At 43.7% G+C, this 61,482-nt stretch overlaps 1 protein-coding gene across 1 annotated transcript; it reads right to left on the reverse strand.

Moving 5' to 3' along the window:
* Positions 1–6,650: 6,650 nt before the first annotated feature.
* LOC126281885 (prostaglandin reductase 1-like) lies at positions 6,651–22,207 on the reverse strand. Its single transcript, XM_049981200.1, has 3 exons — positions 21,914–22,207; positions 19,150–19,500; positions 6,651–7,312 (listed from the first exon to the last, which is right to left on the reverse strand). Exons 1-3 carry the CDS (start codon positions 22,112–22,114, stop codon positions 6,860–6,862), a joined length of 1,005 nt encoding a protein of 334 aa, XP_049837157.1. The 5' UTR covers positions 22,115–22,207; the 3' UTR covers positions 6,651–6,859.
* Between the last annotated feature and the right edge of the window lie 39,275 nt (positions 22,208–61,482).

Genomic DNA, 61,482 nt, shown 5'->3' on the forward strand with positions numbered 1-61,482 from the left:
CTGTCCGGGAGCCGGTCACGCAGCTGTTTATAGGTCTGACAATCACCTCCTTTTGTTTTATTGCAGACGCGGCCTCTGTATTTGCAGGGGATACAGACGCAAACCGCAGACCTGCACTCACTGCGCTCGTGTCCTTGGTTGCCGCCCTTGGCACACGTGACGTCGGCTTTTCTGCAGGTTTCAGTCGTATGTCCTAGGTCGCTACACTTAAAAGACTTGTTTACTACTGTATAGTCTTTCACAGAAAGTGATTCGAAGTCTATGTGGACTCTCTGTCTTCTTGTAAGGACTCTGTACAGGTGTGGGCTGACCTCCAGTACCTGGTGACTGAAACCCTTTCCCCTAGGCCCTGTTTCGAATCTTATTTTGACCTCTCTGTCGAAGTCTTCTTTCGTGGTGTCACCGCTTAGATTCTGCTCGTAAAGGCTTTCTAGAAACTCTTCGTCGGTAAGTGTATCTGGCACGTGATATACTGCCACGAGTGGCTAGTGTTTTCGCGGTCCTTCACAGACAATGGTGTGCAGGTCTTTAGTCTTTTCTATTATTGTTCTACAGCCCTCCCGTGTTTCCGTTTCTACTATAACTGCAGTATGTGTGGTTCTGATTGATTTTATATGTATATTCTCTTTCCTGGGATTTATATTCTTGGTGATGGCCTGTCGGACAGCTTTGGCATCTCGATTTTCTGTCGATTTGATATAGAAGGTTGTGGCCTGTTTTGTTTTAGCCTGTTCTATTCTTCGAGCCTCTTTGGTTTTGGGCTCTATAGTTAAGGCGGCAGCATATGTCAGTGTCTGTGCTTGTGTCTGTGCTTGTTGTGTGGCTTTATTAGTTAGTTCTCTTATTTGTTGCTGCAAGTCTTGGTTCGCTACTCAATTCCCTATTTTCGTTCTCTAATTTCTCAGCCTTCTCTTACCAAGTTTGTATTTGCAAGTCTTTGACTGGATTCGACGCTCTCTGTAGTTCTAATCTTAGTCGCCTATTTTCATCGTTTAGGCAGGACAGTTTAGCTTCAAGGCTAGTTATTTCGAAAGCCAAGGGAAACACTTTGTCTCCAATGACGGTTAACAGGGCAGATGAAACATGCTTAGCCTTACGTGAAACATTTCCTTAAATGAAATTTTCGAAATACCCTCTCGGTTACAATATGAAATACTCCCCTAAACAAAATGTAGAAAATGCCCGCCGTTTACAAGGACAACTCCCCGTCGCGTTAAATCCCTGACGCGCTGTTGTACTCCTGGAGACTCACGCTGTCAACAGACATTTTCTGTCAGTGATTGGGCCGGCATTGTTGCTGACTGTGAGGGCCTCATGTTATTCCACTCAGACTCAACGAAAAAACTTGCCATATTTTTATAGAGAATATTCTATCTGTTCTGCTAGAACATAGGTCCATGACTTTACAACTGCGAGAAAACACGTACTTCATGCCGCACAGAGCTGCTCCACTTCTCATTGTCACTGTTAATGTTCGCAAGATTCTAAATAACGGATTCCGTGACAGACGGACAGCCAGAGCAGGAACAAATATTTGGCCTCCACGCTCTCCGGACCTAAACCAACTACACCTTTCTTTGTAGAGACATTTGAAAGCTCATGTGTACGGAACCGTGGTACAAAATGCAATGTCTTCGCGACCATATTGTGTAAGGCTGTAAGACAGTGAACAATTCTCCTGGGGTAAGCAATCCTCCAGAGACATCTGCGTTTCAGAGATTTAACACGAACTACACTCCTGGAAATTGAAATAAGAACACCGTGAATTCATTGTCCCAGGAAGGGGAAACTTTATTGACACATTCCTGGGGTCAGATACATCACATGATCACACTGACAGAACCACAGGCACATAGACACAGGCAACAGAGCATGCACAATGTCGGCACTAGTACAGTGTATATCCACCTTTCGCAGCAATGCAGGCTGCTATTCTCCCATGGAGACGATCGTAGAGATGCTGGATGTAGTCCTGTGGAACGGCTTGCCATGCCATTTCCACCTGGCGCCTCAGTTGGACCAGCGTTCGTGCTGGACGTGCAGACCGCGTAAGACGACGCTTCATCCAGTCCCAAACATGCTCAATGGGGGACAGATCCGGAGATCTTGCTGGCCAGGGTAGTTGACTTACACCTTCTAGAGCACGTTGGTTGACACGGGATACATGCGGACGTGCATTGCTCTGTTGGAACAGCAAGTTCCCTTGCCGGTCTAGGAATGGTAGAACGATGGGTTCGATGACGGTTTGGATGTACCGTGCACTATTCAGTGTCCCCTCGACCATCACCAGAGGTGTACGGCCAGTGTAGGAGATCGCTCCCCACACCATGATGCCGGGTGTTGGCCCTGTGTGCCTCGGTCGTATGCAGTCCTGATTGTATCGCTCACCTGCACGGCGCCAAACACGCATACGACCATCATTGGCACCAAGGCAGAAGCGACTCTCATCGCTGAAGACGACACGTCTCCATTCGTCCCTCCATTCACGCCTGTCGCGACACCACTGGATGCTGGCTGCACGATGTTGGGGCGTGAGCGGAAGACGGCCTAACGGTGTACGGGACCGTAGCCCAGCTTCATGGAGACGGTTGCGAATGGTCCTCGCCGATACCCCAGGAGCAACAGTGTCCCTAATTTGCTGGGAAGTGGCGGTGCGGTCCCCTACGGCACTGCGTAGGATCCTACGGTCTTGGCGTGCATCCGTGCGTCGCTGCGGTCCTGTCCCAGGTCGACGGGCACGTGCACCTTCCGCCGACCACTGGCGACAACATCGATGTACTGTGGAGACCTCACGTCCCACGTGTTGAGCTATTCGGCGGTACGTCCACCCGGCCTCCCGCATGCCCACTATACGCCCTCGCTCAAAGTCCGTCAACTGCACATACGGTTCACGTCCACGTTGTCGCGGCATGCTACCAGTGTTAAAGACTGCGATGGAGCTCCGTATGCCACGGCAAACTGGCTGACACTGACGGCGACGGTGCACAAATGCTGCGCAGCTAGCGCCATTCGACGGCCAACACCGCGGTTCCTGGTGTGTCCGCTGTGCCGTGCGTGTGATCATTGCTTGTACAGCTCTCTCGCAGTGTCCGGAGCAAGTATGGTGGGTCTGACACACCGGTGTCAATGTGTTCTTTTTTCCATTTCCAGGAGTGTATATGGAAGGACATTCTAAACATTTCATTTAGAAAACTGTTGCATACAGTAACCAAGAGAGTACGCTGGACATTTCATGTAAGAAAACGTTTCGTGTAACTCTGGTAGGTTCTGTTGCTGTTATTCTCCATAATTTACGAGATTATGAATAGGGAAGTAAAAATAAGCACAAATATGAAGCGTTTCCAGACCCATTTTCACACGACATATTTTCTTCCTCTACGTGTGAGGAATACCTTTTTGTTATACTCTGTATAAGAGGAGAACTAATGGAAGACAGGAAGATCACATTATAAAAAATGAAGCAACAACGTGCATATCATAATGCATGCGAAAGGCTAGTTGACTCCTCTATAAAGGATAAGTTATCAAAATGCTGATGGTGGCGATGAATCAGTCGTAAAACTTAAAAAAAAAAAGAATATTCAGAGGGGTTTTCCGCCAGGCAGATATTTCATATTTAAGCGATTAAGTTGCATGTACATGGAAAAATGAATGGCTCGAATCAGATTCAGTAACTTTCTTTAAAGAATGCGTAAATTGTAGCAGTGGGTATCCAGCGACGTAATATATATGTGAAATTAAGAAACTGAATTATAACAGTAGCAATAGTTTACTAAGGTTTCATTTAAGCCAGTTACTATATTTTAATTCAAAGTGGGAGAGTAACTGAACTTTCTCACAGGTAGTATGCCATAAACAGTCTATTACTACATCTATCATTTATGATATGATTTCCTGAAGCTGGCGATGTTTACAGGCACGTACGACGTTGTTGCGATCTTAAGGCCGAAGACTGGTTTGATGCTGCTTTGCTGCAGGCTAGTCTATTCTGTCCAAGTCTCGTTATCTCTGCGTGCATACCGCAGACTACTTTCGTTGGAAACTCCTTGCTGTATTCAAGCCTTGGTCTTCTTCTACAATTTTCATCGCCCACTCCATAACCAAACTGACAATTCCTTCCTGCCTCAGAAAGTGTCCTATCGTCCGATTTATTATTTTAATGAAATTTTACCACAAATTTGTTTTTCCCAATTTGAGTCAGTACCTTCTCATTTGTTATTCGTTCTAGCTGTCTGATGTTTAACATCCTTCTAAAGCACCACATTTCAAAAGATTCTGGTCTCTTTTCGTCTGAGCCGCTAATAGTCCAAGTTTCCCTTCCGCAAAAGGTTACACACCAGACAAATACCTTCACAAAGTACTTACTATTGTTTAAATTTATATTCGATGTCAACAAATTCCTCTTTTACAGAAATGCTTTTCTTGTTATTGCAAGTCTACATTTTGCATCTTCCCTACTTCGGCCACATTGGTTATTTTGTTGCCCAGATCGAAATACTCCACTACTACTTTTAATGCCTCGTTTCCTAATCTAATTCCACTCAGCATCGCCTGATTTAACTCGACTATATTTTATTATCCGTGTTTTACTTTTGTCGATGTTTATCTTACGAGCTGTTTTCAAGACACTGTCCATTTCCCTAAAATGTTCTTCCAAGTCTTTTGATGACTCTGGCAGAACAACAATGTCATCAGCAAACCGCAAAGTTCTTATTTCTTCTTTCTGAACTTTAATTCCCTTTCCAAATTTCTCCTTGGTTCACAGCATGCTCAATGTACCAGTTTATCTTTATATCAGTAAACAATTCATGTCAGTTTTTTTGCAAACATAAGTTATTAAAATGACCTTCGGTGGTACTCGCACCTTTCAGCATCTGGCTTCTTTGGAATTCGAATTATTACATTCTTCGTGGAGTCCGAGGATAGTTGAACTGCCTCAAGCATTTTGCACACCAGATGGAATAATTTTGTAATGACTGACTCTCCTAAGGATCTCAAAAGTCCCGAGAGAAAGTTTTTTACTCCAGGGGCCTCATTTCCATTTACGACTTTCAGAGCTGTGACAAAGACTTCTCGCAGATTCATTTCTCCCATATTATCTTTACCTGTTTCCTCTCGTATTTCTATAATCCGGCCTTCAACTTCGTTTGTCTCGTACAGGCCCACTACATATTCCTTCCACCTTTTCAACTTTCCCTTTTTCTCATAGAACTGGCTTGACGTACGAGTTTTTGATATTGAAACATCTACTACACTTTTCTGCAAAGTACCCTTCCATTTTCCTATAGGTGGCATCTATCTGTCCCCTTGTTAAGTTGCATTTGCCCTCTAGCCATTCCTACTCAACCATTTTACACTTTCAGTCAATCTCATTTCTAGACATCTGTATTCCCTTTTCCTTTCTTCATTTGCTGCACTTTTATGTTTTTTCGCCTTGCACGTATCGTAACTGCTGTAAATTTACGCTGGTTACTACTTCGCCTTTGTTTCTCTATCGAGCTCTGTTTAACAGTACACATTAACAGTGGGCTGAGCTAATTATAAGTATGTTGCAAATTATCTGTAATTCCTTTCAAGGAATGTATTGCATATTTTTAACCATGCTCCATTGTATTTGTGACTGGGTGTTAATAGAAGAATAAAGTATTGTAAATATAAAGTATTTTGTTTTTTCTTGGTCATATTTACTGTAGTTGTAACACTTGCATACATAGTTCATGTTACCATAATCTGACGTAAGCGCATACAGTATTCTTATTTCCATGATCTGGTTAGCGACAAGTGAGTCCTCCATGAATGTAGTGTTCTAACTATACGAAAGATTTCTTCCATTACCAAGTCATCATGGGACTCAGCTATTTCACAATTATGTTAACCTAGACAGTTTTCTATCCTGTCATTAACGTGTACAAAAATATTGGAAAACGTATACCTAATCTGGTACACGCTGAAGGAGTACGACGTCCACGATAGCTCGAAAAATCGCTAGAGTTAGATTAGAGTTCACCCTGCAGTACTTGCTCAGTTCACAGAAGAAGGAATTGCCTAGCTCCAAAGGCGCTGTTATTGAGAGATTTTGAAGTAACTCTACACGAAACGAACTCACTAAGCAGATACCTGAACGTTTTCCGTAGTTTCACGCTTCCTTTTTCTTTCTTTTGCTACCGCCTTTATCCCACATTGTGCGCAGGGTCGGCAGGGTTAAGTATGGAATTGGCATGGTTAATTTAATGGGTGGCGGGACGCCCTTTCTGCCACCACCTCATACCCCTCGGGACAGAAGTAGTGTACCCCAGCTGTCTGTGTCTAGTGTAAATCGGAAAAGAGTGTGAATATGTTTCAAATGTCTGCGAATCGTGTAACTGAGGCGGGACGTGGGGACCAGCCCGGTATTCACCTACGAGGATGTGGAAAACCGCCTAAAACCACAGCCAGGCTGGCTGGCACACCGGCCATCATCGTCAGTCTGCCGGGCGGATTCGATCCGTGTCGGCGGCCCCTACCCGAGTCCAGGCAGATTTACCGTAGTTTCACGTTCACTTGTGATAATTGGTGTTTTGCACTCATCGTTAGGCTGTTTTCCCGAAAAGTACATATTGGAGCAAATAATCTGACTGTAGAGCTAAATAATGGACACAAAAGAGAAAAGCGTTTCTGTAACATTAATATTTATTTGTTTATGTGAACTGGAGTCATGGTATAAAATCTAGTTGAGAATCTAAAACGGCAGAAAGAAATCGCAGAAGAGTGTTATGTCCCAGTGAAGAACCTACTGTCTCTTGTAGTTCACTCCACAGGATGCAGCGACAAATTGTCTGTGCTTCTGCTAATGCACCAAAGTCCGGTACGTATAAGCCCATCACACTTTGACAACAGCTTTGCCCAGATTCTCGCCTTGCAGCATACCGACAAACGCCTTAGGAGTGTTCTGGAAGCCGTCGGTGACAGTCTCGTGGTACTTGATCTTCCCCTCCCTGATCCACTGCGCGAGCTGCGAGATGCCCTCATCCCAGCGGTCGTGCCACCGGCTGTACATGAATCCCTCCAAGCGGAGCTGCCTGAAGACGGCCGCGTGCTGGATGATGGTCGCCTTCGGGAGATCGGTTGAGTTGTAGCCAGTGATGGCGCCGCAGATGGAGACGCGGCCCCACATGCGCATGCTGTTGATGACGGCGCTGCTCAGCTCGCCGCCCACGTTGTCGAAGTAGAGGTCGACGCCGTCGGGCGCCACGCGCTTCAGGGCCTCTTTGGCGTCAGTCGTCTTGTAGTTGAACGCGTGGTGGAAGCCCAGCTCCTCTTTCAGCCACTTCACCTGCAAAAGAGAGGCCATTCACACTGAAGCGCCGAAGAAACTGGTACACGCATGTGTATTCGAATACAGGGATATGTAAACAGGCAGAATACGGCGGTGCTGTCGGCAACGCCTACGTAGGACAACAAGTTTCTGGTGCAATTGTTAGATCGGTTACTGCAGCTACAATGGCAGGTTATCAAGATTTAGGTGAGTTTGAGCGGGATGTTATCGAAACATCATCGATATGGGCTTTCGGAGTGAAGTCCTACTCGTGTACTGTTGATGGCTGCCAAACGCAAAGCTTTACGCCTCGCCTGGGTCGGTCAACACTGAATTTGGACTGCTGATGACTGGAAACATGTTGCCTGCTCGGACGAGTCTCGTTTCCAATTGTATCGAGCAGATGGACGTGTACGGGTATGGGGACAACGTCATAGATCCATGGACCCTGCATGTCAGCAGGGGACTGTTCAAGTTGGTGGAGGCTCTGTAATGGTGTGGGGCGTGTGCAGTTGGAGTGATTTGGGACCCCTGGTACGTCTAGATACGACTCTGACAGGAGACGCGTACCTAAGCATCCTGTTTGATCACCTGCATCCATTCATGTCCATTGCGCATTCTGACGGACTTGGCAATTCTAGCAGGACAAGGCGACACCCGACTCGTCCATAATTGCTACAGAGTGGCCCCAGAGTGGCTCTTCTGAGTTGAAACAATTTCGCTGGCCATCAACCGCCCCAAGCATGAATATTATTGAGCATATCTGGGATACTTTGCAACATGCTGTTCAGAAGAGATCTCCGCTCCTTCGTACTCTTACGGATTAGTGGACAGCCTGCAGGATTCGTGGTGTCAGTTCCCTTCAGCACAACTTCAGAGATTAGTCGAGTCTATGCCACGTCGTGTTGTGGCACTTCTGCGTGCTCGCGGTGAGCCTACACGATATTAGCCACATGTACCAGTTTCTTTGATTCTTCATTGTATTTTAGTGCACAAAGAAATTTTAACTTTGTATAAATAATTAAGTATGATTACCGTAATTACATCCTGTCATCCAGATTCGGTTGTTCTCTCGTTTTTCCAGCTCATTTCGAACATAAATGACTAGCTTTCCTACCAGTAAATTACACTACTGGCCACTAAATTTGCTACACTACGAAGATGAAGTGCTACAGACGCGAAATTTAACCAGCAGGAAGAAGATGCTGTGATATGCAAATGATTAGCTTTTCGGAGTATTCACACAAGGTGGCAACACCTACAACGTGCTGACATGAGGACAGTTTCCAATGGATTTCTCATACACAAACAGCAATTGACCGGCGTTGCTTGGTGAAACGTTGTTGTGATGCCTTGTGTAAGGAGGAAAAATGCGTGCTACCACGTTTCCGACTTTAATAAAGGTCGGATTGCAGCCTATCGCGATTGCGGTTATCGTATCGCGATATTGCTGCTCGCGTCGGTCGAGATCCAATGACTGATAGCAGAATATGGAATCGGTGGGTTCAGGAGGGTAATACGGAACGCCGTGCTGGATCCCGTATCACTAGCAGTCGAGATGACAGGCATCTTATCCGCATGGCTGTAACGGATCGTGCAGCCACGTCTCGATCTCTGACTCAACAAATGGGGACGTTTGCAAGACAACAACCATCTGGACGAACAGTTCGACGACGTTTGCAGCAGTATGGACTATCAGCTCGGAGATCATGGCTGCGGTTACCCCTGACGCTGCATCACAGACAGGAGCGCCTGCGATGGTGTACTTAACGACGAACCTGGGTGGACTAATGGCAAAACGTCATTTTTTCGGAAGAATCCAGGTTCTGTTTACAGCATCACGATGGTCCCATCCGTGTTTGGCGACATCGCGGTGAACGCACATTGGAAGCGTGTGTTCGTCATCGCCATATTGGCGTATCACCTGGTGTGATGGTATGGGGTGTCATTGTTTACACGTCTCGGTCACCTCTTGTTCGCATTGACGGCACTTTGAACAGTGGACGTTACATTTCAGATGTGTTGCGACCCGTGGTTCTAACCTTCATTCGATCTTTGCGAATCCCTACATTTCAGCAGGACAATGTACGACCGTATGTTGCAGGTCATATACGGGCCCTCCTGGATGCAGAACATGTTCGACTGCTGCCCTGGCCAGCACATTATCCAGATCTCTCACCAATTGAAAAGTCTGGTCTATGGTGGCCGAGCAACTGGTTCGTCACAATACGCCAGTCACTACGCTAGATGAACCGTGGTATCGTGTTGAAGCTGCATGGGCAGCTGTACCTGTACACGTCATCCAAGCTCTGTTTGACTCAATGCCCAGGCGTATCAAGGCCGTTATGACGGCCAGAGGTCGTTGTTCTGGGTACTGATTTCTCAGGATCTATGCACCCAAATTGCGTGAAAATGTAATCACATGTCAGTTCTAGTGTAATATATTTGTCCAATAAATACCCGTTTATCAACTGCATTTCTTCTTGGTGTAGCAATTTTAATGGCCACCAGTGTATGACCAACACTTTTCCTTTGCGGTGCCTGTTGTTGAAACTTTTAATATAAATCACATTTACATGCTGTATGTTTACTACACTACTGGCGACCCTACCGCATCTTCGCACGCGGAGTATTATATATCTGCGGCCGGACGACTTCTATGGCGTAACGGTAATTTAATAAATTATACGCACAAACTCACCTCGTTGATCTGTTTATGAGTGAATAGTGTATCATAATCCCTGCAGTAATTCCAATGTTCAGCCTTCTCATACCGAGAGAAAAAGGCGCGGATGGGTGATGCGGGGGGAGGGGGAGGGGGGGGGGGGGGCGGACGATGATGACGACGACTGTAATTAAAGAATTAGACTGTAAACAGCCGTAAAAGACAGTCGATGACAAAAAGAGTTATTGAATGCAAGCATGGAAAATGATAAGCTTTATGCATATTAGTTGATAGTTACACGTAAACCGAGACATGGCAGCTCGGTCTCAGATTTCGAATTCACTCTAATGGCGACTTTGTCAGGATGTGTGTATGTGTACTGAGGTGACATAATTTCTGCTCGTGTCGGACCTCTCTTTTCCCGGCGTATTGCAGCAACCCGACATGGCGTGGACTCAACAAGTCGTTGGAAGACCCCTGCAGAAATAGTGAGCCATGCTGCCTCTATAGCTGTCCATAATTGCAAAAGTGCCACCGGTCCAGAATTTTGTGCACGGGTGACCTCTCGATTATGCCACACAAATGTTGGATGCGATTTATGTCAGGCGATCTGGGTGGCCAGACCGTTCACCGAAGTGTCCAGAAAGATTTTCAAACCAATCGCGAACAGTTGTTGTCCAGTGATATGGCAGATTGTCATCCTGAAATGAATTGCTGCCGGCCCTTTGTGACCGAGCGGTTCTAGGCGCTTCAGTCTGGAACCGCGCGACCGCTACGGTCGCAGGTTCGAATCCTGCCTCGGACGTGGATGTGTGTGATGTCCTTAGGTTAGTTAGGTTTCGGTAGTCCTAAGTTCTAGGGGACTGAGGACCTTCGTTGTTAAGTCCGATAGTGCTCAGAGCCATTTGATCCATTTGAAATGAATTGCTGCAAATGGTTTCCAGGTAGCTGAACAAGGCCGTTTCCAGTCAATGGTCGGTTCAGTTTCACCAGAGGGCCCTGTTCATTTTCTGTAATCACAGTCCATGTCATTGTGGAGCCACCACCACCTTGCATAGTGTCTTGTTGACAACGTGGATTCATGGCTTCGTGAGGTGTGCGCCACTTTCTAACCCTGCCATTAGCTCTTACCAACTAAAATGGGGATTCTTTTGGCCAGAACACGGTTTTCAAGACATATAGCGTTCAACCGACATGGTCTCGATCCCAAGAGAGGCGGGGCAATAGACGTTGTGGTGTAAGCAAAGGCATTCGCGTCGGTCGTCTGCTGCCATAGCCCACTAAAGCCAAATTTCGCCGCATTGTCCTCTCTGATATGTTCATCGTACGTCCCACATTGATTTATGCGGTTATTTCACGCACTGTTACTTGTTTTTAACCTCTGACAAATTGACGCAAACGCCGCTGCTCTCGGTCGTTAAGTAAAGTGCGTTGTCCATCGTGAGAGTTAATGCCTAAAATTTAGCATTCTCGGCACACTCTTGACACAGTGGATCTCGGAACACTAAATTCCGTAATTATGTCCGAAACGGAATGTCTCACGCGTGTAGCAGCACCTACCATTCCGCATTCAAAGTCTTTTAATTCCCGCCATGCGGCTATAATCACGGCGAAACTTTTTCAGATGAATCACACGAGTAAAAATGACAGATCCGCCAACGCACTGCCCTTTTATGCATGGTGTACGATATCCTGGCGCTATCTCTGTATGTGCATATTGCTATCCCATGTCTTCTGTCATCTCAGCGTAAACAGTGGTCAGTGCCAAAGCATGGTTGCCAAGCGAACTTCGTACCAGAAGAATGTGTTTCAGGGAGGATTTATAAGGATCCGAGGATGATATGGATAACAATGGCTCAGCTAAGTATCCTGAAGATGTTCTTGAACGCCAGTCCACTTCAAGAGTTGTGCTGATCATGTAAATCTGAATAATTATTTAAGCAAGTAAACAGTGTAAAGTTGTGTCTCTTACCATAGTATACGGGAATTAACGTCTAAGGGTGATGGTAGAAATATTTATGGCCATCTTTAACATTATTTACATTTTGTAGTAATGTGCTTGGTAAAATTAATTTAAATCGTGCTGAATCGCAGATTAAACTTTGCAGTTGTTGTACTTTATTATTGCAAAAAATATTAATGCATATCGTTGCACCAACACTGAAAGAGTCTGAACCTTTTAAATTTGTGTTATTGAACGGGTTCGCACAAAGCTTCGATAATTTACTCAGCAAGTAAACAGTGGTAACTCAATGCTAACTCACGTCAAGTGCACTCGATTTGCAATTAAAGAATATTAAGTACGCATTGAAAAATTTTTAAGAGCAAAACTTTTGTTAGAAATTACTAATTTAAAAGGACATCAGTGCTTTATTTAAAAACAATGACTTATCTGACTAAAGAAATGTCATTGGATGTACTTGAAATGCCTTATTTGTGAGATTTTATTCAACTCTTAGCGCTCAATTTTTCAAGACAACCACCTTGTCTCTTTCCATTGTTTACAACTGAAGTCTTCAGTTCATCATAGTTCAACCATTTTGAATGAAATATGTATAAATTATATACACCAATCTTACTCGTGAGTCGCTGAGTCTATTGTTAGTCAAAACCGTATCAAAAACCAAAAACCCCTGTCCCGAGACCAGACTCTACATAAAGAGAGGAGGGGGGAAGGGGGGGGAGCGGTGACGATGACGAATATGACCTTATAATACATACTGACAGTTTTTGTTGTTCTTTACATTATTATTGTAATTCTGCAATTTCTTTCTTAAGTGACTTATTACCCTATTTATATTTCTCTTTTGTGTTGTGGATACGGTCAGCTACAACTTTGTGTAATAGTAGGATTAATCATTTTGTTTCTCATTCGTCTGAGGAAATTTAGTTTAGATGAGAGTAGTTCAATAAATACTTTCCCCTGCAATTTTCATGACATGTTCGTGGGAAGCGCAAACTTACCACCCTTGCAATGATAAGTTTGTTCTAGCGGTGTTCGAACGACTGTTAGCGTAACAGGGATCTCGACAGCAACACTACAGAATGAAACAGTTATACGTGACTCAAGGCAATGCTTCAATAGACATTAATACTATTAATCATTAGTCCCCGTATTAGTAGTTATTCTTCCTAAACATTATCTGCACAAAATAGTGGAGTAGCTTGGAATACGTTGATACCTTACACGATTTTATAACTAATGAAATGCAATTTGTTTCTTCTCCAAAATTGAGTAAACATAAGTTGCAGAAAATCACTCAGTAGTTAGTCTAACCTTTTTTGGATTTTTCTTTCTTTCTGGCTTTCACTAGCAAGAGGCATAATAACTCAATGAGCTGCAACAAGAACGTTTCTTGCTATCTGCATATTAAACTGAATGAAATTCATATGATTGAAGGGTAATAGAGGACTCAAGTTTAGCTCTCGTGAAATTTGATCAACGGTTTCCCCCCAGATAGAAAACATCTTGTCATCATTAAAATATTTAAGGAAATTGCACGAGCTAAGAATATAGGAAAAAGATGAATATCGAGCTGGAAAGAAGGATGTACAAGCGTAACGAATGCGTACAGGGATAATTACAATCATTATTTTTGCTTTAGTAGATGTATAATTAAGTCTTCTGAAGCGTGATATGCTATTCCGTTCTCTATTATAATGTGTGAATTGAAGTGGAGCAGAAAGGATTTTGCTCTCAAGGCAAAGGGTATTTCTGATATTTTATTCACACTAGAGCATTAAGGTCAAGGAGAGATATGAAAGACAGTGGACGTTGATAAGACAGCAGAGAAAATAGACCGTATGGAAATCTCTGCGCTTGTGAGCACGCAGCCGGGATAGCTGTGTATATGATGATCAAAGAACAGAATATCACACACATTGCGAACACAGGCATTCGTAACCACTTCCAGGCGCCGTGACGTTCCCTGAGCAAGACCTTGCAGGATAACATCGCTGAAGTCAATAATTGCAAGTGTAGTTGTTTGCACAAGTTTCTTTTTCAGGTAAAGAGAGAAGAACTTTTTATATTTTCGTATGGCAAGGAGATATGCTGATGCCTTTTTGCACATTGCAGTTGTGCTCTCATTTCAGGTTAGATTTTCATCTGTTTTTACTCGTAGACATTTTTCTGAGGTAGAGAAGTTGATATTTTTCCCAATTAGTATCAAAAACGGTAGGGATTCCAGATATTTCCGGTTAATCAGTCTAGAATGACCAACCAGTACCGCTAGGGTTTTGGATGGGTTGAGACTTAACTTTGTATTCGATGCCCATTTTGATAGTTTACCCAAGTTAGTACTGAGGTGCTCAATAGCTGTTTTCGGGTTTATTGGTTTTTCATTTATATCAACTCGAAGTCATCAGCATACACACGGTATTTGCATCAGGGCAAAACTGACGACACATCATTGATATACAATGAAAAGAGTGTAGGACGTAATACCGAAACCGGCGACGCCTGATACTGCCTGCTCCATCGTGGCTTTCTGGTTCCAGGCATGACGCATTGCTGCTGCGACTTCATGAATGAACGAAACCACTAGCTTGAGGGAGACCGTTCTCATATTCACAGTCATCCGACAACGTATTTCCGATTAGTATGTAAAAGAACATTTAGAAACAAAGTTAGGATAAGCTAGCGTTCTCGGGGACAGCATACAGAAAAATATTTTAGAGACTTCAACTGCCCAAGAAATGTTTGATCATCAATCAGTTTCCTGAAAGACACGTTCTTTGTTTCATAGACAAAACTGTCGAAATGACTGAGATAAACGATTCTGATTTATTGAGCAGATGCTTATGCGTGTCCTGTGACATTAATTGCAGTATTAACGAACTCCAGAATGGTCATAATACACATAGCGTTTTCGCGACACATGATACTTGTACCGACTGTGCACTGTCATAGTTCCGTGATGTTTTGAACATTTATATATTAAAAACAGCTATCTTTACAGGATATTTGCTACATGAAATTGGCTCTGCTTGCGAAATACGAGAGGCCGATCAAAATAATTCTCCATCACAAAGCCGTTACAACTACCGAAAACATTTAACAAACTTAAGATGAAAGCAAGTTACACTTGATATCAGAATAGTGTGATCAGGGAATCAGACACCAGATGATTAATGCAGAAAAAAAATCTGTGTTTCTGTGTCACTATCTGCGTTTCATTCCGTATCATATTTCTGTTTTATAGATCATTGTAACAAAGCCAGCAATGAAAATAAACAATAGTTCTGTGTATATATTTGACACGAGAGCCTTACAATTAGCTGCCTGTAAGGCTTTTGAAGCACCAATAGTCGAGCACGCGGTAGCTGGCTAGCAGCTCTGTGGCGAAAAACGATTTGCAAACTTCAAGTTAGACTATGAACAAAGTGAATATGAAAGAGAATTTGAGTGGCGCGCAGTTTATAGCCAGCATATGTTATACTTATACCCTGACTTGCTGTTAAAATCTCTCATTCGAAAATATGGAGTGAAGATACTGTATGGAATTCATCAGCATCCATTCATCAAACTAGATATCATGTACATGTTCACTGACGAGAGGTGACTATGAACGCATCCCGAGTTTCACTCTCTTTCCTGTTTTTCATCTACGTCTTTAATGGTAGTAATACGAGTAAAGTTCGAAGGCTTCACTCTCCCAGCACTCCTCATAGCAGCCAATCACACAATTATGTACATGTGACGCATCACACAAACAGCCTACATAATCTTGCACTGAACACCGCGCGTCAACTTCAATATCGTAGACAATGCACACACACACACACACACACACACACACACACACTGTCTGAAAAGCATCCAGAAAGAGAGAAAGAAACAAATGTAACTTCGTGGGCTGTGAAAGTATGTGATATTATTTAAGCGATTAAAAAATCGACTCAAATTACGAATAACTTGGCAGTATGAGCCCACTTATTAGTATGCTTATGCAACTTTCCTCTTCCTCCTGCCCCTCTCCCCCCTTCAGCCTAGAAGCGAGCACTGTTTCAGTTGGGTAGTGTGTCATAAAATCGTTGCTTCGTTCCCTGCGGTAAGCTCGTCCACCTGGTCCTTGTTATCCTTGATTCTCGCGCTATGGCGGTGTTGACCTTTGAGCTAGTCCCCCAAATATTCTGTCAGGGACAGATCAAGAAATCTTGCTGGTCATGGGCATACCTCAATATCACACTGACGTTCATAGAGACACATACCATGATTGGACGGGCACTGTGCTGTTGAAATATGGCACCACAATACTATAGCATGAGAGGTAGCATATAACGGCGTATGATGCCTTTGACATACCACTGTCCCGCTGTAGTTTCCTCCATCAATACCAGCCATGAACTGTAGTCATACCAGATGGCTCGCCACAACACGAAATCACACACTGCCAGGCCTCTGCATAACATCAGAAGAATGGAACCTCTCCTCCATTAACGCCAATGATGCTCGTCCGGGGTAGGTCAGAACCGCGATTCACTGCTGAAGTGATTGCAATACCATTCAGCACACTACGCTTCGCAGCCGAGTAGCCATTCCAAACGTATCCGTTCGTGTTGCGGTCTTAACGTAAATGCCTAGTCTGGCTGTTGGTAATCTCCAACCAATGGTGCGGGATGATACAGAATGTCGCAGGGAGTCCATTACCTGGTCTCAGATGGTAGGCGAAGATGTGAAGGGGTTATGACGTGGTTGGTGCACAGTGCGGCACTCCTCCGTTATATTGGTCAGATATTGTAAACCAGCATCTTCATAACGAGAATGGCTGAGCTCACGTTTACATTTAGTCCAACATTAAGCCACTGTCACATCCGAAAACCCCACCAACCCGCATATTGCCTAATTCGATCAGCCAGCCATACGGAGATCCGCAAAGAGGCTCCTTTAAGGCTCACAGATCTACATCGACATCTTTCAGGTGCTGATAACGCTATCACATACATGTACTTGACATCTCCATATCCTTCACACGTCATCTGATGATGTTTTGAATACAGTACTGGGCCTGGTAACAACACGAAACATAAGCGTCACGAATGTTCTCAAATGGATGCTTTGCCTGTCAAAGAGGAAAAAAAGCAGCTCTCATCAGTTACATACCCGACAACAGCGTGTACGTGTACAAAGTTACTGTGATATCCATCACGCCTTTTGGGTGCTTCACTTTTTTTGTCAGTCAGTGTATGCTCTACATCTGCATCTAGACACTCCGCAGTCGCCGTCCAGAGTGGCCATGTGGTTCTAGGCGCTACAGTCTAGAGCCGAGCGACCGCTAAGGTCGCAGGTTCGAATCCTGCCTCGGGCATGGATGTGTGTGATATCCTTAGGTTAGTTAGGTTTAATTAGTTCTAAGTTCTAGGCGACTGACGACCTCAGAATTTAAGTCGCAAAGTGCTCAGAGCCATTTGAACCAACCAACTCCGCAATCCGCCATAAGTACCACTGCTAATCATTCCCTTCCCTGTTCCATTTACAAATAGAGCGAGGGTAAAACGACTGTCTACAAGCTTCTGTATAAGCCCCGATTTCTTGTATCTTATCTTCGTGGTTCTTACGCTCAGTGTATGCTGTAAGTAGTAGAATCGTTCAGCAGTCAGCTCCAAATGCCGGTTCTCTAAAATTTCTCGATACTGTTCCTCGAAAACAATGTAACCTTACTTCAGGGATTCCCATTTGAGTTCCTGTAGCATGTCCGCAACACTACCAGTTGAACCTATCAGTAACAAACTAACGGTCCACCTTAAAATTGCTTTGATGTCTTCCTTTAATACGACCTGATATGGATCCCAAACATCCGAGCAGTACTCAAGAGCCGGCCGGTGTGGCCGTGCGGTTCTAGGCGCTTCATCTGGAACCGCGTGACCGCTGCGGTTGCAGGTTCGAATCCTGCCTCGTGCATGGATGTGTGTGATGTCCTTAGGTTAGTTAGGTTTATGTAGTTCTAAGTTCTAGGGGACTGATGACCACAGATGTTAAGTCCCGTATTGCTCAGAGCCATTTGAACCATCTGAGTACTGAAGAATAGGTCGCTCCAGTGTCGTATATGCAGTGTCCTTTGGAGATTAAACGCACTTTCCTTTCATTCATTCATACTTCGTACATCTCCTCACTATACAGGGTGTTACAAAAAGGTACGGCCAAATTTTCAGGAAACATTCGTCACACAAAAATAAAGAAAGGATATTATGTGGACATGTGTCCGAAAACACTTAATTTCCATGTTAGAGCTCATTTTAGTTTCGTCAGTATGTTCTTCCACCTAAGCTCAATGGAGCGCGTTATCATGATTTCATACGGCATACTCTACCTGTACTGCTAGAACATGTGCCTTTACAAATACGACACAAGATGTGGTTCATGCATGATGGAGCTCCTGCACATTTCAGTCGAAGTGATCGTACGCTTCTCAACAACAGATTCGGTGACCGATGGATTGGTAGAGGCGGACCAATTCCATGGCCTCCACGCTCTCCTGACCCTCTCGACTTTCATCTATGGGGGCATTTGAAAGCTCTTGTCTACGCAACCCCGGTACCAAATGTAGAGGCTCTTCGTGCTCGTATTGTGGACGGCTGTGATACAATACGCCATTCTCCAGGGCTGCATCAGCGCATCAGGGTTTCCATGCGACGAAGGGTGGATGCATGTATCCTAGCTAACATTTCCTGTAACAAAGTGTTTGAAGTCACGCTGATACGTTCTGTTGCTGTGTGTTTCCATTTTATGATTAATGTGATTTGAAGACAAGTACTAAAATGAGCTCTAACATGGGAAGTAAGCGTTTCCGGACACATGTCCACATAACATATTTTCTTTCTTTGTGTGTGAGGAATGTTTCCTGAAAGTTTGGCCGTACCTTTTTGGAACACCCTGTATAGGAACTTGAAGAAGTGTCACAGAGGTTCAAATGGTTCAAATGGCTCTGAGCACTATGGGACTCAACTGCTGTGGTCATTAGTCCCCTAGAACTTAGAACTACTTAAACCTAACTAACCTAAGGACATCACACAAATCCATGCCCGAGGCAGGATTCGAACCTGCGACCGTAGCAGTCGCACGGTTCCGGACTGCGCGCCTAGAACCACGAGACCACCGCGGCCGGCGTCACAGAGGTGATGAGACCATTTTGTGATAGCTTCTAACGGGTCTCAAGTGCCTAAATCCAAAATGGAAATAATGACTTACCTTAGCGTCTGATCCAGCGAAGCCGATAACGGTGCACCCCTTGAGACGCGCTATCTGCCCAACTACGGAGCCCACAGCGCCTGCTGCCCCGCTGACCACGGCAACCTCCCCCGGTTTAGGCTTGCAGATCTCCAGGAAGCCGAAGTAGGCGGTGATGCCGGGCATACCCAACACGCCGAGGAACAGGGAGAGCAGCAGCCGCCCCAGGTCCGGCACCAGCATGGGCGGCGACAGCAGGTAGGGCGCGTCCGGCCCCACGTCGGCCACGGTGCGGTCGCGCCAGCCCCAGTAGCCCACCACGTGCTGCCCCACGGGGAAGCCCGCCGCACGGCTCTCCACGATGCGGGCCACCTGTTGGCAGCGATTGACACGATTCTCTGCAAGGCCTGCTGTTTCCCATTCTGCATTCGTAACCTTTGAGTCGAACTGTCGTTTATGGTAAAATGAAGTCTGACTGTACTACAAAGATTTAGTGCACTCTATGTGATGTCTGTTCTCTTCTACCCGGAAGAGCAGACACCATTTCTGATCCAGCAGCCATTACGAATTAATACACAAAGGAATCACAGACCTGGCTGCGAGAAGGCATTAACTCAAATCGATGGCGAAAGTTGAAATTTTGTGCTAGACCGGGACTCGAAAGCGGGTTCCCTGCTTACTGGACGGATGCTTTGACCTTTACACCCTCCGGTCCCGTTTGTCAGCGCAACTGCACTGACTACCCTAACACGCCTACCGTCAGATCCAAATTCTCAACTTCTCCACGCACTACAAATGTAGCTTAGTAAGCTGGTGACCCAGTTTCGAATCCCAGCCCATCACAAATATTCAGATTCCTCCATTGATGTCAATCAATGTTGTGGTCGAAGCCAAGATCTGCAATTGCTTTGTGTATTAATACATAATGAAATTACAGTTAAATGGACACCCTAGCTGCAAACAGGCGTTGATGTACTTCATTAGAGACATGTTGAAAATGTGTGCCTCGACCGGGACTCGAACCCGGGATCTCCTGCTTACATGGCAGACGCTCTATCCATCTTTTTTTTCGATTTTGTTCGTTGCATCTGCTCTAGGCGGACGTCGGAAGACATCCGTTTAAGTTCGTTGTTGATCGATTAACTCAGTTTTTTTTTATTACAGAGGGTGGCTTACCCTCTGACCGAACACGCTGAGCTACCGTGCCGGCATCCATCTGAGCCACCGAGGGCACAGAGGATAGCGCGACTGCAGGGGCTTATCCCTTGCACGCTCCACGTGAGACCCACATTCCCAACATTTCCACACCACTGCATTCGTAGTGCGCCTAAGAGATGTTTGCCCATCATACGCATTACTCGTGGCAGATTAATCTACCAAGTCCCGTACGAGTTCGGGCATAGTGTGTGGGTTCGCACAAGAAGGTCAATGACCGGGTAGCCATATTTTAACTATACATGACGATAGTATCTGTTCCCGAAAGAACAGTTACCGTAGATGACCACGCAGCTTTGCTAGAAATGAAATGATAATTAAATGGACACACTAGCTGCGAACAGGCGTTGATGTACTTCATTAGGTACATGTAGATTAATGTGCCACGAGTAATGAGTATGATGGGCAAACATCTCTTAGGCGCACTACGAATGTAGTGGTGTGGACATGTTGGGAATGTGGGTCTCACGTGGAGCGTGCAAGGGGTAAGTCACTGCAATCGCACTATCCTCAGTGCCATCGGTGGCTCAGATGGATAGAGCGTCTGCCATGTAAACAGGAGATCCCGGGTTCGAGTCCCGCCCGGAACACACATTTTCAACATGTCCCTAATGAAGTACATAAACGTCTGTTTGCAGCTAGGGTGTCCTTTTAATTATCATTTCATTTCTACCAAAGCTGCATGGTCATCTACGGTAACTGTTCTTCCGGAAACAGATACTATCGTCATGTATAGTTAATACATAATGGCTGTTGGATCAAAAATTGAACCTGTCCTTTCAGACATCTCCGGAAGAAATTAAGGCGATATGGCCAACGACCTCTTCAGTGCAGATGCACAGCTTACGGGAATCGGTGAAATGCCACGAGGAGTGAGGATAATTGGGAAGGGACACTGTATTTGTAGTGTGTGGGTAAGCTGAGAGTTTGGGTGTGACGGGAGGCATGCTAGGGTAGTCTGTGCAGCTGCAGTGAGCACTGTGCCCACATGGCTCAGTGGTCGGAGCGTCTGCCTAGTAAGCTGAAGGCCCGGGTTCGAATCACTGTCCGGCACAAATTTTCAACATTGCGCATTGATTTCAATAAATTGCCCCTTCGCAGCCAAAGTCTGTATTTAGTGGTCCATTGTTGTTGTGGACCTCAGTCGGAAGTATGATTTGATGCAGCTGTCCATGAGAGTCTACCCTGCACGTATCTCTTCATGTCAGCACAACTACTGCAACCTACGTGCTACATCCATTTGAACCTGCTACAATTATCCCCCACGCCCCCCTCTTACACACACAAGCACACGTTATGTGACGTTTGCCACAGTTCAGATCACGTTTTATCATAGAGTACGTGAAGGCTCACGCTGCCGTTATTTAGTGAGCAGGAAAGATCAGTAGGCCACCCCACCCGAAAAGTAACAGGTGGCCAGAAAGCGTGATAATGACGCAGTGTTGCGTGTGTGTGTGTGTACTTGCATACAGCGTTCTTGTAATGATGTGTCAGAGACATTGCAGTCTCTGACAATCAGTGCGTATTATTTTCAATGGGTGAGCAGTAAAGCGTACCACAGAAACTTTACCTGGGATCCAATCATGGTGCTGCCGACTTGGTGCTTGTCTTTAAGCGCCCTCTGGTACGGATCGACGCTGATGTAGACGGCCTCAACGAGAATCTGTCCATCGCGGAGGGGCGGCAGCTCTTCCTCCTGGATGCGGAAGTCCTCTATCCGGGGCTCCCCCTGGAATACGCGGGCGATCACGATCTTCCGCGCCTTCACCATGGCTGCCCGTGATGCACTGCAGGACCCCCCGCACGCAGTCGCTTATAAGCTGCTGCGGCCCCCTGTCCTTGTGTAACTGTTGTAGCTATCTGTGTTTCGTCCCAGGCACTAAGGTCGTGGCTGCCGCGCAGCTGAGTCACTGTTACTCTGTGACAAGACTGCGAGTTTCAGCACCGTCACGCATCTGCACGTCCAGTCGAATAATTGTTTTCGTGATAACCTTATTGCACAACCTAATGGATAAACTTTACCACTTGGAAATGTAGGTAAAATTTTTGTGACAAATGCAAACTGGACTGTCATTGAAAGACATTGGACAGGTTCCACCATGGCTGTTGTTTACACGTATTCCGCTCTACAGGTCAATGGCGAGTGCTTTAGGTGTCACTGCGTCGTAATATATGTTTTATTTTTTTTTTTTCAGCGAATATGGCAGTCCTGAAAACGAGCATATACAGGGTGAATCAGGAGGAATGGTATATGCTTTGAGACGTGATAGTATCAGTGATTCTGAACAAAAAACTTGATATGGACATAAGCCCTGTTGCAAATGGTTTGCGAGACTGAACACGTTTAATATCACGTTTTTACGTTTTTCTCTAATAACTCGAAAATCGCACACTCCAACGAAAACGTGTCTCAGTGCACAATTAAACTAAATGAAATTTGCTAGAAAAATGGTCCTATTTATCTTTTGTCTAGGACTAACAGTTTGCGCGAGGAGGTCGCGGGAATATTGAAAACCTCGCGCGACGCGCGTGCAGTGTAGCTTAGGTACTTTTTGTATGTCAGTTTGAGATAGTTTTCCGACTTGATAGACGATAAGCGTCCTGTATCAAAATGTTCGTCTCAACTTCCTCTATGTTACTGTGGTACATTGTAAACAATGACAATGAATAATACGGAAAATAAATAGAAATGTACGTTAAAACTGTTCTATCTCGGAAACCATTCGGAATAGGGAATATGCCCACATCATGTTTTTTGTTCAGAGTCAGTAATGCTATGACCCGTCAAAACACGTACCTTTTTTCCTCCGAAAATTTAAAACAGAAAGTTTACTGGATTCAGCAATGCTCATCGTAGATGCTACTGGAACCTTAAAAACTACGAAAGTGAATACGTACGATGTTTAAAAACGTGTTAATAGTTTCTACGATGACTATTACGATATTTAGTAAACATTCTGTTTCGAGTTTGACTCTTGCTCGCTTTCAGAAATGCCAAGTCTGCTGTTAAATAACCGGATACATTAAGACGTATTGGCACCTACAGTGCTTGAGAAGGGCTTGTAGGGCAGAAACTGACCAATGGCGCACGATTAAATAAATTTTTCCAACAAATATACGGATGTGGTAAGCCATAGGCAGAAAATGGCTATCTTTGAATTTGCACATAAAACAGTACATGTAGTTCTGTACTGCGTCAGTGCTGTAGATACAATCAGAAATAGGGCACGCGGGAAATAAATAAATGAAGCAGAGTCCCTTAAATTCTTGGGCGCTTATATTGATTAGAACCTTAGCTGGAATTCACAAGTTACTGGGTAAAAAGTAAAAGTTTTGCAACTTCTGCGTTACGATACTTTACAGACGAAAATGCCAAACCAGTGGTTTGCTTTTCCTGTTTTCATTCATTTACGTCTTACACCATTTTACTCTGGGGAAACTCCACTTGAGGAGAAAGTGTTTGTTAGATAGAAGGGTAATACGTACTGTTCACTCTAAAACATGTAATAGACAGATGTTTAAACATCGTGGTTTTTGTTTTATGAGCATTAGGCCATGGTCCATGATTTATTTTTCTGCGTAACGTTTCGTCTTCCAATGGTGGAAACGTCATTAGAGGTTATAAAGATCCAGTGAACAGTACAAACAGAAACAAGCTCAGCAAGCGGAACTGTTATACGTATCCACCCAACGTTCGTTTTGTGACGTCATTAGACCGCTGCCGTGAAAGCCTGCATTGTGTGACAGATCCTTAAACAGTTGGGCCTGTGTACAGCTCTCTTACAGTATATTTACTCCTTTATGGAGATTATTGTCAGGTATCAGTCGTAGCTGAAAAACAGCAGCAACATTAATAAATATAATACTAGAAAGAGAAATGAGTTGCAACTAGAGATGGGCAAAACACGCAACTGTTTCGAAACAAATGAAACAGTACGATGTAATGTATCGAAACGTTGTTTCGAAACAGTGAAACAGTTTGAGTTTTGTAATAGTACAGGCCTTCACACTGTATCATCTTGAGTGTCTACTGTATAAATATTGTCATAAAAACACAAATGAGGTGTGAGACTGCCAATCATATGGCAGAAAGTATGAAACTTTCACTTAGGCGTCTTTGTAGTTCCATATTTCCTGTAGCAAATACGCTCCTTTCGTGTCATGTGACTTTCATATTTTCCAATTGGTCGACGTCAGACTAAATATGTTTGACATAACAGATTTTGCCAAACTCGTTTCCCTGTATTCTAGTGCATAATTTTGATAGGTTTTGTGAGTGATAATCTGTATGTGCTCTTGAAAAGTCAAATCATGAGATATAATTTATTGAGATAACATTCTGGGAAGCGAGGAACTGAATCAACATTTATGAGTGTGTGCCTCGCACTTTTACTACTCACAGTTAAATTTTCCATTGTTTGTCACAGAGATCAGGATGCAAAGTGACTGATGCACACAGTTAAAAGAATTACCGTAACAGACTGGAGGGTATAGCACAATGGTCAAGTATGGCAGTTTCTCATCAAAAATTCACAAGTTAGCTGAATACATCTCATAGTAAGTACACTTGGTAGAACTGGAAAACATTTCAAGGTAACTGAAATACAGAGATAGGTATGTTTCTTTGAAGTATAAAATCCAGACTAAAATTTATAACAATTCATACAGTGTAATGCCTTTGTGATACATATATCATGGCATATCTGCCTCTACACCACTTATAGTTCTTGCTAAAGAAGTTTGTTTGAGGTGCAGCTACATGGAGTTCCCTCAAGTACTCACGGCAAGCAGATGTATTACCATTTTATTATAAACTTCCCCAGGAAATCAGATATGAAGTTACGTTGCTGTTGAAATGCAGTTTTTATAACAGTATCTGACCACCACAAACATAAGTATCGAAGTACCGTTGTTGATTTGCCTGAGAATTATTTATCGTACACAAGTATCAAGATGCCTATAGTGTCATAACCAAATACAGCACATTTACAAAAATAAACACACAAACATATACATACACAAATCAGATAATTATTTTCAAACACATAAATGAATAAATAACATACTCAAAAAAAAAATTAAACTTACTGAATAGTGAGCAAAAACGTGTCTTCTGTGTGCAACAAGTTTGAGAAAAATGTTCTTGTAAGGTAGCTACATGCACAATTTCGTGGACTAAACAAAATACAATCATATATAAATTCAGTGCACTCGGTCCAGAGAAGAACAAAATCAATTAAAATTTTACTATTTCATTTCTGAGTAGATCTGCTGTACCTACTCTAAGTTGTAGATTAGAAATATCGTTTTGGATACTTTTACGCTTGAAAGACAGGATCGTCTGTCTGTTATTGTTTGCCCCTGCTTTGAAAATATGCGCTCACGTGGATAGAGATGACCATAATACAAAGACGTCGTTTCATTATTTCAAATAGTGTAGGAAACAACACATGATTTTCTTTCCACAACAGCAATGGATCTTGTGATCTGTGTATCAGTGGCATCTTCATTATATTTATCAAGCTCGACTACACTTGCAGCACGTGGACTGTCTACGCTTTGGATAAAGCCACCTACACCTTGGTCAAAATGTTGCCAAATGTTGCCACTGCTAGAGGTGCATGTGCTCACCATAACTGGTTTGGCTGGTGGTGGATTTTCTGTAGAACACAGAGTGGGTTTCTGTCGTATTGCACAGCATTTGTTAATTTTGGCATCTTTTGTTTCTTTTAATCGATGCTTAGTTTTTGGAAAACCATGCTCCCTGAAGCGAGGATCGAATAATCTTGCTTCCCAAGCAACTGCTTTATCTGCAAAGTTTTGAACGAGGCGGGTACAGATTACGTCAAGTTTAGCAATTACTGTATTAGTGGCTTCATTGCTGTGATCTGAGTTTTTCTGCCTCAGACAATGACTTTGTAAGCCTTTCCTTAATAAGACAACTTTTGCAAGGTTACATTTCTTTCATTGCTAATTTCTGTTGTGACTTGTTCAAAAGGAGATAGTATTTCACAAGATTTTTCAATAACTGTAATAACTGACCAGTCTTCATTGGACAGTTTTGTTTGTGAATCCGCAATGAGGATGGCGAGAGTGCTTTGCAAAAGCTCTTTGATTTTCAAATGCCTGTCAAACATTTCATAGGTGGAATTCCATCTCGTAGGGCAATCTTGTTTCGGTGTTAAAATAGGGAAGCCCATTTGCTTCTGAATTTTGTGTAATTTCTCAAGTGATTGAGGACTTCTTTTGAAAAATGCCGCTATTGACTTCACTTTTGCCCTTGTGTCTGTAATTCGTTCAAGGCTTGCTTGCAGAATTAAATTCAGTGTATGTGCAAAACAATGTACATGGCACCATTTGCAGATCATCACTGTCTTCACCATATTAGGTGCATTATCTGTAGTGTAAGCTAAAATTTTATTGGTAATACCCCAAGTTGAAGTCACATTTTGTAATTCACTGGAAATGTTTAGTGAAATATGCTTGTCATGGCATTTAAAAGTAGATAACAAACATGACTTCAGATTGCAGTTTTCATCAATGAAGTGAGCAGCACTGCAATATAATTCTCATTTTTCACAGATGTCCATCCATCAGTTGTAATGCAGATGTAGGATGCAGCTTGCACTAGTGTGCTGTCGAACACTTTTAGAGTAAACTGTGGGAGAGTGTTGTTCTATTGGGAGGTACATAGTTTTCATTTAATAAATAAGTCATTTTTCTAAACTCTACACTCTCAACTACATTAAATGCAAAGTATTCTTTAACAACAAGTCTTAAAATCTGTTCGTCTATTTTGGCTCGTTTGGATGAAGGCACTGGTCTTGATGCAAATCCAGTAATCTTTGTTTGTCTACCACACCGACCCAGAACTGAACTGGTGGAAGTGCTGGGTATTCCTTGCACAGGCACTGAAATGGCAGATTCCTGAACAGTTGCTGTGGAAACTGAACTGGCTTCGTCACTGCCCAGTTTCATAAAAACAGATTTCGAACAAGTTTCACTTAAGTTAACTGTTGGATGCATATGTCGCAAGTGTCTGTTTAAGCAAGAAGTTGAACTATTTTTAAACGACAACACAGCCGAGCACAAGTTACATTTAATTTTCTCAGGATTTATCTTCATACAATAATCCCACACCGGGTTGCATAATGCCATAGCTGAAGATAGAAAAACCAACATGAACGGTACTGGAGGCGGGAACAAACTGCAGAAACAACGGATACGCTACTAGGATTCCCAAATTTCGTTAGTATGGATAATATATACCCGGCCTGCTAATATCCATGCACACAAAAGAAATCATTGACTATAGACTCATGAATAAAGCCACATAATCGGAAAAAATAACAGAAATAAGAGAAAAAAATTTTTGGCCCTCAAGGTGTTTCAAATCATTCCTATAAATCCACCATGCTTCCCAGCCCTTCTCGTTCACCATTACATCAGTGATCCGTCGATCACATTGCGTGACAGTACATCCAATTTACGTATATGTCTAAAAACTCACACTCTACGCCTTCTTTAATTCAAAGTGTAGGTTTACTTGCGTTTTTCAATGTCATTACTGTACATGAACAGAGAAGCATATGTTATAGGAGATGTGCAACTTAACTGAATGTTTTTCACACTTTTATTATTTTGAATGCGAATGGTGTGCTTTATTGTATTGTTTGTTAGTATTTATAAAGCATATTTTACGCCATTTCGGAATAGAGCAGGCAATTAGAAACAAAGCTTTATTTTCGGAAATCTTAAGCTTCATGATGTTGTGTGTCAAAAAGATTTCGACACTCTTGAAAGAGTTTGATGAAGTAGTATATTAAACATGCCCGAATTTCGTCCGAGACAAAGTGAAATGAAACATTACTGTTTCGATACAATTAGTCCGTTCCAAGCACAAGTGGACTGAAACAGCGTTATTTTGAAACAGCGATACAGTTTCTGTGGCTGGCTCGAGATCGAATCTGGTCCCGTTATCCAACACAGATCGGAATGAAACACCACTGTTTCGAAACAGTGAAACATAGCAGTTTCGAAACACTGAAACAGTTCCACGGGTCGTTACACTGTAACGAAACATAGAAACCTTGGCCAAGTCTAGTTGCATCATTCATCCATCAACCTTTGCGCCACATAAAGTAGCGATGTATTCAGCCATTAAAATCTTTGAGAACTTACCCAGTGATGTCAACGAGGGAACTGCAAAATGTAAATACACTCCTGGAAATGGAAAAAAGAACACATTGACACCGGTGTGTCAGACCCACCATACTTGCTCCGGACACTGCGAGAGGGCTGTACAAACAATGATCACACGCACGGCACAGCGGACACACCAGGAACCGCGGTGTTGGCCGTCGAATGGCGCTAGCTGCGCAGCATTTGTTCACCGCCGCCGTCAGTGTCAGCCAGTTTGCCGTGGCATACGGAGCTCCATCGCAGTCTTTAACACTGGTAGCATGCCGCGACAGCGTGGACGTAAACCGTATGTGCAGTTGACGGACTTTGAGCGAGGGCGTATAGTGGGCATGCGGGAGGCCGGGTGGACGTACCGCCGAATTGCTCATCACGTGGGGGGTGAGGTCTCCACAGTACATCGATGTTGTCGCCAGTGGTCGGCGGAAGGTGCACGTGCCCGTCGACCTGGGACCGGACCGCAGCGACGCACGGATGCACGCCAAGACCGTAGGATCCTACGCAGTGCCGTAGGGGACCGCACCGCCACTTCCCAGCAAATAAGGGACACTGTTGCACCTGGGGTATCGGCGACGACCATTCGCAACCGTCTCCATGAAGCTGGGCTACGGTCCCGCACACCGTTAGGCCGTCTTCCGCTCACGTCCCAACATCGTGCAGCCCGCCTCCAGTGGTGTCACGACAGGCGTGAATGGAGGGACGAATGGAGACGTGTCGTCTTCAGCGATGAGAGTCGCTTCTGCCTTGGTGCCAATGATGGTCGTATGCGTGTTTGGCGCCGTGCAGGTGAGCGCCACAATCAGGACTGCATACGACCGAGGCACACAGGGCCAACACCCGGCATCATGGTGTGGGGAGCGATCTCCTACACTGGCCGTACACCTCTGGTGATCGTCGAGGGGACACTGAATAGTGCACGGTACATCCAAACCGTCATCGAACCCATGGTTCTACCATTCCTAGACCGGCAAGGGAACTTGCTGTTCCAACAGGACAGTGCACGTCCGCATGTATCCCGTGCCACCCAACGTGCTCTAGAAGGTGTAAGTCAACTACCCTGGCCAGCAAGATCTCCGGATCTGTCCCCCATTGAGCATGTTTGGGACTGGATGAAGCGTCGTCTCACGCGGTCTGCACGTCCAGCACGAACGCTGGTCCAACTGAGGCGCCAGGTGGAAATGGCATTGCAAGCTGTTCCACAGGACTACATCCAGCATCTCTACGATCGTCTCCATGAGAGAATAGCAGCCTGCATTGCTGCGAAAGGTGGATATACACTGTACTAGTGCCGACATTGTGCATGCTCTGTTGCCTGTGTCTATGTGCCTGTGGTTCTGTCAGTGTGATCATGTGATGTATCTGACCCCAGGAATGGGTCAATAAAGTTTCCCCTTCCTGGGACAATGAATTCACAGTGTTCTTATTTCAATTTCCAGGAGTGTATATATGTGATATCTGATCTTTCACACACGTCCAAAATAACAGACACCATTTTGATCATGAAGCCACTATAAATGAAGAAACAAAGGAAATGAAGACATTGGCTGCGAGTGAGCACTGATTTATATCAATGGAGCAAGTTAAAAACTTGCGCCAGAGAGGGATAGGAACTCGTGTCTGGGCCACTGATGACCTCAGAAGTTAAGTCGCATAGTGCTCAGAGCCATTTGAACTCGGGTCTCCTGCCAACTAGGCAGATGTGCTGACCATTACACCATCTGGACACAGTGGTCACTACCACTGCACAGACTACCCTAGCATGCCTCCCGTTAGGCCAAAATCCTGAACGTGCACCACACAACCGCTTATTAGCCTCATTACCCACTTCATCTCACCAATTCCCGTAAGAGTTCGGTCTAGGGTGTGCACACCAAGGAAGAGAGACCGCAGTTATCAGAAGTGTGGGAAGTGAGAGTGAAGATGACAACCGATCTAGGAGTACTATAGAAGAATTGAGTTATTTACCAATTTTCGAAAGAATACTGAACGCATAAGACAGTAACATGTCAATGAGAAAATTATGTTTTTATTAAATGCTGAACAGAGTGAACTAACGCTGTGCAATCAATGGTAAGGGTGTATGATAACAGCTGGTGATAACTCAAACAGAGAGAGTTGTAGGTCTATTAATTCGATTAATCACTCACAATTGTAATAACTTTAAGAAAAGATTGGTGCACAAAAGCTGAACTCACCATCATCTTAAAGGTAACAACAGTTTTTACACATGTGTAGTATAGTAAATCTTCCCAGATACAGAACTGCTCACTTCGGTGATCAGAATTAAAATGTAGTATGTAGCAGGTTCTTTAAATAACATTTTATAGCAATCAGAAAAATCATAGGAAAAGGTATAAAAATTCGTCGCGCAAATAAACATTTTATCATTAATGTTCAAAAGTTCATAAACAATTTAACAAAGTAACGTAACGTTATATGAGTTCACATGGCAACATTTTAACAGACAGAACCATTATAACAATTTATAACTAAAGAGCATATTTCAGCGCGTTGATATAACTGTATTCTCAAGGCAAGACTGGTCGGCGTGGACTTGTTTTCACTGGGAATTATTCTCATTGTAGGTAAGAGTGCTGTGTCTTGGTACACTTCTCAGAACACCGCCGCTGGACACCACCACAACATAAGTGTAATATATTTGCTTACTCCAGTTTTAAATGATGGCAGTCTTTTTGGGAAACTAAAAAAAAATACTACAGAAAGTTAAGGTTTTTCCAAATCTGAAAACATGTTCCGAGGTACAGCATGGTCATGTAACGTTTTTGAGTCATCAGCATTATGTCTGGTTTGATGTAACCCGCCACGAATTCCTCCCTTGTACCAACCTCTTCATCTCAGAGGAGCAGTTGCATCCAACGTCCTCAATTATTTGCTGCATGTATGCCAATCTCTGTCTTCCTCTACAGTTTTTGCCCTGTACGACTCCCTCGGGTACCATGGAAGTTATTCGTTGATGTCTTAACAGGGGCCCCATCACACTGTACCTTTTTCTTGTCAGTGTTTTCCATATTTCCCTTTCCTCGCCAGTTCTGTGCAGAAGCTGCTCACACCTTATCTTATCAGTCCATCTAATTTTCAACATTTGTATGTCGCACCACATCTCAGAAGTTAAGATCCTCTTCTGCTCCAGTTTTCCCACATTCCATGTTTCACTGCCATACAACGCTGTCCGCCAAACGTACATTCTCAGAAGTTTCTTCCTAATACTACAACCTATGTTTGGTACTCATAGACTTCTCTTGGCCAATTAGTAGAATTCTTTAACATCATCTGCTTCGTGATAACCAATTCTGATGTTAAGTTCCTCTCTCTTCTCATTTCTGCTACTTCTCATTATTTTGAACATTCTTCGATTTACCCTCAATACATATTCCGCACTCATTAGACTGTTTATTCCATTCAGCGGGTCCTGAAACTCCTCTTCACTTTCACTGAGAATAGCAGTGTCATCAGTCACCCTTATCATTGGTATCCTTTCACCATGAATTGTAATTTCACTTTTGAGCATTTCTTCTATTTAGGTCACTTTTTCTTCGATGTATAGATTCAACAGTAGGGGCCAAAGACTACATCCCTGTCTTACACCCATTTTTTTAACCCGACCACATCCTTCTTCGTCCCCTCCTGGTTCTTGTGCATATTGTATATTTCCCGTCTCTCCCTATAGCTGACCCCCATATTTCTCTTCTCAGAATTTCGAACATCTTGCACAATTTTACATTGTCGAACATTTCTTACAGATCGACAAATTCAATAAACGTGTCTTGAATTTTCTTCATTCTTGTTTCCATTATCAACCGCAACGTTAGACTTGCCACTCAGGTGCCTTCACCGTTCCTAATGCCAAACTGATCGTCATCTAACACATCCTGAATTTTTTTCCATTCTTCTGTGTACTATTATTGTCAAGAACTTGGATGCATGAGCTGTTAAGCACATTGTGCGATAATTCTTGCATTTGTCAGCTATTTCAGTCTTCTGAATTGCGTGGACAATATTTTGTCGAAAGTCAGGGTCATTTTGTTCCCACTTCACCCAAAGATTTTGGAATTTCTACTGGAATGTTATCTATCCTTTCTGCCTTACTCGGTTTTAAGCCTTTTAAAGCTCTTTGAAATTCTGATTCTAATGCTGGACCTCCAATCTCTTCTACATCGACTCCTCTGTCTTTTCTCCGCGTTGTCAGACAGGTCTTCCCCGCCAAAGAGGCCTTCAGTGTACCTATCCGCTCTCTCCTCTGCTTTTAACAGTGAAATTCCCTTTGCACTCTTAATGTTCCCACCCTTGCTTTTAATTTCACCGAAGGCTGTTCTGACTTTTCTATATGTTGAGTCAGTCCTTCCGACAATCATTTCTTTTTCGATTTCGTTACATTTTTCATGCAGCTGTTTCGCCTTAGCTTCACTGCACTTCCTATTGATTTCATTCCTGAATTTACCTGAACATTTTAGTACGTCCTTCTTCCATCGATTATGTACCTAAGAAACAAATATTCGATTCAAATTAACCGTAGAAGCGTTGCAATGAAGAATATCTTGTCATTAAAGTATATGATAGTTTATGTGTTACATTATTACTCTGCTACACACTAATAACTAATGAAATATTTATTTTTCTGGGTGGCGAGATTATAAAACGAAATGACCGGTTTCGATTGTGCTAGCAATCATTTTCAGATCTAAAAGAGGGAGTAAATATATTGCTGATGAGATGTTCGAGCTACATACACTGTTGTTGTTGTTGTTGTGTTCTTCAGTACTGGGACTGGTTTGATGCAGCTCTCCATGCTACTCTATCCTGGGCAAGCTCCTTCATCTCCCAGTACCTACTGCAGCCTACATCCTTCTGAATCTGCTTAGTGTATTCATCTCTTGGTCTCCCTCTACGATTTTTATCCTCCACGCTGCCCTCCAATACTAAACTGGTGATCCCTTGATGCCTCATAACATGTCCTACCAACCGATCCCTTCTTCGGGTCAAGTTGTGCCACTAACTCCTCTTCTCCCTAATTCTATTGAATACCTCCTCATTAGTTATGTGATCTACCCATCTAATCTTCAGCATTCTTCTGTAGCACCACATTTCGAAAGCTTCTATTCTCTTCTTGTCTTAACTATTTATCGTCCAGGGTTCACTTCCATACATGGCTACAGTCCATACAAATACTTTCACAAAGGACTTCTTGACACTTAAATCAATACTCGATTTAACAAATTTCTCTTCTTCAGAAACGCTTTCCTTTCCATTGCCAGTCTACTTTTTATATCCTCTCTACTTCGACTATGATCAGTTATTTTGCTCCCCAAATAGCAAAACTCTTTATGTGTCTCCTTTCCTAATCTAATACCCTCAGCATCACCCGACTTAATGCGACTACATTCTATTACCGTCGTTTTGCTTTTGTTGATGTTCATCTTATATCTTCCTTTCAAGACACTGTCCATTCCATTCATCTGCTCTTCCAAGTCCTTTGCTGTCTCTGACAGAATTACAATGTCATCGGCGAACCTCAAAATTTTTATTTCTTCTCCATGGATTTTAATACCTACTGCGTACTTTTCTTTTGTTTCCTTTACTGCTGGCTCAATATACAGATTGAATAACATCGAGGATAGGCTACAACCCTGTCTCACTCCCTTCCCAACCGCTGCTTCCCTTTCATGCCCCTCGACTCTTATAACTGCCACCTGGTTTCTGTACAAATTGTAAATAGCCTTTCGCTCTCTGTATTTTACCCCTGCCACCTTCAGAATTTGAAAGAGAATATTCCAGTCAACATTGTCAAAAGCTTTCTCTGAATCTACAAATGCTAGAAACGTAGATTTGCCATTCCTTAATCATTCTTCTAACAAGGGAACCTCCCCATCGCTTCCCCCCCCCTCCTCAGATTTAGTTATAAGTTGGCACAGTGGATAGGCCTTGAAGAACTGAACACAGATCAATCGAGAAAACAGGAAGAAGTTGTGTGGAACTATGAAAGAATAAGCAAAATATACAAACTGAGTAGTCAATGTGCAAGATAGGCAGCAACAAGGAACGAGCAAGCTCAGGTGTGCCGTGGTCCCGTGGTTAGCGTGAGCAGCTGTGAAACGAGAGTTTTTTGGTTCAAGCCTAACCTTGGCTGAGAAGTTTTACTTTTTTCAGTTTATGTGACAAACGCTTATGTTTTCATCACTTTTTTGGGAGTGATTATCACACCCACAAGAAAACCAAAATCGGGCAAGGTAGAAGAATCTTTTTACCCATTCGCCAAGTGTACAAGTTAGGTGGGTTGACAACATATCCGCACATGCCGTCACCAGTGTTGTATAGAATATATCAGACGTGTTTTCCTGTGGAGGAATCGGTTGACCTATGACCTTGCGATCAAATGTTTTCCGTTCCCATTCGAGAGGCACGTCCTTTCGTCTACTAATCGCACAGTTTTGCAATGCGGTCGCAAAACACAGACACTGAACTTATTACAGTGAACAGAGACGTCAATAAACGAACGGACTGACCATAACTTTGCAAAAAAGCATTTCATGCTTCATCAAAGTGTTCATGTAATGAATTGTATGAAACTAATGTGAGAGTGCTCTATGGCCTAAGATGCATTGGTAAAGGTGCAAGGGCTGGTAATGTTCTCTGCACTGTGTTCAATTTGCCAAAACCACCTTTTAGGTATACGAAATATGTAACAGCAATTGGGGGCTTTGTAAATGCTGTGGCTGAAGATTCAATGGTTGCTGCTACATCAGAAGCTGTTGAACAAAATGAGGGTGACGCAGGAATCAGCATTGCTGTGGATGGATCCTTGCTAAAGCGTGGGTTTAGTTCTAAAAATGGCTTTACATCTGCAGTAAGTATTGACATTGGAAAAGTTTTGGATTTTGAAGTTCTCAGTAAGAACTACCAAGGTTGTATAGTGAACCGGAAGAACAGATTACTTCATAAGCAGCATTGTGATGGCACAAGTGGAGTAATGGAGGTAAAAGGACAGTTAACATTTTCCAGCATTTGCAGAAGGAGAAGGTTGTCAAATATGTGAATTATTACATGATGGACACATGAAGGCTTTCATTGCAGTACAAAAAAGTAAGCCGTATGATGTTCCTATACAAAAACTTGAGAGTGTAGGACATGTCAAGAAAAGGAAGGTGAACTCGTCTGCGTAGCCTGACATCCAAGCTCGGTAACACAAAACTGTCGGATGGCAAGACAATAAAACGTGCTGTAAGATTAAGAGGCAGATTAATTGCGAATTAATGGAATATTATGGGAAGGGCATTAAGAGGTAACTGACAATTTCGAGAAGATGAAATTCGTTTGGAGTACTTTCTTTCGTCGAATATCAACTGATGGAAAGGCGTGTCATGTTTTGTGTCCACTTCCACGAAACACTTGGTGTAAATAAAATCAAGCTGAATTTTCTGACGCCCTGCATGAATTTGCACATACAGATTCTCTTCCTTTCGCAGTAATAGAGGCAATCAAACCTATTTGCAGATATCTGGCAAATCCTGAGCTACTAAAGAAGTGTTTATATCAGAAGACCGAAAATGTGAATGAGTCCTTCAGTAATGTTGTGTGGTGCCGTGTACCTAAAATGTATTTGTTGGCCTTATGACTCTAACGTTAGCAGTGTCTGATGCTGCAATAACTTTTAATGGTGGGAACTATGAAAGACGTAAGGTTCTGGAGAAGTTAGGGGTAAGATTTGGACAGAACACAGCTAAACGACTGCGGGAACTGGATGAGTTTCGTGTACGTGAAGCAGAATTAGCTGCTCAGCAAATGACAAAAGAAGCAAGGAAGAAGAGGAGAAGGCAAGCACTGGGCTGTTGTGACACGTAAGAAGATACGGACTACGGGCCAGGGCAATTCTAGTGCATAAAAGATGCAGAAATGTCTGTACCTGAATTTTTAATAAAAAAGTTTTAAACCTCATTACTTCTGAACTAAATTTTTTGCAATAAATGATCCGTTTTCTAAAAAAAGTATTGATGGTAGAGACATCAAATTTACACAGCACGCCAAGTGTGGGATTCAACACATATGGGACAAGAATAATAAAAACAAAACAACTCAGGATATTTTAATGTTCATTTATTTACAAAATTCTGTCAAAAATTGACTATTTGAAAAAGAAAATATAACATGCCCCACAATAAAATTTTAGTAATAATTCTAGTTCAGTGTGTCTAGAAAGGTGCATTCAATAATTATGGAAAATTGTAAGTTGGTGTCTTAAACAGTTTCCAAGATAATGGGTCGCAAAAGTTGATAATTTAACATTGGCGGCATAGGACATACAATGTCCCCTTAAATGGCGTCTGGCAGATCAAAATTGAGACGACAAAACATGTTCCATCGCACCTGATGATTGGCGGTGTGCAGTTCATCGTCATGTATGATGGCCAGCCATGAACGTGCTCTTTATTTGGCCAGGAAATACGTATCCAGTCCAAATGTTTACGTTGACATTTCATACAGACACCTCTATCGGAAATGATCGCGGCACCGACGTTCATGTCCCTACCTGTCACGTCACTTCAGGATATGACTGAAACCTCGTCAAAGCCACCCACTGCATCACAACACACCGACGAAACCAGCAAGGTGTCACCCCCAGTGCTCGCATCGACCCTGCCTGAACCATGGACGTCGAACTAGATGTCGTGCTGACTGCTGCCTTTACTCAGACGCGTACCGCGTCGGAAGATGGGCGACCACATTCTGATTCGAAGTAACACATTAGGAAACAGCAGTCGCCAGGAAGCACAAAAAACTACGATGAACACGCTCCGATGACACTCTCCTTCAGATGATCTCGCAAGATGACGACTGGATGTCTGATAGCAACCTTCCATATTGCTTCCAGTCATATTGCATGACCACTCCTGACGCCCCTCTTGTGAAGAATCCTCTCTCAGTCCAGAACACGAACTCAATGTTGCCAGTACATGAGGACGACAGATTCCCCACAGCTATTGTCACAATGCCTGCTTTCCCCAGTTCGACAATAAACGACTGTCGCATGTCTTCGGCGTCAGTATCCTATGCTGATGATGGAGAAGGAGCGAGAGCATCCCTCAAAGGTGCCTGAGCCAGCGCCCTGCTAGTAATCGTGTCTACTGCGACAGACCTGCTGGGTCTACACCTGCAGGATGCTTCCACCACGCATTCTTCATCAACTGCAAGGGACCGTTCACAGCAATAGCGTGTCACCACAATCAATCTTGCCCTCACAAACAAGCCATGTTCCGAGACACCATCTACTCTATGGATGCTGATACTGCACTCCTACAGGAGGTGCTCGTCACTGACTTCAACATTTCTCATGCCTCCGACACTGGTAGTGGGGTCGCCATCCTCCTACACGACTGGCTCCCTGCACAGGATGCCGCATACCTGCCAAATGCATAGGGTATGACCCTCACCCTATTTGGCATGTGTATCTTTAACATCTATGCACCGTCTGGCTCTAGCCGCCATCGTGACAGACATACATTCTTCGCTGAGGAGGTCACACAGGTCTTAACAGGCCACACGACTCGTCACCAGTGTCTCCCTGGTGCCTTAGCATTTCTAGATTTCAGCCAAGCCTTCGACTGTGTAGACCACTGCTATTTTTGGGCAGTTCTTCAACGTACGGGTTTCCCCGGCTATTTTATCACAGTCATTTTGAGCCTTTTGAGCGGTGCAACGTCTAGAATCATGTACAACGGCCGCCTCACGCACCCTCTTGTCTTAGCTCGATCTATCTGGCAAGCATTTTATATGCTTCTGCTTTGGAACTCTACTCCAGGGACTGCGCCAATGTCTGGAAGGTAAGACGTTGCAAGGGCACCGTTTCTGTTCCATGGCCTATGCCGACCGCCTTGTTCTTTATCTGCGCACTGAGGATGAACGCGCCCAATGTGTCAACATCTATCGTGTCTCCCGTATACCACACGTGGCTCGGGTACTGCCGGTCCCAACTCTCTTGGCTCGACGTCCTTCGTCAGCTCAGTGATGTCATTCAAAGTGCAGTATGACTCCCTTGCACTCCCACAAGACCATGGTGAGACGGGACTAATAAATGTGCCGATCAGAGTCACGGCGCTGTACATCAGCTCCCAACTCAAACTCTGGCTTCGTTGCCCGCAAAGTCTCACTGGGCAAGACTTTCCGCTGGTCTCATTGTCTGCCCCAGTTTTGATCTCGACCATTCCACCCCACTTTTATCATATCTGGCGATTTTTCCTGGACTTCAGTTTTGTCTACCGGTCTTCACTTCTTTTACAGTTATTACAGAAGAAAACAGTTTACCAAGTGCTACAACAATGCCGCCTACCCAACCCCATCGAAATTAAGTATCCCCAGTACGTGTGGCAGAACGTATGGAAAGCGCTCCTCGCCCACTTTCCCGAATACAACTTCCAGGCAGCGTGGTATATCATGGAAAACAAGTTAACCGATATCGACTGCATTGCATCCATCTAGCCGACTCGTCCCTCTGCACCCGCTGTGGAATAGACGACACAATCGCTTCCACTGTGGTCCAGCGTCCGATGTCTGGGCACTTGCGCGGCGTATTTTGGCGCTTCTTACACGCCAAACACCCACTCAGATAGACATCCACACACTTTTATTCCCAAATGGGACTTTTTACCCCACCAGCAAAAGTCACTCCTGTGGATTGGATAAGTGGCTACAATCCGTTATCTTTTTAATTCTGGCCATAAGTCAGTGCTAGGATATTGGAATTATCTCAACGAACGACACAGCGTCATAACACGAAAACCATAGTATCAGTAGTACTTCTCTACTTTCTTAGGGAGCACCTTTAACGATCCGCCTCGCAGCTGGAACGTCCAAGCCATCAGAAGCTGAAAACTGATCTGAACTGAACCTACATGAACCGATAACAGAGCGTAAACCAACTTATCGAGAAGACGCATTTGGACGTGCTGGCCGACACAGGACCCACTACTCAAGGCGCTCAATATCTATAACAAAAATATTGTTAAATTTTCATGGCTCCCCTGTGGTTTCCTTTCTTTTATCCTGTATGGACCCCTCATAGCTCTAGGATGGTCTTACTGGGAGTAGAATTAGATAGGGGCCAATGCCTGAAGTGGAGGTTCTTTTTTTATTTAGGATAAAAGTGGCGGTGGCAATTTCCCCTTCTTACACTCCTGGAAATGGAAAACAGAACACATTGACACCGGTGTGTCAGACCCACCATACTTGCTCCGGACACTGCGAGAGGGCTGTACAAGCAATGATCACACGCACGGCACAGCGGACACACCAGGAACCGCGGTGTTGGCCGTCGAATGGCGCTAGCTGCGCAGCATTTGTGCACCGCTGCCGTCAGTGTCAGCCAGTTTGCCGTGGCATACGGAGCTCCATCGCAGTCTTTAACACTGGTAGCATGCCGCGACAGCGTGGACGTGAACCGTATGTGCAGTTGACGGACTTTGAGCGAGGGCGTATAGTGGGCATGCGGGAGGCCGGGTGGACGTACCGCCGAATTGCTCAACACGTGGGGGGTGAGGTCTCCACAGTACATCGATGTTGTCGCCAGTGGTCGGCGGAAGGTGCACGTGCCCGTCGACCTGGGACCGGACCGCAGCGACGCACGGATGCACGCCAAGACCGTAGGAGCCTACGCAGTGCCGTAGGGGACCGCCCGCCACTTCCCAGCAAATTAGGGACACTGTTGCTCCTGGGGTATCGGCGAGGACCATTCGCAACCGTCTCCATGAAGCTGGGCTACGGTCCCGCACACCGTTAGGCCGTCTTCCGCTCACGCCCCAACATCGTGTAGCCCGCCTCCAGTGGTGTCACGACAGGCGTGAATGGAGGGACGAATGGAGACGTGTCGTCTTCAGCGATGAGAGTCGCTTCTCCCTTGGTGCCAATGATGGTCGTATGCGTGTTTGGCGCCGTACAGGTGAGCGCCACAATCAGGACTGCATACGACCGAGGCACACAGGGCCAACACCCGGCATCATGGTGTGGGGAGCGATCTCCTACACTGGCCGTACACCTCTGGTGATCGTCGAGGGGACACTGAATAGTGCACGGTACATCCAAACCGTCATCGAACCCATCGTTCTACCATTCCTAGACCGGCAAGGGAACTTGCTGTTCCAACTGGACAATGCACGTCCGCTTGTATCCCGTGCCACCCAACGTGCTCTAGAAGGTGTAAGTCAACTACCCTGGCCAGCAAGATCTCCGGATCTGTCCCCCATTGAGCATGTTTGGGACTGGATGAAGCGTCGTCTCACGCGGTCTGCACGTCCAGCACGAACGCTGGTCCAACTGAGGCGCCAGGTGGAAATGGCATGGCAAGCCGTTCCACAGGACTACATCCAGCATCTCTACGATCGTCTCCATGGGAGAATAGCAGCCTGCATTGCTGCGAAAGGTGGATATACACTGTACTAGTGCCGACATTGTGCATGCTCTGTTGCCTGTGTCTATGTGTCTGTGGTTCTGTCAGTGTGATCATGTGATGTATCTGACCCCAGGAATGTGTCAATAAAGTTTCCCCTTCCTGGGACAATGAATTCACGGTGTTCTTATTTCAATTTCGAGGAGTGTATTTTTGAGTTTCCTTTATACTCCCCCATAAAAAAAGGCTGTCAAGGCGACTGCTTACGTAAAGTGGGAAATCCAGGTCGGAGTCCCAGCCAGGCAGTGCCCATTTGTGGCCGATGTCTTCGTTTGTCTTAAAATCTTGGAGGGACTAGTTTCTTGACACCAGCCCTTTTGAATGTTTGACTTTGTTGACAGAGCCACAACCTCAACTTTGCTTGCACCGCTTCACCATTATCAAAGTGAAATCCTTGAAGGTGTTCTTACATGCTGAAGGAGAGGCTGTTCCATATGTGGACGGACTCTTCGAATTCGAAACTCGATTACAACACGCCGCTTCTCACGAACAAACATTGTTGGTCTTATGTCAAAGCGGTAGGTGGATCAAAACAAAATGTCCAGACACTGTGACCAAAATGGTATTGAAACAGAGGATGACAGACTAAAGGCCGAAATACTAAATGTCTTGTTCCAAAGCTGCTTCACAGAGGAAAACTGCACTGTAGTTCCTTCTCTAGATTGTCGCACAGATGACAAAATGGTAGATATCGCAATAAATGACAGAGGGATAGAAAAACAATTAAAATCGCTGAAATGAGGAAAGGCCGCTGGACCTGATGGGATAATAGTTCGATTTTACACAGAGTACGCCAAGGAACTTGCCCCCATGCTTGCAGCGGTGTACCTTTGCTCTCTAGAGGAGCGTATCGTTCCAAAGGATTGGTAAAGGACACAGGCCATCCCCGTTTTCAAGAAGGGACGCCGAACAGATGTGCAGAACTATAGAAATATATCTCTAACGTCGATCAGTTGTAGTAAAATGACTTTTCTGCACACTAGAAATCTACTCTGTAGGACGCAGCATGGGTTTCGAAAAAGACAATCGTGTGAAACCCAGCACGCGCTATTCGTCCACGAGACTCAGAGGGCCTTAGACACGGGTGCCCAGGTAGATGCCGTGTTTCTTGACTTCCGCAAGGCGTTCGATACAGATCCCGACAGTCGTTTAATGAACAAAGTAAGAGAATATGGACTATCAGACCAATTGTGTGATTGGATTGAAGAGTTCCTAGATAACAGAACGCAGCATGTCATTCTCAATGGAGAGAAGTCTTCCGAAATAAGAGTAATTTCAGGTGTGCCGCAAGGGAGTGTAGTAGGACTGTTGATATTCACAGTATACATAAATGACCTTGTGCATGACATCGGAAGTTCACTGAGGCTTTTTGCAGATGATGCTGTGGTGTATCGAGAGGTTGTAACAATGGAAAATTGTACTGAAATGCAGAAGGATCTGCAGCGAATTGACGCGTGGTGCAGGGAATGGCAATTCAGTCTCAGTGTAATGTGTTGCGAATACAAAGAAAGAAAGATCTTTTATCATTTAGCTACAATATAGCAGGTCAACAACTGGAAGTAGTTAATTCCATAAATTATCTGGGAGTACACATTAGGAGTGATTTAAAATGGAATGACCATATAAAATTAATCGTCCGTAAAGCAGATGCCAGACTGAGATTCATAGGAAGAATCCTAAGGAAATGCAGTCCGACAACGAAGGAAATAGATTACAGTACACTTGTTCGCCCACTGCTTGGATACTGCTCACCGGTGTGGGATCAGTACCAGATAGGGTTGATAGAAGAGATAGAGAAGATCCAACGGAGAGCAGCGCGCTTCGTTACAGGATCATTTAGTAACCGCGAAAGCGTTACAGAGATGATAGATAAACTCCAGTGGAAGACTCTGCAAGAGAGACGCTCAGTAGCTCGGTACGGGCTTTTGTTGGAGTTTCGAGAACATACCTTCACCGAGGAGTCAAACAGTATATTGCTCCTTCGTACGTATATCTCGCGAAGACACCATGAGGGTAAAATCAGAGAGATTAGAGCCCACACAGAAGCATACCGACAATCCTTCTTTCCACGAACAATACGAGACTGGAATAGAAGGGAGAACCGATAGAGGTACTCAAGGTACCCTCCGCCACACACCGTCAGGTCGTTTGCAGAGTATGGATGCAGGATGTAGATGTAGATGTTACGTTACACACCACCGAGTAACATGTTAAAATTCGGAGCCTTGTAGCGGCAAAGATCTACAAATATGTAGACATGAAGAAGAAAGTTGTTGAATGTTAATAATGTTTGTTTTATCTAAAAATCTTTACTGTATTAAAAATTTGGATGCATATGTCTTCAGCGTGACCTCGTAAACTGGAGTGTCAATGACCTTGCCTCCTTTGAACACACCGGTTCTCGTGAGATCACCGAGGTGAAGCAACGTTGGGCGTGGCCAGCAGCCTCATGGATACACCTCCCTCTATTGGCTGCGCTCTCTTTGGTTTTATGGTAAAGGACTGGAAGGGTGGTGGGGCAAAGCCCTGACCACCAGCCTTTCCACCAGTATCCTCAATTAAATTCCGAAACTGTGCACTGTGGCTCATGAAGTGAGGGCATGTAACACTGATGATGGTGATCCAGTGATGAAATGGGGCGTCATGCTCGGTGGTGCTATTCAAGAGAATTTAGCTGCGTGCTGGCACGCTATCCGTTCTCTCGCCATCATCCAACTCAAATCTGGCACTACACTACACTACACTACACACACACACACACACACACACACACACACACACACACACACAGGCACACACATTACAGTCAGCTACACTTACCACATACACACAACACCCTCACTTTGCGAATAGTAGGTGCCATTGTACGCGAAGGGCAGAAAAAAACCTCAAATTGGCGCCTAACCTACCCTTCAGTGTCTCCCAGTCAGTCGCGCCATACGAGTGTTTACTTCACAAATTTTCCTATGTAAGAACGCTAACATTAAGAATTACAAAAGTTATTTTATTTATTTATCATACAGTGTCCGATGATGTTTCACAATAAGGGTCAACACGTTGTACGGCACGAGACAACACTAAAATGTTTCTTACCGATATTGTAAATTACTTGAGGATCCATGAAATCGTTTTACACTCCAGTGCTCTCATAATCTACTCAGGTTTTAATACAGTTATCCGGACTGTGTGCTATTACAACTGTTTTTCTCAGCCAAAAACAGCACTACGACTGATAACGAATACAACGACCGGGTGTAACTCTAAAAGTGCGGCTCTATGACCCGCTGTTGGAAGTCAGAGACATGTTGGTTTTTTTTTTCAGTATAACTGGATGTTATTGACTTGCTAGCACGCACCTACCATCAATAACCAGCGACATCCCATGTGGAAGTATGAAGCAGAACAAAAAAGAAAACGCATAGAAATATGATGTGTAAGGGTGCTCAGTCCTTACAGTGGCACAGACGGGTCTCAACACGGCAGCTGCATTTGAAGTTCAGCCGATTCGCTTGCTGCTCGAGGGAAAAAGAGCAGATATGATGTCAGTGTGACAAGAACTCGTCTGCAACGGCTCTGGCACATCGTATTGCATCTGCAGCAGCAACCTGAGCAGTAGTTCGCACCACAATGACACAACGAACTGTTACAAACAGTTACTTCAGCGACAGTTCCGAGATGACGCACTGTAGCATGCATTTCACTGACCCCACACCACAGCCATTTGCCACTTCATTGGTTGAGACGCCCTGCTAAATGCGCAGGACAGGACAGGTAGTTTAAGTTGTGGAAAGGGGCCAAAATAAGCGGCTGTCAGTTACACTCGAACATACAATCTTTTATTAGATCAAACATCACAAGAGCCAAGAAAAATTAAAAAAAAAAAGACACAGCTTTAGTTTTGGAACTTAATTAGCGGCTGAATGCGCCGTACAATTTCGTGCCTTAAGGGCAAGACCACTTTAATTTAAAAACGGCTGAAAGCCAATAACTTTAAGCTCAACCAAAATCAGAAATTTAAAAGGCAAAACCTTATCTTAAAACAGTACCTTATCTTAGAACAGAGCTCAATTGAACAACGTAGAAGGTATTGGCGCCCACAACCAATTATACATTGAACTGTCAAACTACTCACCGTGCTGGACAGTGACAGCACGATGAGGAAAATTCACTGCCTGAATTTACATCAACGGCCAGGGCAGATAACTGGAACGTTAAAGGCCACAAGGCAGAAGATTCTGCTGGTGCACTCAATTCAAATAACCAAGTACAGTTAAACTCTACCAGAGGGTGGCTAAAATTTGCCACCTTGAAAGCTCGTGGGAATATCCGAACATCCGAGAACGAACGCCAAACGACACAATGTGAAGAGTCGTGACTTGCTGGTAGATTAAGTTAAAACTCAACTTTCATGTCCAGGATCGGTGAGCTACAAACCCTGCAGCAATGGGAACAGCACCACACAATCCGACACCACATAGAGGCCGCCAGCGGGCCCGGCCAAACTACGGACTGCGGAGGTTTCCTGGCTGCTCCACGCCAACCGACCGACATCCAGGCCCGGAATTGGTGAAAGGACCAAATATACTTCGGCCGATGAGACGACAAACCGAATGACCAACCAACGGTCGCCCCGCTCCAATCTCCCTCCGTCGGACAGTTCATGTGTGTCGCAAGCAGTCGGCGATCACTGGCTGTCTTCACCGCACCAGCGCTCCGTCCCCGACTTCACTGCTGCTACGTCCTGACTGCACTCCTGGTCCAACTGACCGCCACACACGACGACCCGGAAATACTATCGGTCGTTCCAGAGATGGTACGACTGTGCACTTATCGATACACGCTGCTGATGCCACTCATGGGCAAGTTAGGCAGGAAGTTAGTGACGCCAGTAAATGGAATAAGAAAACGAGGCGGCAGTAGCGCAATATAAGATGACAAACAATAAATGAGATAAACGCGAGCCGTGCACGGCTCAGTGGTGTCAAGCGAGAGCTCATTGAAGAACAGGGTGGAGGTCAGTTGTGTTTTCTGATGCATGCTGATTCTGCCTCGGTTCCAGTGATAACCGAGTGTTGGTTAGGAGGACGGTTGAGGGCCTACAATGAACCTGTCTGCGTGCTAGACGCACTGGACCTACACCTGGAGTTACGGTGTGGGGTGTAATTTCGTATGACAGCTGGAGCACTCTCTTGGTTATTCCACGCATGCTGACTGCAAATTTCGACGTCAGTCTGATGATTCGACCTGTAGTGCTTCTATTCCAGTAGGTGTTTCCCAACAGGATACCACTAGCCCACCCACCGCTGTTACATATCCACAGGCTCTACAGGGTGTCGGCATGTTGCTCTGTATCCAATCCAGCAGATATGGCACATCATCCACAATCAGCATTAACTGCCCCTCTGTTGACAGACCAAGTGCAAAAGTCGTGGACCTCCATCGCATAAACTGACATGCAGCACCTATACAACACAATGCATGTGTGTTTGCGTGCTTGCACTCAGCACTCTGGCGGCTACACAGGATCTTAAAGTACCAGCATTTCACATCTGCTTCTATCGCGCGTACATTAACTTGTAATCTTGCAACGTTAATCTCTTAAACATGTTACCTAGACAAATGTATTTCGGAAATTTCGCTACTCCATTTTCATTATGTTTTGTTGATGCTCTTTGTATCCGTGAGTATATAAATAAAAACTTAACACTGCCAAACTTGTATACAAACAAGAACTCGGACTCCATTGGAATGTGCTTCACTATATCAGAGCGAAACACTAGGTCTCCCTATAATATGTCAAGCATAACTGAACTGCTCTAGAGAAATTTAACCTGTCGCTGGTTTACTACGTTGTCATTCACCGCTTTCGTCGCCGGAGAAGATCTATGTCAGCAAAGGAAGGCAATAGTGCTTGCGGTGCTCCATACTCGATCCTGCGCAGAGTGGTCACATTCACATTAAGTGTACAGACAACATTTGACGTGGTACGAGAAAACTTAACTGCAGTTTTGGAATAAGCGTGCCTATTGAACTCTAAAACAGCCCAAAAATAAACTCAATAGAAAATGTGTTACAACACTGTTCGCCAGTGTTAATGAAACTTATATTCCTTCGGTACAGCATCCCGTGCAAGTGTTCTGAGATGTTCAAACAAGGTGTCAGCATTTCGCCTACAACATGTAATTCTCTAAATAATAATTAAAAGTAAAATGAGACCTTACCCTGACGTATAACTTGTCGCTGATCTTTACTCTTAGCGATAGCTTCACAATGAATAACACCACTTTACGTATCTAGATCCGTCACCGGCGAGTTGTCCAAATCTTTTACGTATAATTCTACGATACATCGAGGTTAGTGACTTTACACACGAGTAGTACTGAGCATCTTTTGAGTAACATTGAAAACAGCTTCATTAAAGTTCGAGGATACTCGATTACAGCTACTGATGTCTGTCGTTTTCATTATCAATGATATACCAATTTTTTATGTTATTATGGCATGGCAAATAAACAGAGGTTCCATGAAGTAAGTATATCTAACAGTTACTGGCTTTTGTTAATAATAAACCATCAGTCTCGACGTTTTGGCACCTGTAACATTAACCTTGTCCCACAGCAGTGTAAACAAGCTACTTCTCAAGCCTTCAGCTATGTGTCTCTTGCATGTGAACCTGAATGTGAACAAATGAAGACTTGTTGTCAACAATCTATCCCATTCACGTCCTTTATTGACACTGTATATAACGCCCTTAAAGTTATCTATTACAGTATCTGATTAAATATAATGAAGGTAATAAAGTAGGGAAAATACGTCATTTTCTGAGGGAGATGTCACTTTGGTTCGATCTGCTAGCATCTCTTGCTTTTTGTTTTCACTAGGTGGCAGTCTGGAACTAAATCAGACACCTTCCTGACACCAAAGAACTCGCCTAAAACTTGGAAGCCTCTATTTACGGTTTTTAAATACCAGGACTAACAGTCTCAGTTTGGAAAGATCGCTGTTTTTGTTATGTGTGTGAATTCGAGATGAGGAAATTTTTGATGTCCAGTATGATCATTATAGGTGACAATAAAACGTTATCCATAATTCTACGATACATCGAGGTTAGTGACTTTACACACGACTAGTACTGAGCATCTAACGGTAGACCCTTCGTGGAAAGGGAGCAGGTCGGTGACTTTTTCCAACATCTTGGGACTCCTCAAAACTCCTGCTACCTACTATAAACTGTTATTAAATGGGAAATAATTCCTTTCGCATAATCTACATAGAAACGTACAGGTATCTCATCAACCGCACTTGCCGTTCCAGGCGAACTTCTATTCCGCGATCACTCTTGCAGAGACTGAAAGGGAGAAAGAGGGTGTTATAACTATTACTTATTATAGACACGTATATCTTCCATTAGTATACGTTGGTTGCATGACTGGGAATGAAATAAGCTTCTATATTCACCGACAGTGTATTCCAGTAGAGAGACAATTAGATGAAGAAAATGACTAAATTCAAAAAATTTACACAGGCTGTGGAGGATGCATATAGTTTGCTATGGCACCCCGAAACAGTATTCAGACAAGGATTTACATTTTATATCGACAGACATGAACTGACATCTCCGATGTTTGCTTACAAGGGTCCCCAACAAAATGCACAAGATGTGACGCTCTTTCCTTACCAGGCCGACATGTAAGCAACACACTGCGAAAAATTGTCAGTAGCTTAGTCAACGTGATGAACACCACTCATAGGAAGAAATATTCGAACTATTTAGAATTTACAGACACACTATGACATTTAAGAGATATTTGTTTCTATATGTTAAATGGTAGGTAATTCACATTTAGGAAACCTAATCATCGACGGTGATCCAACAGAAAATAGCATCACCAACTCAATATCCGAATGAACGATCTGAGAACACAGTCACTACGAAACAATGAAAGCGTTCCCAGTAAACTAGTATACGAATATCGTATCGTAATTTCAAAAGCCCTCAACGTAAACGTAAATAAAACCAGAAGTCTACATAAATAAACTCAAAGGTCCAATTTTTTATAATATTCTGTGCAATAAATAAGTACCAAGATTTGTTATACCCCAACAGTCCAAAATGTTTCGAGATTGGATTAATAAAAAATGGGAAAAGTTAACTTGGAGGTTTTAATGCTTCAGGTATTCGACATATTCTTCACCGCGCTGCCCCCCCCCCCCCCCCCCCCTCCCGCTTCACAACCGCTCCCACCACACTACGCACACACACATCAGTACAATGCACAGAACGTTCATACAACCATGTTAACTATCTATCAGAAAAGTTCTTCTTTGCAATGTTGTTCGGCTTGCGTGTCACATTAGCTTGAATCTCGGTTATGTAGTCAAAGCATTAACGCTTCACGTGACTTTCTGCACTTTTGTTATTTTGTGATAGGTTCATAGTGATAACATGAAGCATCGCTATCGCAGATGATTTGTGAATGTGTGCAGGACAAGCTTTGCAAACCCCTTTCTCTTCTTCGAAACAGTCTAGATAATACCTTGAATGCTTGATTTAGAGATGTTGCTCCGTTTAAATTTGTGATGCAATAACGTTGCCGCACTACGGCAGCACGCCCACTACTTACAACTGCCCTTTCACAAGTGTCTGGTCGAATGCACATCTGTCAGTTACAGTTGTTAGCTGAAGCTGCCACTGTAGTTACTGCGCTGACATCGCCTCTACCCCAGGAATAATATCACTTTCAGAACGATTTGGGCGGACAGCGTATATCATACTTCATAACCTCCCATTATATATTTTTTCAGTACCTATTCAGTGTGATATAACTGAATTTATTCGAGCAATTATCGCTCGTGAAGCAGTCTGTGAGCTGTAGCTGCTTAGAATGCTGATGGCGAACCCCAAAAATTAAGTGGCAAGGAGAGCATATTGTGTGATGCGATGTTTCTAGCCAGGCAACCAGGAGATAATAGTCTGATTCTCTGAATTCGACGGCATATCGTTCGTAAGTAGACTATGATGTGAAGATGCATAATACTGTTCGTCATTACATCTGCATCTATAACTATGTAGATAATACGCAAACTACCGTTCGGTGCGCGGCGGAGGGTACCGTGTACCACTTCTTGTCGTTTCCTTCCCTGTTCCGCTAGCAAATAGAGCAAGGGAAAAACGACTGTCTGTATGCCTCCATATGAGCCCTAATTTCTCGTATCTTATCTTCGTGGTCCTTACCCGCTGTGTACGTTGGCGGAAGTAGAATCGTTCGGCACTCAGTTTCAAATGCAGGTTCTCTAAATTTTCTCAACAGTGTTTCTCGAAAAGAACGGCGCCTTCTCTCCAGGGATTCCCATTTGAGTTCCCGAAGCATCTCCGTATCACTTGGTGTTCTTCGAACCTACCGGTAGCAAATGCCGTGCAGGATTAGCCGAGCGGTCTAAAGCGCTGCAGTCATGGACTGTGCGGCTGGTCCCGGCGGAGGTTCGAATCCTCCCTCGAGCATGGGTGTGTGTGTTTGTCCTTAGGATAATTTAGGTTCAGTAGTGTGTAAGCTTAGGGACTGATGACCTTAGCAGTTAAGTCCCATAAGATTTCACACACATCTGAACATTTGATTTGGTAGCAAATCTAGCAGCCCGCCTCTGAATTGCTTCGATGTCTTATTTCAATCCCACCTGGTACGGACCCCAAATACTCAAAATACTCAAGCCGCACTCAAGAATAGCTGCCACAAGCGCCCTATATGCCATCTCTTTTACAGCTGAAACACTCTATCATTAAATTCTTCCAGTAAACCGAAGTCGACTATTCAGTTTCTCTTCCACAGTTCTCACATGCGTGGTCCACCTCATACTGCTTTGCAGCATTATGCCCAGATATTTAAACGACTTGATTGTGTCAAGCAGGACACTACTAATAATGTATCCGAACATTACAGGTTTGATGTCCCTACTCATCCGCATTAACTTATATTTTTCCTCATTTAGGGATAGCTGCCACTCATCACACCGACTGGAAATTTGGTCTAAGACGTCTTGTATCTTACTACAGTCTCCCAACTTCGACACCTTACTGACACCACAGCATCATCAGCAAACAACCGCAGATTGTATGTAGAGAAGAACAGCGGTTCTGTCACACTTCCTGGAGCACACCTGACGATACTCTTGTCACCAATGAACACTCGCCGTCGAGAACCACATACTGGGTTGTATTATTTAAGAAGTCTTCGAACGACTCACATATCTGTCAACTTAGTGCATATGCTCGTACCTTCGTTAAAAGCCGGCAATGGGGCACCGTGTTGAATGCTTTCCGGAAATTTAGAGATACGGAACCTGCCTCTTCCCTTTCATCCATAGCTCTCAGTAGATCATGTGAGAAAAGGCCAAGTTGAGCTTCGCACGAGCGATGTTTTCTTAAACTGCTCATTGTTGCACATAAGCTTTTCAGTTCTAAGAAATTTTATTATATTCGAATTGAGAATATGTTCAAGGGTTCCGCAACAACAGAAATTTGGGATACTGGTTTGTAATTTAGCAGATCCGTTCTTTTACCTTTCTTACGTACTGGAATCACTCTGCGTTTTTTTCCAGTCGCTTGGCACTTTGTGCTAGGTAAGAGTCCAGTGCCTTAGAGTACTCTTTGTAAAATCGAAATGGGATTCTATCCGGATAGTAAAGGTATTAACCTATCGGCTTGAATACCCTGCCTCCTTCCATGCTCACTGAGTTTCATTCTACTCTTATTTTCATCTACTGCTTCATAGTTAACAATACTGATTCAAAACTACTTGCCCAAGCGTACGTTGAAACAGTTATCGGTCAATGTATTTCTGTGCACACTTCACACCTTTCACTCTGCTTTGAGCAAGACTGTGGAAGCCATCAGCAGGATCTTGCCTTGAGCACACTGTGGCCATTCGTCTGTCACACTAGAGCAATGTGTAAACTGCATTTGACAATGGTGACTGGAATACACTGTCTGAGATTCTCAAGATAGGAGGGATAAAATATACACAGGGAAATGTTATTCCCTTCCTGTACTCGAACAGAAACCAGACTGCAGTTGTAACAGTCGAAAGACACGAAAGGGAAACACTAGGTGACAAAATAGTGAGTTGTTATTCAATCTGTACACTGAGGAAGCTGTAAAGGAAACCAAGGAGAAACTGACAATAGGAAATTAAATTCACGGAGAACAAATAAAAACTTCGAGAATTGCCGATGGCATCATAATTCAGTGAGACACTGCAAAAGGGATTGAAGAGCAGTTAAACATAACGGGTAGTTGCATGTAAAGTGATTATGAGGTGAACATCAACAAAAGTAAAACAAAGGTAATATAATGTAGTCGCATTAAATGAGGCTGCACTGAGGGAATTAAATTAGGAAATGAGGCAAAATGTAGATGAGGTTTGCTATTTGGGCACCAAAATAACAATTGATGACCGAAGTAGAGAGGATTTAAAATGCAAACTAGCAACAGATAAAAACTGATAAACTTATGGTAGTTGGGGTTCAGAGTCACGAAAATTTTGTAAATGTCATCATCTCCTTTGACTGCACAGTTCCGACACTTGTTAATGGCAATACTGCAGATAAATAATCTTTTCTGCAGAGGCTAAGGCGTCATTTACAAAAGAGCAAGAAAAGTGTTTCTGAAGAAGAAAACTGTTAACCATCGAATACAAACTTAAATCTTAGGAAGTCTTTTGTCAGGGTATTTGTCTGTAAGGTAGCCTTGTACAGAAGTGAAAAACGGACGATAAACAGTTCAAACACGAAGGAAATTGAAGCTTGTGATATGTGGTGCTACAGGAGAATGCTGAACATTCGAGAGGTGGCTCGAATAACTAATGTGGAGGTACAGAATAGAACTAGCGAAAGAAAAAATATTCGAGAGGTGGCTCGAATAACTAATGTAGAGGTACAGAATAGAACTAGCGAAAGAAAAAAATTATTGCATAGAATGTCTAAAACAAGAGATCGGTTCTTGGCAACGAGGCAATAACAGATTCGTCATTTTGGTGTGTGTGTGTGTGTGTGTGTGTGTGTGTGTGTGAGAGAGAGAGAGAGAGAGAGAGAGAGAGAGAGAGAGAGAGAGAGAGAGAGAGAGAGAGAGAGTCATGAGGCTGGAGGGGGAGATTGAAACTGTAATGATAGACCATGGCTCAGTAGATAAGCAGTTTCAAGTCGGGATGCAGCTGCATACTGCACACCTTTCTGTACGAGTTAAGAAAGTGCGATCCAAATGCAGGTTTCATTTCTGCCGAGTATTAACTGAGTGAAAGATGCTTATTCTTGGGAATAAACTGTCAGTAACAAATACAGTGTCAAAATATCCAGTCTAATGACCTTACACCACTTACTGCTCGAACTGCCCGTTTCTGAGCCAAAAATGTCCTTTCAGAATGGGAAGAGTTACCCCAAAATATAATTCCATACGACATAAGAGAATGAAAATAAGCAAAATAGATTAATTTTCGTGTCGAACGGTCACTTACTTCAGATACCATTCGAATAGTAAAAATGGCAGCATTAAGTGTTTGAACAAGATCCTGATCGTGGGCTTTCCACGACACTTTACTATTTATCTGAACACCTAGAAATTTGAACTGTTAAGTTTCACCAGTCATATGCCCATTCTGTGAGATTAAAATATTGGGATTTGTTGAATTGTAAGAAACTGTATGAACTTAGTCTTACTTAGATTTAGCGTTAGTTTATTTTCTACAAGCCATGAACTTAGGTCATGAACTGCACTATTTGAAACCGAGCCAATGTTACACACTACATCCTTTACTATCAAGCTAGAGTCATCAGCAAATAGAAATATTTTAGAGTTATCCCTAACACTAGAGGGCATATCATTTATATAAATAAGGAACAGGAGTGGCCCCAACACTGATCCCTGGGGCACCCCCCACTTGACAGTACCCCACTCAGATCCCACATCACAGCCTTTGTCAACTCTGTGAATGATGACATTTTGCTGTCTGTGTGTTAAAGTAAGAGGAGAAGCAATTATGAGCTATGCCCTTGTTTCGTAATGGTCCAACTTTTGGAGCAATATTTTGTGGTCAACACAATCAAACGCCTTAGTTAAATCGGTAAAAATATGCCTAGCGTTAGAAACCTTTTGTTTAACCCATCCAGTCACAGAAAAAAGCTGTTAACGACTTCTAAAGCCGAACTGTACATTTGATAGAAAATAACGTGGTATTAAATGATCAATTATCCTTACACACACAGCCCTTCCAATAACTTTAGCACACACTGACGGCATAGAAATAGGCCTACAATTGTCTACATTATCCCGTTTTGCCTTTTTATAAAGCGGCTTTACTACTGAGTACTTCAATGGTTCGGGAAACTGACCATTCGTAAAGGAAAAATTATAGATATGGCTAAGTAAAGGGCTAAGATGTGCAGTACAGTACTTTAATATTGTGCTAGGCACTCCATCATACCCATGAGAGTCCTTCGTCTTAAGTGATTTAATTATTGACTCAGTCTACCCCTTGTCTCTATCACAGAGGAGTATTTCAGACATCAGTCTCGAAAAGGTTTTCGCAAAGAGAGTTATATGATTCCATGTAGAAACTAAATTTTTATTTAATTCACCAGCAATGCTCAGAAAATGATTGTTAAATGCTGAACATATATCTGATTTATCAGTTACAGAAATATTTTTACTGCGAACAGACTTTATACCGTCGACCTTGTGCTGCTGACCACACACTTACTTCACAAGTGACCATGTGATTTTAATTTTGTCCTGTGAGTTAGCTATTCTTTTTGCGTACCACATACTCTTTACGACCCTAATAACATTTTTAAGCACCTTACAGTACTGTTTCTAATGGGCTACTGTAGCTTGATTGTCAGTGATTCCAACATTTTGATATAATTCTCGTTTTGTTCTACATGATATTCTTATACCACTAATCAACCATCCGGACTGTCCATTGCTGCTAGTACCCCGTTTAGAACGTTCTAATGGAAAGCAACTCTCAAAGAGTATGAGAAATGTGTTAAGGAAATCATTGTTATGTGTCATCTATGTTATCGGCACAATAAACATCCTACTACCTTCCGGCACTATAAACATGTAGTTGGCATAATACACATGTACTTGACGGCGACTGTCTGGATCATGTCGAGTGACCTGATATTAAAAATAAAACTGAGCATTAAGTTTACGCTGCTCCGTCAACGTCTTCTCTAGTTGCGATTTTATCTGTCGCTTTCGTGGTAGTGACCGTACGGTTGTAGGCAATAATCCTGTAACAATTCACTTTAAGGTCAAAATTCCCTTCGTTAATTTAGTTCCCCTTGCCGTATTTTATTTAGGAGGCAATAGAATCTGAATACGGTACTGAGACAATGTGCAACAATTGTAGACACACGTAACATGTCGCCGGCTATTGTCAGGAGGACCGACTTGATTCCACGATGGACATTTGAGAATCGGAGATGACTTAAGCAAGGAAGGAAAAAGATGACTTAAGCAAGGAAGGAAAATTAGATATTAACGACGGGGTAGTTAGACAGAGAAGGCATAAACGCAGATGGGTGAAGGGTGAGAAGCGAAGTCGGCATTTTACAAAGGACTCATCGCGCCACTAGCCTTAACCGATTTAGGGAGATCAAGCGGACACTACGAGGCATCAGCCCAACACCACAACCATTACAGACGTGGTGGTGGATTAGAACTCTTTACACTGCAAGTGGGAAATAAATACTACGTCGCTATTTTAGAAACAAGTAAAATTAAAAATGAACTCAGTACACCCGATTTTTCTTTCCCGGGTGTTAACATTTCTCTGCATATCTACAATACGTCGAACTGCGACATTAGTTTCTTTGCAAAATATGTTACGTGCTCTTGCGTCATGCAAAAGTGAGTTTTGCAGTCGTCACGCTTCTTGTACACAGCGTCCTTTGATTGGAGGCGCGCCAGCGTAGCTGATGACGGAGCACTACTGCGTGCGATAACTGCGCTGTCAAGGTCACGGCATGCGTGCTGCAGATGTGCAGGCACGGCAGATATCGCCGCTGAAAATAAATAGAACTTGGCTGTCCTCTTTTAGCACAGTCACCGTCGTAGTCAATAATCTGAACTTTATCAGGAACGAGAATACATACGTATTTTGTGAGCTCCATCGAGAATAAAATAGGAATTTTCATTGTGAATCCCTCGCCTTTTGAATAAATTCAGATCTCTCCGGAAGCAAGTTGTCCAATGATGAGGAACAAATATACTTCATACTTTAGTCGCCAGGCCGAGTCTGCTTCCGTAGCCTAATGGTTTTTCTTTTTTTTAAAAAAAAAAAAAAAGAAAACGTGGCCAGCGCGACGGACCCTCATGCGGGGAATCCGAATTCGGTTCCTGGTACTGTAAGAGATTTTTCCTTGGCGAGAGGTCTCTGGCGGGATGTACTTAGCCTCGTGATGCCGATTGAGGAGCTACCTGACCGAGAAGTAGCGCCTCCGATGTCGAACGTCGGCAACGGCGGGGAATGTGGCGTGCTGACCTGTGCCATCCAAACTCCATCCGATGATGAATGACTCAGGATGAAACGGATCTCCGTCGATTATCGCGTGGTCTTCATGACCTGCTCCCGGGGTTTCGTTTCCCTTTTTTCCCCTCTCTGGCAGAACGAAAGTCGTTAATCTGGAAAGATGTAGGACAATCGTTGTCGACTCAAATCAGGGGATCGCACACACGCCTGACTCCGCACTTATTTTAATAAACTACTGCGCAAGATCGTTCTGTGGGGCGGCAGGTAGAAAAGAAGTTATTTTATATTTTTATTGTATTGCCGTTCTCAACGCACGCTCTCTAAGAACAATGTTGGCAACCAGAAATTGATATGCAAAAACGTGATGCCCGTAATTAGAGTTCACTGTGCCCAATCTGATGGAGAATAAAGTTATTGATTACTGAAATTCAGTATTCTGAGGATTTAGGACGATGTCTGGGATTCACAGAAAATGCAGTTTATTATAATAATTTTCACTATATTCTGAAAACGATAAAATGTCAAATTACAGACAAATGGTTCCCCATATCAGCTATTGTACTATCAGAACTGTTCAGAGTCTATTGTGGGGATCCTATTATCCCTAGATAACGAAACTGTTCAATAGTCGTTATCGATGTAAATGTTCGAAGTGAATGCTAGTAATGATAGAAGGTCTGTCCTGCGGCGACACGTGAAAATACGACATACGCAAACTGAGACTAAATCACTGGAGTCGTTCCGCTATTTACTCTTTACCCCAATGCGAACTCATCGTTAAGTGCATATCGAGTTACGTAATACGGCATCCAAGGCTGTTCCTGGCAACTGCACAAACGCGATGCGGCTTCCGGCACGGAGTGCGCGCTGATACGAATCTAGAAGAGAACTGGGGCCGTACTCTATCTCGCATGCTCTTATTTATATAGCCGCGGTGTGGACCGCCGAAGGCGCAACCGACAACATTTGCCTTACTGACTAGTCGCTGGGCTAGCAAAACACCAATTTATTCAATAATTAATTGCTTCATTCTCTGAAGACCGATGAAGCTCTTGAATTAACTGTGCAATCAGCACACAGGTAAGAATCTAGGCCTATAATAAAATTCTAATATGGCTAGGTTAACTATTTTTGGCGAGAGAATTATTTTAGTTGTACTGCACGCAATAGATGAGCTCTGAACTTGCCCTTTGGAGAGACGCTACAGCTATAGTTTTATAGCCATTGCCGGTCCCAAGCCCGGTGTCCCATCTCGCAAGTCTTGGGGAAGGAGAAGGGGGAGGAGTAACAACCTCATAAAAAAACCTGAGTCCATCTCGCTCCGGATGGTAGCACCCACTTAGAGCCCCTACCTAGGGTTACAGGCGAAGCCCGGCCAACGGTCTCGAAGGCGGAAGAGGAACGTCGCTGCCCAACGGCAGAGAGAGTGGAAGAACCACTGAAACATATCAGGTAGCGGCTGTACTCCATGTTTGAGGCGGCTACCAAAGTCGTCTGTGTCCCAGTGTCAGGGGCGGTCTGAACACATCTTCTGGGGCTAACAACTTCAGTCGTATAACTGGACGGACATGAGCCATTCCATCAAAAAAAAAAATTTTAGCTCATGGAATGGATCACACTATGGAATCGAGATTACCCCAGGGGGACAATCCTCCATTGACCAAGGTTGACGCAATCAGGCATTCGGATTCTGTGGGACCTGCCAAAAAGTGTATAAGGGAAGAGTCGGAGCTCCCACGAACCTCAAAGAAGATTAAATCTGAAAAGACTTTCAGAATTGGAACCATAAATGTACAGGCAATGATTAAGACTCGTGTACTTAAACAGGTAACAGATGAGATGAAAGAGACAAGCATTGGAATACTAGCGATGAAAGAAACAAGATACACTGACGAAGACACAGTGGAGTCAGAAGGCTTCATAATACTAAAGGGGAAACCAGGAGTTAAAGTGGGAAAGGAAAGACATGCACCTAGATGCTTTGGTACAGGGTTCATAGTAGACAAGTGATACGAGGATGCCATAACTGAAATGAAGAACAGGTCAGAAAGGATATCAACACTGACTTTTCAAGCAAGGAACGAAAAGTATACAATAATAAATGGACATGCACCTACAAATGACAAGAACAGGAAAGACAAGAAAGTTCCAGATAGTTTCTGGGAAGAGCTGTATGATGCACTGAAAAACATACCATATAGACATGTAAAGATACTCGTAGGAGATTATAATACACAGCTTGGGAGAGAGAAGCAACATAAAGGAGTAGTGAGCGAGTACCCTGCACACCAGCGGACAAACAAAAATGGAGAAAGACTGATTGAACTGTGTCGAGAACACAAAATGAGATTGATGACAGTACACTTCAGGGCCAAACCGTATAAGAAAAAGACATGGGCAAACCCATGCACCGGCCTTAGGGAATTCCAAATTGACCACATAGCAATCAGCTGGACAAATGCTAAAGAGATCATGAACACAAAGGTCAGGAAGAACACAAGAATAGAATCGGATCACTATCTTACAGAAGTTAAGTGCCTTAGGATTCCAAACAGGGACCGACTGCCACAGACGAATAGAAGAACAGAAAACATAAAGGTAGACAGAGACAAATTAAGACACAATCGATCCAGATATGAAGAAGGAATTGAATCATTCAGTGAATGCTACAACATGAATCGAAATATGGCGAAACAGGTTGAAAAGAAACGGAAGCACTGGTGGTGGAACAAGGAATGTGAGGAAGCGGTAGAGACGCAGGAAAGCCTGGAGAGACTGGAGCAGCAAGAAGGACCCGGGAAAATGGGAAGTTTTCTTAGGAGCAAGAAAGGAAGCGGCCCGAACAATAAGATGGACCAGAAGACAGAAGATGAAGCAGGAACTGGACGAGATAGAGACCAACTTCAGGAAAAACAACAGCAGACACTTTTTCGGGAAATTCAAAAAGAGTCTGATTGGATACAAGGGTAGAGAACTGTTTAAAAGAGGTAAGAAAGGGGAGCTGGTTGTCAGTGCGAAGGAGAACTGTCGGATTTTTGCAGAGCACTCTCACGACCTGCTGAATTGTGAACCAGCTGAAGAAGAGCTGGAACTGGGAACTGACATAGAAGAGAGAGAGCCACGCCCTCCAACCAATGATGAAGTCGCACATGCCATAAGCAATCTGAAGAATAATAAGGCAACTGGAGAAGATGGTATAGCAGCCGAGATGATAATGTGGGGAGGCAGCAAAGCCATGGACAATATGACCAACATAATTCACCAGATCTGTAGAACAAAGAAGTTGCCAGGAGGATGGAAGAATGCAATTGTAGTACCAATACACAAGAAGGGGGAAAAGAGAGATGCAAACAACTACAGAGGAATATCGGTACTAGAGGTCGGATACAAGGTGTTGTCAAAACTATTGCTCAAGAGAGTAGAAGAACAGGTAGAAAGTACAGTTGGCGACTACCAAACGGGATTCAGGAAGGGAAGGGTTTGTGTAGAACAGATATTTGTCCTGAAGCAACTTATAGAATATAGGGCCTTAAAAAACAAAAATACAGTAATAACCTTCGTGGATTTCATAACGGAATATGACTCGATCGACAGACAGACTTTTGTTAGGACCCTGAAGAACAGAGGACTTGATAGAACTACACAAGAACTCATAAAAGAAATTCTGACAGACGCAAAAGCAAGGGTGAGATTCAGAGGAGCACTGTCAGAAGAATTTGAGATCAAGGCAGGTGTTAAACAGAGAGATGGATTGTCACCATTGTTGTTCAGTACAGCACTGGACGAAGTGATCAGGTAGTGGAGAGCAATAAACGAGGAAATGGGAATACCAAAGACCCATGTTGAGGACAAAAAGGACAACAGGCCTCAGGTGGACTCTCTAGCCTTTGCAGAAGACATAGCAATAGTAAGTGAGACGGAAGAAGACGTAAAGACACAACTCGACAACTTAAGTAAGGTAGCCAGAAAGATGGTACTGAGGATCGCTTATAACAAGACAAAGACATTAAATACCACTGCAGACTGGGAAACACCGGAAGGCACTGAGCAAATGGTGGACAAATTTAAATACCTGGGAGAATTTATAACAGGAAGGAACAGGATCACGGAGGGAATAACAGAGAGGATAAAAAAGATGAGGTCAGCCCTCTGCATGACGAGAGAGATATACTAGGTCCCAAAAGAGGTGGGGAGAGGTGGATGGGAAGACCTACGGAAGAATTCTACCGTAACATGAGAACAATATCCGGGGAAATCAGACTCAAAAGGGCAAGGTTTGCTGGGCATGTAGTTAGGATGAGTATGGACAGAATGACGGAGAGAGTGTGGCAAACAACAGGCAGGACAAGGGGAGAGACAGGAACCAAGTGGGTTGTTGAACTTCGGATGGACTGGTTGGAATTGGGGATCAAGGTAGGAGGAAAGGAAAAATGGAGGAACAAATATACGCCGACAAATATGCCGGAGATCACTGACAGAGAAGAATGAAGGAAAAGATTAGAATGTCACCAGTGGAGCCGCCAAGGGAAACGGAAACTGAAGATCTCGGAAGAAGAGCGGGAGAGAAGAAGAGAAAGAATGAAGAGGTTCTGGGAGAAGAAGAGAGAAATGCAGTCCACAAAGGCGCTACCCGTGGTCCTACAGAGGCTGTAACGCAAGAAGAAGAAGAAGAAGATAACATTACCAAGGTTCTTCCTAAAATGTGCTGTATATATACATGTTACTCTGATACATTTAGGCCTTCATTACTTCATACCTCTCTATTGTTTACTTGTAACTATTATGTTAGTCATCCAGTAGTTTCTTCACTAGTCGGTGGATAAGAAGAAATCGAAACTTTGGTGGATAGAAAAGGTGAAGAATGAGTGAGACGTGAAATGGGGAAAGAAGATCTCACACAGCTCGGACTGCACAGCTGCCACACTGCGTAGAGGTTACAGAACAACCTCCTCCCTACAGAAT

This window comes from Schistocerca gregaria, chromosome 7 (genome assembly GCF_023897955.1).
Source record: "Schistocerca gregaria isolate iqSchGreg1 chromosome 7, iqSchGreg1.2, whole genome shotgun sequence".
Taxonomy (NCBI): Eukaryota; Metazoa; Arthropoda; class Insecta; order Orthoptera; family Acrididae; genus Schistocerca; species Schistocerca gregaria.

Bases quoted from the DNA above. Each gene is read 5' to 3' on its own strand.
- LOC126281885 (XM_049981200.1), bottom strand. From the start codon at position 22,114: ATGGTGAAGGCGCGGAAGATCGTGATCGCCCGCGTATTCCAGGGGGAG. The intron at 19,501-21,913 runs GTAAAGTTTCTG...CGCTGCCAACAG, and splicing joins GCACCATGATTGGATCCCAG to GTGGCCCGCATCGTGGAGAG. The intron at 7,313-19,149 runs GTAAGTCATTAT...TCTCTTTTGCAG, and splicing joins TCGCTGGATCAGACGCTAAG to GTGAAGTGGCTGAAAGAGGA.